Below are 72,089 nucleotides of genomic sequence, written 5' to 3'. Positions count from 1 at the left end.
ACAATGTTCTTTCAATCTCTAGATCAAATGGGGCTAAGCTCAGTTCCGGTAATGACCGCATCATTCAACGTACGAAACATAGAGTTCATTCAATCTTTATGATAAAAAGAAATAACCAAAGGAAAGTAACAACTAATTACTACTAAATAAAAATCCTAACTATTGACAAAAAAAATAGGAAAACAACCAAAAAGTAAACTATTCACATATGCACATATTAACAATAACTAATAATATGACACATGTATACAAAGTCCCTGACAACGGCGCCAAAAATTTGATAGCGGGATAATCACCGGTTCAAAATTTCACCAGTTTAAAACTCAATTATGTCGCAAGTATAGTCTAAACCAGAAACCAACTCACAATCAAAGTTTAGAAAGTTGTCACAAAATCAAATCAATAACCAGGAGTTGAATCTCGGTTCATTCTCTATTGGACTTGCAATTGAATGCACATCATTTGTTATGGAATTTGGGGGGTTTTGATTAAGAATACAGAAAGGTAAGGTAACTAGAAATTAAAGAAAAACCAGCAATTAAATTGCAATAAGAAAAGGGCAATAAGCAAGTAAACAACTATCTAATAAACATGCAATTAAGAGGGTAACAATTAAGAAGTAACTACACTAGAAAGCAATGGAATTAAACTAAAAGAACTAAGAGAATAGAATCAATAAAAGATATGGTAATTGATGAGTGATTTTATGCCGGTGTAGAATTTATCAATAAATCCAATCGTGAGTATAGTCTAGACCGACAAGCAATTCCACATCAAACAAGAAATTGTGTCACCACAATCTAAATTCAATAACTGAGAGTATTAGTTCCGAATCATTCTCCCTAGGACTGCTCCAAGATGCACATTATTGATTAGAAGTCGTATTGGTGTTTTGGAGTTTAATGCAAGAAAAGAACAAGCTAATAGTATGAATGACAATCAAGCAATATAAAAGCCTTGGCTAGGAGTGAGAATTGAACTTTCTATCATCATCGTCTCCATCAATTGTGACCACAATTAGTTATTGCTTCACATAGTTAACCTCTAGTAGGAAGGAAAGTCAAGTGAAAGTAATCAATTTGAGTTCACAAGTCCTAGTCTAACACTAGGAAAGTCTAGTTTTAGTGACATTCAAACCAATTAGCAATTTCCAATTGATAATCAACAAAAGATATTGATAATTCAAGTGTCTCCAATATCTCAACCCCCTAGCCAAGAATGAAAAGTCTACTCCATAGCTAAAGTTGGCATTTTCCCAAATACTTGGAGAGCAAAGATGAAAGACATTAAAATTCTAAGGAAAATTCAAGTGAGGGAACAAGAAAATTAAACCAAACTATAACTAAACAAGGTTGAAATTCATAATTGAATGCAAAATTGACAAGAAGCCTGGAAAAAACCTAGAGAGAATCTAGTGTTTCATCTCCCTTGGATTTAGGCCTCCAATGCTTTAGAATGGGGCTGAATTGAGCCCAGAATTGGCTCAAAAATCGCTATCATGTGCCTCTTTAAGTGAGGCACGTACTGCTTGTCATGTATATGCACGCACCATGAGTACGCACAAATTGAGGGAGATGCATATGCATGACCCATGCGTACTCATGATAGCCAAAATTTCACATCTTTACTTCTTCATGATTTCTTCACTTTTGCATGATTTTGCTCCATCTTCTAAGCCATTCTTGCCCTATTAACCCGATATCACTCAATCAACACATCACGGCATCTAATGGAATAAGAGCAAATTAAAACTTGAAAATTTTAAAGGCCTAAAAAGCATATTTTTTAACTCTTATGCACAATTTAGGAAGAAATCATAATATCATGTATTCTTGATGAATAAATACAAGATAAGTTGACAAACTCCACATTTTCTATCCAAAAAATATCATGAAATAGGGGTTTATCAGAAAGCTGATTTTAATGTGTATACTAAAATGTTGGTTTGGTTGGAACCCTTGAAGGGTGGTAAAGTCCTGGTTTTAGGGGAGGTGCTGTCGAAATTTTTATAAGTGGAGTTTTGAGAAGGATGAAATAAAGATTTAACTGTTTTCTAAAGAATGAATTTAGAAAGAAATCTATTTTTGAAAGTGTTAAGTTTTTGTGCTAATTTCATAAAAGCTAGAGGCCTTATTTTGAAACTTTACTTGGTTGATTTTAATCGAAGAACCATGCCTCAAGAACTTTTTAGTGAATCTAAAGTATTTGAACTTGATTATCTAAACAAAAATGAATTTTTCTTGACTAATTCAAGATAAAGAAATATGTTTTTTAAAGCGTCGGTGAAGTCTTAATTAATTGAAGATTTATTTATTTGATTTTGATTTACTAAAGAAAAGAGTATATTTTGGGGCGTTTTAGTGAATTTAAAAGTAATTAAATTTGATTGAAGAATTCTATTTTACAATGTTTTAAAAAAGTTAAAGTATTCAAATTTTAATTTAGCAAAATAGAACAATTTCCAAGTTTCTTGGAAAAGTTTTAAATTTAAGAACGAAACTGAAATTGGTCTTGGGAACTTGATTGACTCAAAAATGAGATTGGTCGTCGCCCCCCTAAAGTCTTGAGACTATACCGTGGAGTTTAATTAACAGCTCCTGATTCAAAGAAGTTAAGTGACTGTTTTAAGAATAAATAATTTTTTAAGTTTTTTTAAAGAGGTTTAGACTTAAAATAGTTTTAATGTTAGTTAGAGAATTTTGGTTTAGTGAGAAATGAGTTTTATGAAAGAAGAACTGGTTTTAAGTGAAGTTGCTTTGGAGGTTTCAAAAAATATTACAAATAAGTGGTGTTAGTTTTAAAGAAAAAAGGATTTGAGAAAAAGGCATTGAATGGTGTGTTTTGTAAGGAAAGTGGGGATTTTGAAAAGGGTGACATAAAGACTTATGTTTTGATTATGATTATGAGTTGAGTTTGATGATGATAATGATCATGATTGAAAAGTGTGTCAGGAACTATATCCCGAGAGTGTGTCGAGCACTATATCCCTGAGAATACATTCTCTTCATGTGTAGAAGTGTGGCGGGCACTATATCCCAGCAGTGTGGCAGGCACTTGATAAATTCACATTTGAAGATAAATTTTGGTTTAATTTTAGTGGATTTCATCATATAAACCCACATTTATTCACCTAAATAGCATGCTTTTGTGTTCTCTCCCTAAATTATGCTTAATTGTGAAAATATGCTATTTTGTGCTTAATTTAATCAATTTTATTCCACTTTCATTCCATTCGATGCCTTGATATTTTTGATGAGTGATTTCAGGTGTAATAGGTTAGAATGACTTGATAATAGTGAAAGAGAAGAATGCAATTGGGAGAAAACATGAAGAAAACAAAGGAGGAGCACATAGCCAAGTGTGCGTACGTACAACATCCTGTGCGTACACACGAGTGACGAAACCAGCAAGTGTGCATATGCATACATCTGTGCGTATGCACAAGAGGAAAATTTAGCATGTGTGCGTACGCACACACATGTGCGTCCCTGCGCGTGCCTTCATTAAAAAGACATGTGGCTCGCATTTTGGGAGGTTTCTAGGCCCATTTCTGAAGGTTGTGAGGCATATATAGAAGGGCTATCAACACACATTCATACCATACTTCATACCATACATTATACAACACACTTAGGAGTAGTTTTCGGTAGTTTAGTTTAGGTTTTCTCTCAAATTTCTTAGGATTAATTAAGGTTTATATTTCAAGTTTACAATTCCCAATTTTGATCTTGGAATCTAGCTATTTCCATTGTAAGTATTTCTTTAATTTTCTCTTTTATTACACTACTTGTTCTACACTTTCCTCTATTTTAATTTCCTTTATCAATACATATATGCTTCTTGCAATTTTGAGTTTTGGTTAATGAATTTTATGTTTAGTGGTTGTTTTATGTTTGTTGAGTTGTCATTGTTGATTTTGTTCTTTGGTTGTTTATAGTTTCAAGAAGTTTTCCAATTTTGCCATGTTTTGTGAATATGCCTACCATGTGTTTGATGAAATGCCAATTTTGATTGTGAGGTAGATTTTCATTCCTTGACTTGGGGAAATGAGTATATGGAATACTAGAGTCATAATGTCCGACATGTAGTGATAATTCTTGGGTTGTTAGCTGTTATTGTTTCCACTAACGCTAGCTTTTTACTAAGGTAATTAGTAAGTTAGCTAGGATTTGTGGATTAATAATAATTATGCTCACTTGATTTACTCTTTGATGTTAAGGATTTACTAGGTGAGATTAATCCATCATAATTATCATAGTTGTGGTTATGGCAAGGAAGGGATTCCATAACTCATCCCAAGCCAAGGCTTCATTTATGTTTTAAACCACAATTCCATCAATTTTGAGTCTTACTTGTTTATATTACATACATAGTTCTTTAGTTCTTTTGTTAGTTAATTAATTACAATTTTGGATCGTTCTTTTATCTCTTTATTGCTTGCTTCATTTTTGAAAACCCCTTGATTTTCACAACCAATTTTATGCGCTTTTGGTCACTAGTTCCTAGGGAAGACGACCCGAGGTTTAATTACTCTCGGTTATTTTGAATTTGAAATTAAACTTTGATGGTGGGAGTTGGTTGCCGATTTGGTCTATACTTGCAACAGAAGTTATTTTAAGTGGAAAAATCCAAACAGGTGCAAATCCTATTTATCAAGTTTTTGGCGCCATTGTCGGGGAGCTAGTGCAATTAAGTGCTATAATTTTGGTTGTTGTGAATATGTGAATAGTGTGAATAGATACTTTTTAGGTTGTTTGTTTGCTTTTGTTAGTAATTAGGATTTTGTTTCTTTTGTTAATTGGAGCCTTTAGTTTTTATTTTCCTATTTTCTCTCTGAGTTATCACCCTTTTGGTTTGGAGTTTGGTTGTGATTATTTTGTACGGCTTGATAACTTCAAATTTGGATTGCACCATGATAAACCCCAATTTTGTGGTTTATCTTGTGCTTAATTTGGAGGATTTTATCAACTTATCTCATATTTATTCATTGAAATAGTATGGTTCTGTAATTCTCCCGAATTTTGTACTTAAGTGTGAAAACATGATTTTTAGGCCTTAAAATAGCTAAATTTAATTCACTTTAATTTCATTCGATGCCTTGATATGTTTATTGAGTGATTGATAATTGGTATCCATTAACACTAGCTTTCACTAAGTCAATTAGTGAGTGGCTAGGACTTATGGATTAGGATTAATGTAGCTCATTTAACTTTCCTTTACTTGTTAGAGGATGACTTAATAGGATTGATCCTTGCAATTATCATGTTGTGGTTAGTGACAAGGATAAAGATCCTTAATCATCAACCCTTGCTAAGACCTTTTTATCATTTGAGTTTCATTTACCTTCTTGTCATTTACATCTCTTGTCCCTTATCACAAAACCCCAAAATATACATCCCATAACTAATAACATGAACACTTTCCTACAATTCCTTGAGAGATGACTCGAGGTTTAAATACTTCGGCTATTTTTATTGGGGTTTGTACTTGTGATAAACAAATTAAATTTCGATTGAGGATTGTTTGTTGGTTTAGAACTATACTTACAACGAGATTTCAGAAATTCTTTACCGACAAAAATCTCACATCACACCATGGGATGGAGAAATCAATTGAGGGAGGAGCAATATCCTCCATGTCACAATGAGCAAAACCCTCCCCAATATGCATACCCAAACCAAGGATATGGTGGATTTCACTTTGATTATGCACTTTCACCACCATATGCCTATAATCCATACCCCCAACATAATCCTCAATCACCACATTTTCAAACACCACACCAATACTACCATCCACCTTTTTACATACCACCTCAAAATACTTACCAACATGAGTCACCTCCCACATATACAACCTTTCTCCCAAACTATAAACCTCATTTTTCATCCCAATGTGAAGTTTTTCCACCCTTAGCCCAAGACCATCAAGACCTTCAAGCCTTTCTCCAAGAGCAAGAAGAACTTCGAAGGACATAAGGGCAACTCATGGCTACCATAGCCGAAGCAATGAACCGCTTAGTCCTCCTACGCCCATCTGATCAAAGCACTCCTCTTGAAGAATGTGAAGGATTGACTAAAGGGTGTAGTGAAGAGGAACATGGAGCCACAAAGGAGAGAAGAAGAGTTAGAGCATGAATTGAAACAAGAGGAAGAAAAGGAAGTATTTGAACTGAAGGAGAGAAAGGGAGCATTGAGGGAGATTGATCAAGATGTGGATTCCATCATTGATGATTTTTTGTCCACTTTAGTCAATCCCCTTAATGATCTTAATGAACCTCTTCCCATTGAGCTTGAAAGAGAGATGGAGGTATATTTCTCACAACCTCCTAGTTATTACTTGAGTGATGGGGAAGAGGAAGTTGGTGAGGAAGCAATTCCGTTCCAAGAGCACATTGAGTGGGTGGTAATTTCACCGATGAATTTCATTTGTCCATATCAATGTGCTCTCTTGGAGACGAATTACCAACTCAAAATGTTTCTTGGGTTGTTACATAGTGGAGAAAGAGGTGCTGGTTTCCAAGGGAATCCAAAGCCCTTCAAGAAAGCCAATTCAAGAATTGGAGTCCAAGTGGGATGCAAGGCACAATTGAGTGGTTTCTAGAAAGTGTTGGGTTCCTTCAAGGGTAACTTAAGAGTTTGTCCATCTGGCTTGAAACATATAGATCAACAAGAAGGAGAACAGAAAACTAGAATATGGGATCCCGGAGGACCTATGAAGTGCAAGCTTGGATGGAGGTTCAAGGAGGAGTGGAAACATAAGCCACCATAACAAGAGTCTCCTCAAAAAGTCCAACTTAAGGGCTATAAACCAAAGTGCTAGGTGAGAGACACCCCACCATGGTAACATTGTTCTAACCCCCTCCCCCCTCCTTTCCTTATTTATAATTTTGGTTTATTGCATGTTTGCTTTTCTTAGTTAGCTTAGGATTAGTTTAATTTTGAGCATAGTTATGTTAATTTTTGTTTGGATCATGAATTTATGAATTTTTGGATGTTTGGGGTTGAACTTGTGTTGAGATAAGGCTTAAGTGCCTTAGAAATTCAGAAAATTTTTTGGAAAAATAGGGCATCATGCGTGCGCACACCCTTGTGCGTACGCACACAATCACAAAATTTTGGGCCATATGCGTACGCACACTAGCCTGCACAGCCCCTGTTGAGAGCGCTTTCACGCCTTGTGTGTGGGCACCCCATTATGCTTTGCGCTCTGTGCGTGCACACATGCTTGTGCATACGCACAACAACCCCAAATTCCCTATTTTGTGCGCACGCACCCATCTGTGCGTACGCACACTCATTTGCATCCCTTCTGTTAGGAGTTCTCGCACCCCTCTATGCGTGCACATCTCAACCATTGTTTCTCTTTGTGGGTACACACAGGCATGTATGTGCATGCACACATGATCCTTTTGCAAAAAAACAAAAAAAAAGAGTCTTCAGTGCGTACGCACACTTCTTAATTCCCTCTCTGTTCGGAGCATTCGCACATGTTCATATGGACACACACCTTCTATTTTTCACCTAGTGTGCGTATGCACACATGTCTGTGTGTACGCACAAGTGCTGTTTTGGGCATACTTTTCATTGCACTTTGAATTAAGCCCCAATGCATTTCTGCCCCTTCATCCCTCTCTTCTCTTACTTTTGCCCTATTTTCTACTTATTCTAGTTATATTTTAATTGCATTTCATTTTCATTTTAGTAATTATATATGGTTTGGTTTATTTATTTGTTAATTAAATAAATTGCAAGTGTTTGATTGATGTTGATTGGGTTGCTTCTTGCTTGAATCTTGGCTTAATTTTTGATGAATTTGTGCACTAAGCATTAAGTCTTTGTTTGATTGCCTAAATGAATTTTGAGTTTGATTCATATGTTGTAGCTATATGCATTAGACTATATCCTTGTTTGGCAACTTAATCATGAATTGTGTACCTTGGATGATCATTGATGTTATTTAAGATTGAATTTCATCAATACATTTATACTTTACTTTAAATACTAGTACCTAGTGGGTTTGATAATTCTTGTTTTCATTGCATCCTATGACAATTTATTTATAAGTGCATATTGAATTAAGTGAATTGAGTTGAAATTACTTGTTCATCATGATTTTCATATCAAATTAATCACATGATCGGTACTTGTTTCTTGTTAATGCCTTGCATTTGTTTGAGTGACTTGACTTGATTCTTATCAAACTTGTCATTTTTTTGCAACAAGTACCTTTACCATGTGACTATTTCATTATGTCTCAAGATGAATAAGTAGCCTTCTTCTCATTATTGGATTGGTTATTATTTATTGTGCTTCTATATCAATTTTGCGCTTTCACTCGCACAAATTCAATATCCAATATATCAAATATTCAATTCACTTGAGTTATGGTTACCTAGGTTTGTTTGTGCCTTATCTCTTGCTCATTCTTTACTTGCAACCTTGGCTAATTACTTGAGGAATACATGCTATTTTTTTATTATGTGAAAACCATTTTACCCAACCAATGTGTGTGTTCTAAACCGTGCACACTTAGAATACGCACATTGTCTGTTATCATACCACACTCACATGAACTCTTCCTCAATTCCTGTTTATTTGTTTTATTCAGTAGCTCAAAGCCCTAGTACCCACCAGCTAACGGTGGAGCCTTACAATTCTTCACCCCGAATTATGTGAATACACGGAAGACTGTGCAATATTTAAGTGTGGGGGAGAATCTGCAATTTTGGGGCGTAAATTTCTCTTTCTCAAATTTTTGCACTATTTTCTAGTTTTTTAATAGTTATATTTTTGTGAATATTTGTTAATTATTTCATTACATTAAATTTGCACTTTGTTTAGTTGCTTATATATATCTTAGCTTGCTTATAGTTTTATGGTAGTAAATATTTGCATTTGCATGGTATAGGTAATAAGTTGGTAAAAACAACAAAGGTTTTTCAAAAAATCTCTTTTAGGGCATTCCATTGATTAAATTTGAAAACTTGTTTTCAACTTGCTTGAAGTATTTTCTTATGGAACATAGAAAAGAGATAGAACAAAACACCAAGTGAGATTTGAGCTTTAATGGATGGTTGCATATTATCAACCACAAATTTTGTTCTTGTGTGCTATGCTCCTTTATGATTGTGATCTTAGATTTGCTTGAGTCTGTATGTCCTCTATTTGATGTTTTGAATGCATTTAGTATGATTGAGGCCATTTTTGAAATTGAACTCACTTAACCCATATAGCCAACCCTTATATTTACCTTTGTAACCCACTTTTGAGCCTTTTAATCCCCCTTTATTCTAATATTAAGCACATCATTTTTCCTAAGAAAAAAACCATTAATGTCCATGAATTGTATCTTTGATTATCTTGGGTTGAAGAGTATGTGTTATTCAAGTGTGGGGGAGATTTGTGAAGAAACATTGTAGCAAGTTTACATCGGGATTCATTGAGAAAATTTGGAAAAATGGGTAAACACTCATGCTTTCATTACTTAAAACATATGTATCTCTTTCTGATGATAAAAGGAAAAAAAAATAGTGTACATACTTTGTTTATGAAAAAAAAGAGAGAAAAAGGAATGAATGATAATAATAATGCCAAATAAAGAGTGCATATGTGTGTAAATTAGAAAGAGGATGCATGAGTGAAAGAGAAAAAGGAGATGTGATAAACCTCAATTTTGTGGTTTATCTTGTGTATAATTTGGTGGGTTTATCAATATTTTTCACACTTATTCATCTAAATTGCATGTTTTTGTGTTTCTTTCCTAATTTTGCTTCATGGTTTAAAACATGCTTCTTTAACCCTAAAAATACCAAATTTTAATCCTCTTCTATTACCATTCGATGCCGTAATGTGTTTGTTAAGTAGATTCAGGATCTATAAGGCAAGAATGACCTAGAAGATGGAAAGGAAGCATGCACAAGTGGAAGGAACATGAAGAATAAAGCTTTGGAAAAGTTGGTGGCGACATGTACGCGAGACTGACGTGCACGCGTGGCCGTGTGTAGCTGAGACTGGCGCGCGCATAAACTGACGCACTCGCATGGTGATCGTGAAACCCCACTGACACGCACGTGTGTCGCCCAGCACGTGACCTCATGAATGGAAAACGTGGCTGGCAATTTCTGAGAGGCTCCAGGCCCAATCTAAGCTCAATTCTTCATGAAAAAGACCCAAGGAACTAAGGGGGAAAGGAGGACTCACTCATTTCACACCATACACATAATTTTAGCTAGTTTTTTGTTCTTATTTTCTAGAGAGAGAAACTCTTACTTCTCTCTAGATTTAGTTTGTTTGATCTTCCTTTGTTGAATTTCTAAATTGGGTCTTGTTAATTCTAGTTTTGATTACTTAATTTTAGTTTTCTAGTTATAATTTTGTTTAGATCTTGTGTTGGAATTGTGTTTTCTTGTCATTTCCCCTTTTCTTCTCGTTTTATGAACTTTGTTGATTTTGAATTTCTCTTAGTGCATTAATTTTTTTATGATTGATAGTGTTGTTTAAGTTGTTTTCTATTGATAATTGTTAGTGAGTACTTGTAATTTCCAATTAATTTTGCAATTTAAATATGTCTTTAGTTAGTGTATACCATGTGTTTGATGAAATATTTCCTTTGATTATGGAGTAGTTTTCTATACTCTTGGCCTAGGTTAAGAGAATTGGGTGACCTTGAGTCATTGGATCTAATTGAATTGGTAATTTAAGAACCCTTAGTGGTCAAATTGATACCCATTGACACTAATCTACTACTAAGCCAATTAGTAGATAGATTAGGATTTATGAGTTGAAATTGACCAAGCCATTTGACATACTTCACTTGTAGAAGTAGACTTAATGGGCTTGGTTCCTTATAATTGTCAATATATGGTTATTAGACAAGTATGGTGATCCTAATTCCTATGCCTAACCAAGAGTTCCTTCTTATAATTCATATTTGAAACCCGAAAATCCCAATTTCTCGATTCTTGTTACAGTTACTTTAGTTTTTTGCTTAGTCTTAGAATAGAAATAGCTTTATATGTTACCTTGTTAAATTGCACTTACTTATACCTTGCTTTGATTGCTTTGATTTAGTTTCTTGCACTTTAAATTTCTTGCATGCTAAGCTTTAGTAGTTTAAATTCTTGTTCATGACTCCCAACCCTGGAATTCTAACCAATATGGTGCACATGTTTGCCCATTCTCTTGAGGATGACCCGAAACCAATACTCTCGGTTACTTTTTATTGGGGTTGACTTTGTGACAACCATGTCAAAATTTGTTCAAAAGGATTATATGTTGGTCTAAGACAATACTATGACATGATTTTCTATTGATGAAATTCTAGACCAACGATTCTTACCATCAAGATGAATGGGAAGTTAGGTTGTTTTCTTTTGTGTAAATAGGTTAATATAGGATTAGGTAGGATACTTGAGCTAATCAAAGATCTAATCTACTAGTCCACTTAACCATATTAATCCTACCCTTATCCTAACCCCATTACAACCCTCCAAAGACCTCATGATATTTGCATTCATGCATCAAGTATTTATTGATTGTTAGATGACTAGCAAATCCTATAAAATATGACTAAAGGAGAATTGAGTGATTAAGCCCTAAACACTAAGCGACTAGAGTGTATACACATCCGGTGAGGGGTTTAATTGCTCAATTCTATGACTCCCTCTCTTATTTTGTGTTTTCTTCCAAGTTTGAAATCAATTTTTGAAAACCTCAAATAAAATCTTTGGACATTGATCACATTGCATCGATTCTTTGCCTTGACCCTAAGGCTTGCTTTGGATTAATTAGAATTCCATTGTTTGTTTTACCAATTTTGATAGGGAACCATAGTATAGATATAGATAGATAGCATTTTTGTATAGTCGCATACATGTAGGCAGTTGCGTTGAATAAGTTGCTTGCCCTTTTACCCTTCTCCTTTGATTGTGATTAGCATGAGGACATGCTATTGTTTAAGTGTGGAAGAATTGATGAATCCATATTTGATGATAAATTTTGGTTTAATTTGAGTGAATTTCATCACATAAACCCACATTTATTCATCACATAAACCCACATTTATTCATCTAAATAGCATGTTTTTGTGTTCTCTCCCTAAATTTTCCTTAATTGTGAAAACATGCTATTTTGTGTTTAATTTAATCAATTTTATTCCACTTTCATTCCATTCGATGCCTTGATATTTTTTATGAGTGGTTTCAGGTGTAATAGGTTGGAATGGCTTGTTAATAGTGAAAGAGAAGCATGCAATTGAGAGAAAACATGAAGAAAACAAAGGAGGAGCATATAGCCAAGTATGTGTATGCACAACATCCTGTGCGTACGCACGAGTGACGAAACCAGCAAGTGTGCATACGCATACATTTGTGCATACACACAAGTCCCTGCGCGTGCCTTTATTAAAAAGTCACGTGGCTTGTGTTTTGGGAGGTTTCCAAGCCCATTGCTGAAGGCTTTGAGACATATATAGAAGGGCTATCAACATACATTCATACCATACTTCATACCTGGTACACGAAATTGTGATCATCAATGGCGCCAACAACTTGGTACGCACAATTGTAATCTCAACTCTTTGTCACAACTCCGCACAACTAACCAGCAAGTGCACTGGGTCGTCCAAGTAATAAACCTTACGTGAGTAAGGGTCGATCCCATGGAGATTGTTGGCTTGAAGCAAGCTATGGTCATCTTGTAAATCTCAGTCAGGCGGATTCAAATGGTTATGGAGAATTGATAATTAAAATACGAATAAAACATAAAATAAGATAGAGATACTTATGTAATTCATTGGTGAGAATTTCAAATAAGCGTATGAAGATTCTTTGTTCCTTCTGAATCTCTGCTTTCCTATTGCCTTCTTCCAATCATTCATACTCCTTTCCATGGCAAGCTGTATGTTGGGTTTCACCGTTGTCAATGGCTACCTCCTGTCCTCTCAGTAAAAATGTTCCAAATGCACTGTCACCGCACGGCTAATCAGCTATTGGTTCTCGATCATGTTGGAATAGGATCCATTGATCCTTTTGCGTCTGTCACTACACCCAACACTCACGAATTTGAAGCTCGTCACAGTCATCCCTTCCCTGATCCTACTCGGAGTACCACAGACAAGGTTTAGACTTTCCGGATCTTAGGAATGGCCGCCAATTGATTCTAACCTATACCACGAAGGTTCTAATCTTAGATTAGAAACCCAAGAGATACACATTCAAGCTTGATTGCATGTAGAACAGAAGTGGTTGTCAGGCACGCGTTCATAGGTGAGAATGGTGATGAGTGTCACGGATCATCACATTCATCATGTTGAAGAACGAATGGATATCTTAGAACAGAAATAGGCTTAAGTTGAATAGAAAAACAATAGTACTTTGCATTAATTCATGAGGAACAGCAGAGCTCCACACCTTAATCTATGGTGTGTAGAAACTCCACCGTTGAAAATACAAAAGTGATAATGGTGATCATTGGCTTCGGCCCCAGAGAGGGAACCAGAAGAACCAAGATCAAAAGTATGATCAAGTGTGTAAAATACAATAGCAAAAGGTCCTATTTGTAGAAAACTAGTAACCTAGGGTTTACAGAAATGAGTAAATGATGCAGAATCCACTTCAGGGCCCACTTGGTGTGTGCTTGGGCTGAGGGTTGAAGCTTTCATGTGTAGAGGCTTTTCTTGGTGTTAAACGCCAGCTTTTGTGCCAGTTTGGGTGTTTAACTCCAGCTTTTATGCTAGTTCTGGCGTTTTGACGCCAAAATTTCTATGCTGACTTGGAACGCCGGTTTGGGCCATCAAATCTTGCGAAAAGTATGGACTATTATATATTGCTGGAAAGCCCAGGATGTCTACATTCCAACGCAATTAAGAGCGCGCCAATTTGGCTTCTGTAGCTCCAGAAAATCCACTTCGAGTGCAGGGAGGTCAGAATCCAACAGCATCTGCAGTCCTTTTTCAGCCTCTGAATCAGATTTTTGCTCAGGTCCCTCAATTTCAGCCAGAAAATACCTGAAATCACAAACAAATACACAAACTCATAGTGAAGTCCAGAAATGTGATTTTTATTTAGAAACTAATAAAAACATAATAAAAACTAACTAAAATATACTAAAAATATACTAAAAACAATGCCAAAAAGCGTATAAATTATCTGCTCATCACAACACCAAACTTAAATTGCTACTTGTCCCCAAGCAACTAAAAATCAAATAGGATAAAAAGAAGAGAATATACTATAAATTCCAAAATATCAATGAAACTTAGCTCCAATTAGATGAGCAGGACTAGTAGCTTTTTGCCTCTGAACAGTTTTGGCATCTCACTTTATCCATTGAAGTTCAGAATGATTGGCATCTATAGGAACTCAGAATTCAGATAGTCTTATTGATTCTCCTAGTTCAGTATGTTGATTCTTGAACACAGCTACTTTATGAGTCTTGGCCGTGACTCTAAGCATTTTGTTTTCCAGTATTACCATCGGATACATAAATGCCACAGACACATAACTGGGTGAACCTTTTCAGATTGTGACTCAGCTTTGCTAGAGTCCCCAATTAGAGGTGTTCAGAGCTTTTAAGCACACTCTTTTTGCTTTGGACCACGACTTTAACCGCTCAATCTCAAGTTTTTACTTGACACCTTCACGCCACAAGCACATGGTTAGGGACAGCTTGGTTTAGCTGCTTAGGCCAGGATTTTATTCCTGTGGGCCCTCCTATCCACTGATGCTCAAAGCCTTGGATCCTTTTTAATTTACCCTTGCCTTTTGGTTTAAAGGGCTATTGGCTTTTTCTGCTTGCTTTTTTTTTCTTTTTCTTTTTTTTTTTCTGCAAGCTTTTCACTGCTTTTTATTGCTTCAAGAATCAATTTTACGATTTTTCAGATTATCAATAACATTTCTCCTTTTTCATTATTCTTTCAAGAGCTAACAATTTTAACATTCATAAACAACAAATTCAAAAATATGCACTGTTCAAGCATTCATTCAACAAATAAAAAGTATTGTCACCACATCTAAATAATTAAACTAGTGATGAGCGGATAATTTATACGCTTTTTGGCATTATTTTTACATAGTTTTCAGTATAATTTAGTTAGTTTTTAATATATTTTTATTATATTTTAAATAAAATTCACATTTCTGGACTTTACTATGAGTTTGTGTGTTTTTCTGTGATTTCAGGTATTTTCTGGCTGAAATTGAGGGACTTGAGCAAAAATCAGATTCAGAGGTTGAAGAAGGACTGCAGATGCTGCTGGATTCTGACCTCCCTGCACTCAAAGTGGATTTTCTGGAGCTACAGAACTCCAAATGGCACGCTCTCAATTGCGTTAGAAAGTAGACATCTAGGGCTTTCCAACAATATATAATAGTCCATACTTTGCCCGAGTTTAGATGATACAAAATGGCGTTCAACGCCAGTTTCATGCTGCATTCTGGAGTTAAACGCCAGAAACAGGTTGCAAAGTGGAGTTAAACGCCAGAAACAGGTTACAAACTGGCGTTCAACTCCAAGAGAAGCCTCTACACGTGGAAAGCTCAATGCTCAGCCCAACCACACACCAAGTGGGCCCCAGAAGTGGATTTCTGCATCATTTACTCATTTTTGTAAACCCTAGTAACTAGTTTAGCATAAATAGGACTTTTTACTATTGTATTTACATCTTTAGTTTCATCTTTAGATCATGTTTGGAGGCTGGCCTCTCGGCCATGCCTGAACCTTCATCACTTATGTATTTTCAACGGTAGAGTTTCTACACACCATAGATTAAGGTGTGGAGCTCTGCTGTTCCACATGGATTAATGCAAAGTACTACTGTTTTTCTATTCAATACAAACTTATTCTGCTTCTAAGATATTCATTCGCACTTCAATGTGAATGTGATGATCGTGACAATCATCATCATTCCCAACTTATGAACGCGTGCCTGACAACCACTTCCGTTCTACCTTAGATTGAATGGGTATCTCTTGGATATCTAATATAGGGGACCGAGTCCGAGATATTAGAATCTTCGTGGTATAAGTTAGAACCCATGGATGGCCATTCCTGAGATCCGGAAAGTATAAACCTTGTCTATGGTATTCCGAGTAGGATCTGGGAAGGGATGGCTGTGACGAGCTTCAAACTCACGAGTGCTGGGCGTAGTGACAGACGCAAAAGGATCAATGGATCCTATTCCAATATGATCGAGAACCGACATATGAATAGCCGTGCTGTGACAGAGCATCTTGGACCATTTTTACTGAGAGGACGGGAAGTAGCCATTGACAACGGTGATGCCCAACATACAGCTTGCCATGGAAAGGAGTAGGAATGATTGGATGAAGACAGCAGGAAAGCAGAGGGTCAGGAGGAACGAAAGCATCTCCATATGCTTATCTGAAATTCTCACCAATGAATTACATAACTATCTCTATCCTAGTTATATTTTATTTATCTTTTACTTATCAATTCATCAAACCATTTGAATCCGCCTGACTGAGATTTACAAGGTGACCATAGCTTGCTTCAAGCCAACAATCTCCGTGGGATCGACCCTTACTCACGTAAGGTTTATTACTTGGACGACCCAGTGCACTTGCTGGTTAGTTGTACGAAGTTGCGAAACAAAATTAAGAACATGAACGTGCGTATTTAGTTTTTAGCGCCGTTACCAAGGAAGGAACGATCACGATTTCGTGCACCAAGGTTTTGGCGCCGTTGCCGGGGATTGTTCGAGTTTGGACAACTGACGGTTCATCTTGTTGCTCAGATTAGGTAATTTTATTTTAATTTTAATCTTTTTGTTTTTATTATTCTTATTTTCAAAAAAAATAAAAATAAATATTTTCAAAAACATATTTTTATTCAGAATTTTTAAGAATGAATTCTAATGTTTCATGAAGCACGTTGAAGCCTGGCTGGCTGTAAAGCCATGCCTAATTTATTTGGACCGAGGCTTCCATTTATCAGCATATGAAGTTGGATGAAGTATCAGCTGTTGTATGTCTGATTTGTATCTGCTGAAGCTTGGCTGGCCATTGGCCATGTCTAGTGTTTTGGACCGGAGCTTTCACTGAAAGCTTGGCTGGCTAGTGAGCGATGTCTAATTCCTGGACCAAAGCTTTAGACTAACATTGCAGATTCCTGGAATTCTTATTAAAAAATTTTGAAATCCTTATTTTCCTTTGCAAAATAATTTTTGAAAAATATACAAAAAATTTTTATAAAATTATAAAAACCAAAAATTTGATGTTTCTTGTTTGAGTCTAGTGTCAACTTTTAAGTTTGGTGTCAATTGCATGTTTATCTCTTTCTTGCATTTTTCGAAAATTCATGCATTTCATTCTTCATGATCTTCAAGTCGTTCTTGATGAATCCTCTTGTTTGATCTTCATATTTTCTTGTTGTGTGTTGCATCTTGTTTTTCATATGCATTCTTGCATTCATAGTATCTAAAAACTAAAAATATCTAAGTTTGGTGTCTTGCATGTTTTTCTTTTCTTAAAAATTTTCAAAAATAAGTTCTTGGTGTTCATCTTGACATTCAAAGTGTTCTTGGTGTTCATCTTGACATTCATAGTGTTCTTGCATGCATCATTTGTTTTGATCCAAAACTTTCATGCATTGAGTCTTTTTATTGTTTTTCTCTCTCATCATTAAAAATTTAAAAATCAAAAAAATATCTTTCTCTTATTTCACTCATAAATTTCAAAAATTTGAGTTGACTTTTTCAAAACTTTTTAAAATTTAGTTGTTTCTTATGAGTCAAGTCAAATTTTCAATTCAAAAATCCTATCTTTTTCAATTCTTTTTCAAAAATCAAACTTTTTTCATTTGTCTTTCATATTTTAAAAAATTTCAAATTAATTTTCAAAATATTTTTCTTATTTTTATTCCATATTTTCGAATTCAATGCTAACAATTAATGTGATTGATTCAAAAATATTAAGTTTGTTACTTGCCTAATAAGAAAGGTTCAATCTTTAAATTTTAAAATCAAATCTTTTGTTTCTTGTTAGTCAAGTAATCAACTTTAATTTTCAAAATCAAATCTTTTTAAAATTCTTTTTCAAATCTTTTTCAAATTAAATTTCAATCACATATTTTTCAAAATTTAATTTCAAAATCTTTTCTAACTTTTTATCTTTTCAAATATGATTTTCAAATCTTTTTCAATTAACCACTTTACTTTTTATTTGATCCTTATCTTTTTCAAAACTACCTAACTAACTCCCTCACTAATTTTCGAAAATCACCTTCCTCTTTTTCAAAATTCCTTTTTAATTAACTAATTATTTTAATTTTTAATTTTAATTTTATTTCTTTTCTAATTTTCAAATTTTATTTTAATTTCAAATTAAAAACAAAAATATTTTTATTTTAATTTATTTAATTTTCAAAAATTCTTCTCTCTCACCTCCTTCTAATTATTTATTTATTTACTAACACTCCTCTTCATCTAAGAATTCGAACCTACTTCTCACCCTTGTGTTTGGATTCTCCATCTTCTATTCATATCTTCTTCTACTCCCATAAAAGAATCTCTATACTGTGATATAGAGGATTCCATATTTTCTTTTGTGTTTTCTTCTTTTTCATATGAGCAGGAAAAAGGATAAGAACATTCTTGTTGAGGCTGATCCTGAACCTGAAAAGACTCTGAAGAGAAAGCTAAGGGAAGCTAAAGCACAACTCTCTGGAGAAAATCTGACTGGAAATTTCGAAAAAGAAGGAGACATGGCCGAAAATAATAACAATGCAAGGAAGATGCTTGGTGACTTTACTGCACCTAATTCCAATTTACATGGAAGAAGCATCTCAATCCCTGCCATTGGAGCAAACAATTTTGAGCTGAAACCTCAACTAGTTTATCTGATGCAACAGAATTGCAAGTTTTATGGACTTCCATCCGAAGATCCCTTTCAATTTTTAACTGAATTCTTGCAAATCTGTGATACTGTTAAGACCAATGGGGTTGATCCCGAGGTCTATAGGCTTATGCTCTTCCCGTTTACTGTAAGAGACAGAGCTAGAATATGGTTGGACTCTCAACCTAAAGATAGCCTGAACTCTTGGGATAAGCTGGTCACGGCTTTCTTAGCCAAGTTCTTTCCACCTCAAAAGCTTAGTAAGCTTAGAGTGGATGTTCAAACCTTCAAACAAAAGGAAGGTGAATCCCTCTATGAAGCTTGGGAGAGATACAAGGAACTGACCAAAAAGTGTCCTTCTGACATGCTTTCAGAATGGACCATCCTGGATATATTCTATGATGGTCTATCTGAGCTATCAAAGATGTCACTGGACCATTCTGCAGGTGGATCTATTCATCTAAAGAAAACGCCTGCAGAAGCTCAAGAACTCATTGACATAGTTGCAAATAACCAGTTCATGTATACTTCTGAAAGGAATCCTGTGAGTAATGGGACGCCTATGAAGAAGGGAGTTCTTGAAATTGATACTCTGAATGCCATATTGGCTCAGAATAAAATATTGACTCAGCAAATCAATATGATCTCTCAGAGTTTGAATGGATTGAAGGATTCATCCAACAGTACTAAAGAGGCCTCTTCTGAAGAAGAAGCTTATAATCCTGAGAACCCTGCAATAGGAAAGATGAATTACATAGGTGAACCCTATGGAAACACCTATAATTCTTCATGGAGAAATCATCCAAATCTCTCATGGAAGGATCAACAAAAGCCTCAACAAGGCTTTAATAATGGTGGAAGAAACAGGTTTAGCAATAGCAAGCCTTTTCCATCATCCACTCAGCAACAGACAGAGAATTCTGAGCAGAATCCATCTAGCTTGGCAAATATAGTCTCTGATCTATCTAAGGCCACTTTGAGTTTCATGAATGAAACAAGGTCCTCCATTAGAAATTTGGAGGCACAAGTGGGCCAGCTGAGTAAAAGAGTCACTGAAATCTCTCCTAGTACTCTCCCAAGCAATACAGAAGAGAATCCAAATAGAGAGTGCAAGGCCATAGATTTAACCATCATGGCCGAACCTACAAGGGAGGGAGAGGACGTGAATCCCAGTGAGGAAGACCTCCTAGGACGCTCAGTGATCAACAAGGAGTTCCTCAATAAGGACCTAAAGGAATTTGAGGCTCACCTAGAGACCATAGAGATTCCATTAAACCTTTTTCTGCCCTTTATGAGCTCTGATGAGTACTCTTCTTCTGAAGAGAATGAAGACATTACTGAAGAGCAAGTTGCCAAGTACCTTGGTGCAATCATGAAGTTGAATACCAAATTATTTGGTAATGAAACTTGGGAAGATGAACCTCCCTTGCTCACCAATGAACTGAGTGATCTGGATCAACTGACATTGGCTCAGAAGAAACAGGATCTTGGAAAGTTCTTAATACCTTGTACCATAGGAACCATGAACTTTGAGAAAGCTCTGTGTGACCTGGGGTCAGGAATAAACATAATGCCACTCTCTGTAATGGAGAAACTTGGGATCTTTGAGGTGCAAGCAGCTAGAATCTCATTAGAGATGGCAGACAACTCAAGAAAATAGGCTTATAGACTAGTAGAGGACGTGTTAGTAAAGGTTGAAGGCCTTTACATCCCTGCTAATTTCATAATCCTAGAAACTGGGAAGGATGAGGATGAATCCATATCATCCTTGGAAGACCCTTCCTAGCCACAGCAAGAGTTGTGATTGATACAGACAGAGGAGAATTGATCCTTCAACTGAATAAGGACAACCTTGTGTTTAAAACTCAAGGATCTCTTTCTGTAACCATGGAGAGGAAGCATGAAAAGCTTCTCTCACTGCAGAGTCAATCAAAGCCCCCACATTCAAACTCTAAGTTTGGTGTTGGGAGGTCAAAACAATACTCTGAACATCTGTGAGGCTCCATGAGAGCTCACTGTCAAGCTATTGACATTAAAGAAGCGCTTATTGGGAGGCAACCCAATGTTATTTAATCATATCTATTTTATTTTCTTTTTGTTATTTTGTGTTTTATTAGGTTGATGATCATGTGAAGTCACAAAAACTACTGAAAAATCAAAAACAGAATGAAAAACAACATTGAAAATAGCACACCCTGGAGGAGAACATTCTGGCGTTTAAACGCCAGAAACAAGCATCTGTCTGGCATTTAACGCCAGAAACAGGCACCAAGCTGGCGTTTAACGCCAGAAATAAGCATATGTCTGGCGCTAAACGCCAGAAACAGGCTACATTTGGGCGTTTAACACTAAAAACAGGCAGCAGTCTGGCGTTAAATGCCAGGATTGCATAGCAAGGGCATTTTACATGCCTAATTGGAGCAGGGATGTTAAGTCCTTGGCCCCACTGGATCTGTGGACCCCACAGGATCCCTACCACTTCTTCTCTCATCTTCACACCTTTTCATAACATTCTTCCTCAATTAACCTACACCAATCACCTTCATTACTCCTCCAAAACCATCATACACCCACCTACACCCACCCACTCAAATTCAAACCATCACTCCTTCCTTTTCACACATCATAACCACCTTAAACCCCTAGTGGCCGAACCATTCACACACCTCCATCTCCTCCATCTCTTCTTCTTCTCATCCTTTCTTTCTTCTTTTGTTCGAGAACGAGCAAACCTTCTAAGTTTGGTGTCGTAAAAGCATTGCTTTTTTTTCCAAAACCATTTATAGCACCTAAGGCCAGAGACATCCTCATTGAAGAGGACAAGCCCATCACTAAGAAAAGGATGGAGCAAACAAGAGATCATGGACCTCAACAAGAGCATGAGGAAATCCCCCACCATGAAATCCCTGAGATGCCTCAAGGGATGCACTTTTCTCCACAAAACTATTGGGAGCAAATCAACACCTCCCTAGGAGAATTAAGTTCCAATATGGGACAACTAAGGGTGGAGCACCAAGAGCATTCCATCATCCTCTATGAAATTAGAGAAGATCAAAGAGCTATGAGGGAGGAGCAACAAAGACAAGAAAGAGACATAGAGGAGCTCAAAAGCACCATTGGTCCTTCAAGAAGAGGAAGACGCCACCCTCCCTAAGGTGGACTCATTCTTTAATCTCCTTGTCTATTTGTTTTCTGTTTTCGATTTTTGAGCCTTATGTTTTATTGATGTTTTTGTCTTTATTACATGATCATTAGTATTTAAGTGTCTATGCCTTAAAGTTATGAATGTCCTATGAATCCATCACCTCTCTTAAATAAAAAATGTTTTAATTACAAAAGAACAAGAAGTACAGGGTTTCGAATTCATCCTTGAAACTAGTTTAATTATTTTGATGTGGTGACAATATTTTTTGTTTTTTGAATGAATGCTTGAACAATGCATATGTCTTTTGATATTGTGGTTTCTGAATGTTAAATATGTTGGCTCTTGAAGAATAAGGAAAAAGGAAAAATGTTATTTGATAATCTGAAAAATCATAAAAATGATTCTTGAAGCAAGAAAAGCAGTGAATACAAAAGCTTGCGAAAAAAAAAAGAGAGAGAGAAAAATAGCGAAAAAAAAGAAAAAGAAAAAGCAAGCAGAAAAAGCCAAAAGCTCTTTAAACCAAAAGGCAAGAGCAAAAAGCCAATAGCCCTTAAAACCAAAAGGCAAGGGTAAATAAAAAGGATCCAAGGCTTTGAGCATCAGTGGATAGGAGGGCCTAAAGGAATAAAATCCTGGTCTAAGCGGCTAAACCAAGCTGTCCCTAACCATGTGCTTGTGGCGTGAAGGTGTCATGTGAAAACTTGAGACTGAGCGGTTAAAGTCGAGATCCAAAGCAAAAGAAGAGTGTGCTTAAGAACCCTAGACACCTCTAATTGGGGACTTTAGCAAAGCTGAGTCACAATCTGAAAAGGTTCACCCAGTTATGTGTCTGTGGCATTTATGTATCCGGTGGTAATATTGGAAAACAAAGTGCTTAAGGCCACGGCCAAGACTCATAAAGTAGCTGTGTTCAAGAATCAACATACTGAACTAGGAGAATCAATAATACTATCTGAACTCTGAGTTTCTATAGATGCCAATCATTCTGAACTTCAATGGATAAAGTGAGATGCCAAAACTATTCAAGAGGCAAAAAGCTACAAGTCCCGCTCATCTGATTGGAGCTAAGTTTCATTGATATTTTGGAATTTATAGTATATTCTCTTCTTTTTATCCTATTTGATTTTCAGTTGCTTGGGGACAAGCAACAATTTAAGTTTGGTGTTGTGATGAGCGGATATTTTATACGCTTTTTGGCATTGTTTTTACATCGTTTTCAGTATAATTTAGTTAGTTTTAATATATTTTTATTAGTTTTTAAATAAAATTTACATTTCTAGACTCTACTATGAGTCTGTGTGTTTTTTTGTAATTTCAGGCATTTTCTGGCTGAAATTGAGGGACTTGAGCAAAAATCAGATTCAGAGGTTGAAGAAGGACTACAGATGCTGCTGGATTCTGACCTTCCTGCACTCAAAGTGATTTTCTGGAGCTATTTCTGGAGCTACAGAACTCCAAATGGCGTGCTCTCAATTGCGTTGGAAAGTAGACATCCAGGGCTTTCCAGCAATATATAATAGTCCATACTTTGCCCAAGTTTAGATGACGCAAAATGGCGTTCAACGCCAGTTCCATGCTGTATTCTGGAGTTAAACGCCAGAAACAGGTTACAAAGTGGAGTTAAATGCCAGAAACAGGTTACAAACTGGCGTTCAACTCCAAGAGAAGCCTCTACACGTGGAAAGCTCAATGCTCAGCCTAAGCACACACCAAGTGGGCCCCAGAAGTGGATTTCTGCATCATTTACTCATTTTTGTAAACCCTAGTAACTAGTTTAGCATAAATAGGACTTTTTACTATTATATTTAGATCTTTAGTTTCATCTTTAGACCATTTTCACTGAGAGGACGGGAAGTAGCCATTGACAACGGTGATGCCCAACATATAGCTTGCCATGGAAAGGAGTAGGAATGATTGGATGAAGACAGCAGGAAAGCAGAGGGTCAGGAGGAACGAAAGCATCTCCATATGCTTATCTGAAATTCTCACCAATGAATTACATAAGTATCTCTATCCTAGTTATATTTTATTTATCTTTTACTTATCAATTCATCAAACCATTTGAATCCGCCTGACTGAGATTTACAAGGTGACCATAGCTTGCTTCAAGCCAACAATCTCCATGGGATCGACCCTTACTCACGTAAGGTTTATTACTTGGATGACCCAGTGCACTTGCTGGTTAGTTGTACGAAGTTGTGAAACAGAATTAAGAACATGAACGTGCGTATTTAGTTTTTAGTGCCGTTACCAAGGAAGGAACGATCACGATTTCGTGCACCAACTAGTTTCAAGGATGAATTCGAAATCATGTACTTCTTGTTCTTTTGTGATTAAAACATTTTTCTTTTAAGAAAGGTGATGGATTCATAGGACATTCATAGCTTATAGACATAGACACTAAGACACTAGTGATCATGTAATAAAGACACAAACATAGATAAATGATGACAAGTCATCTTAGCCTAGTTTCACTAGCCTTTTTCTTTTGTTTTCATTAGAATTATGCACTTTCTTGAGCCATAAGCAAGCTAATTGGGTAGATTTTCATGTTTCCTTTGATTTAATCAACCATGTATGAATTCATGCTATTTCATGAGGTTTTATACTATAATTGTCACATATTATGAAAGAATGAATATCTCATGATTTTAATCATAGCTTTGATGTGTTTGGTTGATTAATGATAGGTGAAGAAAGCTTGGAGAAAGGTTGAAGCAAGAAGGAATAGCTAGGAGTAAAGAGAGGACAATGGAATAAGTGAAATTGAACCAGGAAGCAAAAAGCTGGACCTAAAGTTAGCCTCAAACTTTTGCACAAACTTTTGGGTGAAAAGTTAGCCCCAACGTTAGCCCCTAACTTTTGGGCTAACGTTGGAACTTGAAAATCACTCCCTGGGTACCAAAAGTTTGCGCCAACATTAGCCCCTAACTTTTAGGCTAACGTTGGCACATGAAAATCACCCCTGGGCACCCAAAAGTTTGCGCCAACGTTAGCCCCTAACTTGGTGGCTAACGTTGGCATAAGAAAAACCTCCTTGGCCACCAAACGTTTGCGCCAACGTTAGCCCCTAACTTTTGGGCTAATGTTGGCACATGAAAAATACAAGGGAAGGAGCAAAAGTTTGCGCCAACGTTAGCCCCTAACTTTTGGGCTAACGTTGGCGCCATAAGTGCACCAAGGAAGGCCAACGTTGGAGCAAAAGTTAGATCCCTAACTTTTGCACCAACGTGGGTATCAGCAAAATATGGGGGCTGATATGAAAAGTTGGACCAAAAGTTAGACCCTAACTTTTGCTCCAACTTTTACTCCAACTTTTGCAAAACTCCAACCCGGTTCATTTGGTTTACTTTGGTTCTTCTCCAAACTCCAAGAGCAATCAACCAAGGCCTCTTTCAACCCAATTCCACCAAGAGCAAAGGCCCAACTCAAGGCTTGAAGATCATTTGAAGAAAGTGTATAAATAGGATAGAATTCAAGTTCTTCAGGGAGCTTTCCCTTTGAATTTTCATAATAGTTTTCGGAGAGTTTTGGATATTGAGTGATCTTTAATTTCTTAGTCTTGGGGAAGGAGAATTCACTTCTCTTCCTCTTAGTTTTATTGCTTTCAATTTCATTTACAATTGTCTTGGATCTTGGGTTGGAGAATTGAAGAAATTCTGTTTCAATCTCATCCTTGGATCTCTCTGCTTTATTTACTGCTTGATTGAATTTAATTTCTGTTAATTGCTCTTCATCTACTTTCCTTGCAATTTACAATTCCCTTGCAATTGTTCTTGTTGGATATAGGAAGGCATTGAGATCTAGACTCGGTTTTCTAGTCTCTGGGTCCTGAGATCTGAACTTTCAATTTCTAATTCTCTGTTTACTGTTTTCATGTTCATTTACTTTTCTGCTTCAAGATCCGATTTAACCCAAACCCTCTTCTACTTCTCTGCTTGATGCAAATTTACTTTTCCTTGTTTTATTTCTGCAAATCCAAGTCCCAATCCCCTTTACAATTCAAGTCATTTACATTTCTTGCACTTTAAGATTCCGCAATTTATATTTCTTGCATTCTAAGTTTCTGCCATTTAATTTCTTGTTCTTTAAGATTCAGCAATTTATTTCCTGTTCTCTTTAATTCCATGCAATTTAATTTCTGAAAATCACAAAACACTCAACCAAATCTTGATTCGCTTGACTAAATTAACCACTAAGCTAAAATTGCTCAATCCTTCAATCCCTGTGGGATCGACCTCACTCCCGTGAGTTTTTATTACTTGATGCGACCCGGTACACTTGCCGGTTAGATTTGTGTGTTTTGGGAGAAATTCATTTTTCCACCGAAATACTCATCAAGTTTTTGGCGCCGTTGCCGGGGATTGATTAGATTGACAATGATTAAGTGAGGTGGTAATCTAGATCAAGCACTTTTTCTTTAATTTTGATTAACCCACTAACTGTTTGATTTTTTGCTTAAACTAACTAACACTTCAATCTTGCAGTAGATTGAAGTGTCACTGGTTTTGTGCATTTCTCATGCTCTGCTTGTATGTCAGGCACAAGAAGAACCACACCCAATTTTCATGAACAAGACGAAAGAACTCTCAGGAGGTTAAGAAGAGCTGAAAGAGGGAAGAATATTGTTGGAGAAGAGGAATCAGACGAGGAATTTCAAGAGATGGAGGAACATTCAACCAATCCACCAGGTGGAGCAGACAACAATAATGACAACCCACCCCAGAGGAGAGTTTTGGCCTCCTACACCTTTGCAAATCCTAGACATTGTGGAAGCAGCATCTTAGCTCCAAATGTCAATGCTAACAATTTTGAACTCAAGCCACAACTCATCACTTTGGTTCAGAACAATTGCTCTTTTGGTGGAGGACCACTTGAAGACCCGCACCAACACTTATCCACTTTCTTGAGGATATGCAACACTGTCAAAACTAATAGTGTGCCTCCTGACAGTTACAAGCTGATGCTATTCCCATTTTCTCTCAGGGACAAGGCCACTCAATGGTTGGAATCTTTTCCAAGGGACAGCATCAACAACGGGGATGATTTGGTAACCAAGTTTCTTGCCAAGTTTTACCCACCTCAGAGAATTATAAGGTTGAAGGCTGAGGTACAAACATTTACACAAATGGAGGCTGAACCCATCTATGAGGCATGGGAGAGGTACAAGGCTCTAATCAGGAAATGTCCCCCTGCCATGTTTAATGAGTGGGAGAAGCTGCAGAACTTCTATGAAGGCTTAACACTGAAATCCCAGGAAGCTTTGGATCATTCAGCTGGAGGTTCCTTGCAACTCATGAAAACTGTAGAGGAGGCTCAAGAACTCATTGATATGGTGGCCAACAACCAATATTTCTTTGCTCATCAAAGAGGCCGCCAACCATCACAAAGGAGAGGAGTAATGGAGCTAGAAGGAGTGGATTCAATCCTGGCTCAAAACAAATTAATGCAGCAGCAAATTCAACAACAATTTGAGCAAATGACCAAGAGGATTGATGGCCTCCAAGTTGCAGCAGTTAACACCAGCCAACCATCAGCCACATGGGGGCAAAATGAAGAAATCCAAGAGGAGCAACAGCAGGAACAAGTCCAATACATGCATTCAAGTCCAAATGAATTCTATGGTGATACCTACAATCCCTCATGGAAAAATCACCCCAACCTCAGATGGGGAGACACTCACAACCAAAACCAACAACCATGGCAGAGGAACTCAAACCAGAACAACCCAAGAAACAACCAAAACTACAACCAGCAGCAGACTAACCAAAACACATACAGAAAACCTCAAAACAACTACCCTAATCTCAACCAGTACCAACCCAACAACCATTCCACCAACCAAAATGTCTACCACCCACCACCCACATCTCACAACCCACCACAAGCACCACCTGAACCTCAAAGACTCACCAACTTAGAGACCTTGATAGAGAAAATGATGAAACACTGATGAGCGGATAATTTATACGCTTTTTGGCATTGTTTTTAGTAGGATCTAGATACTTTTAGGGATGTTTTCATTAGTTTTTATGTTAAATTCACATTTCTGGACTTTACTATGAGTTTGTGTGTTTTTCTGTGATTTCAGGTATTTTCTGGCTGAAATTGAGGGACTTGAGCAGAAATCAGATTCAGAGGTTGAAGAAGGACTGCTGATGCTGTTGGATTCTGACCTCCCTGCACTCAAAGTTAATTTTCTGGAGCTGCAGAACTCGAAATGGCGCGCTTTCAATTGCGTTGGAAAGTAGACATCCAGGGCTTTCCAGAAATATATAATAGTCTATACTTTGGCCAAGAATAGACGACTTAAACTGGCGTTCAACGCCAGCTTTCTACCCAATTCTAGCGTCCAGCGCTAGAAAAGGAGCCAAAACCAGAGTTGAACGCCCAAACTGGCACTAAAACTGGCGTTCAACTCCAAGGAGGACCTCTACACGTGCCACACTCAAGCTCAGCCCAAACACACACCAAGTGGGCCCCGGAAGTGGATTTATGCATCAATTACTTACTCATGTAAACCCTAGTAGCTAGTTTATTATAAATAGGACCTCTTACTATTGTATTAGACATCTTTTGATCATCTTAGGATCTTAGGATCATCTTTGAACGCATTGTTCTTAGACTTTGGGGGCTGGCCATCTCGGCCATGCCTGGACCTATCACTTATGTATTTTCAACGGTAGAGTTTCTACACTCCATAGATTAAGGTGTGGAGCTCTGCTGTTCCTCAAAGATTAATGCAAAGTACTACTGTTTTCTATTCAATTCTTCTTATTTCGCTTCTAAGATATCCATTCGCACCCAAGAACGTGATGAAGGTGATGATTATGTGTGACGCTCATCATCCTTCTCCCTTATGAACGCGTGCCTGACAAACACTTCTGTTCTACATGAATTAAGCTAGAATGAGTATCTCTTAGATCTCCTAACCAGAATCTTCGTGGCGTAAGCTAGAATGATGGCGGCATTCAAGAGAATCCGGAAAGTCTAAACCTTGTCTGTGGTATTCCGAGTAGGATTCAATGATTGAATGACTGTGACGAGCTCCTAACTCGTGATTGCAGGGCGTTAGTGACAGACGCAAAAGGATAGTAAATCCTATTCCAGCATGATCGAGAACCGACAGATGAATAGCCGTGCCGTGACAGGGTGCGTGAGCATATTATTCACTGAGAGGATAAGATGAAGCCATTGGCAAGGGTGATGCCTCCAGACGATTAGCCGTGCCGTGACAGGGCATTGGATCATTTTCCCGAGAGATGACCGAAAGTAGCCATTGACAGTGGTGATGTATCACATAAAGCCAGCCATGGAAAGGAGTAAGACTGATTGGATGAAGATAGCAGGAAAGCAGAGGTTCAGAGGAACGAAAAGCATCTCCATTCGCTTATCTGAAATTCCTACCAATGATTTACATAAGTACCTCTATCCCTATTCTATTATTTATTATTCGAAAACACCATTATCACTTTATATCTGCCTGACTGAGATTTACAAGGTGACCATAGCTTGCTTCATACCAACAATCTCCGTGGGATTCGACCCTTACTCACGTAAGGTATTACTTGGACGACCCAGTGCACTTGCTGGTTAGTTGTATCGAAGTTGTGACAAATTATGAATGTGTAATCACGATTACGCATACTAAGTAGCTCACGTGCCAGGTATTATTTGAGCCTGGACATCACAATTTTGTGCACCAAGTTTTTGGCGCCGTTGCCGGGGATTGTTCGAGTTTGGACAACTGACGGTTCATCTTTTTGCTCAGATTGGGTAACATTCTTTTCGTTTTCTTTTCAAAAAATTTTTCAAAAATATTTCAAAAAAAAAATTTTTTTTTTCATCTGTTTTCAAAAAAAAAAATAAAAAAGAGAGGGTTTTAAAATAAAAATTTTTTCAAAAATATATTTTCCTTTCAGAATTTTTAAGAATGAATTCTAGTGTTTCATGGAGCATGTTGAAGCCTGGCTGGCTGTAAAGCCATGTCTAATTCCTTTGGGAATGAGTATGTCAGGCGTGTCATGTCTGAGTTACATACTAAAGCTTGGCTGGCTATTAAGCCATGCCTGACCCTTTGATTGGAGCTTTAGAGCATAAGATTCCTGGAATTCATATTAAAAATTTTGGAATCCTTATTTTCTTTTTCAAAATAATTTTTCGAAAAATATAAAATAAAAATCCAAAAAAATTAGAAAATCATAAAAATCAAAAATATTTTTGTGTTTCTTGTTTGAGTCTTGAGTCATATCATAAGTTTGGTGTCACTTGCATATGCATCTTGCATTTTTTTTCGAAAATTTCATGCATTCATAGTGTTCTTCATGATCTTCAAGTTGTTCTTGGTAAGTCTTCTTGTTTGATCTTGATGATTTTTTGTTTTGTGTTGTATGGTGTTTATCATATGCATTCTTGAATTCTTAGTGCGTAAGCATTAAAGAATTCTAAGTTTGGTGTCTTGCATGTTTTCTTTGCATTAAAAATTTTTCAAAATTGTGTCTATGATGTTCATCTTGACATTCATAGTGTTCTTGGTGTTCATCTTGACATTCATAGCATTCTTGCATGCATTCATTGTTTTGATCTAAAAATTTCATGCATTGCATAATTTTCATGTTTTTCAAAAAAATTTCAAAAATCAAAAAAAATATCTTTCCCTTTTTCTCTCATCAAATTCAAAAATTTGGATTGACTTTATCAAAAATTTTTAAAATTAAATTGTTTCTCATAAGTCAAATCAAATTTTCAATTTGAAAATCTTATCTTTTTCAAAAGATCAAATCTTTTTCAAAATTCTTAGTTATTTTCGAAAATTCAAAAAAATATTTTTCAAAAATATTTTTCTTATTTTCATACCAAATTTTCGAAAATAACATAAACAATTAATGTTTTGATTCAAAAATTTGAAGTTTGTTACTTGCTTGTTAAGAAAGATTCAAACTTTAAGTTCTGGAATCATATCTTGTGATTTCTTATGAATCAAGTCATTAATTATGATTTTAAAAAAAAAATCAAATCTTTTTCAAAACTAACTTCAATCATATCTTTTCAAAAATATCTTCTTATCTTATCTTTTTCAAAAATATCTTTTCAAATATCTTTTCTAACTTCCTAACTTCTTATCTTTTCAAAATTTGTTTCAACTAACTAATTAACTTTTTGTTTGTTTCTTAACTTTTTCAAAACCACCTAACTAACTCTCTCTCTCTCTCATTTTCGAAAATATCTTCCCTCTTTTTCAAAAATTCCTTTTTAATTAACTAATTATTTTTATTTTTTATTTTTTATTTCAAAAATTTTTGAAAATTACTAACATTTTTCAAAAACCATTTTCGAAAATTACTAACTCTTTTTCAAAATAATTTTCGAAAATTATCCCTCCCCCATCTCATTATATTTATTCATTCATATCCTAACATCTCATCTCACCTCTCTTCCATCCTCACAGTTGTGTTTCTTCCATTATATTACATTCTTTGTCTCCCCCTCTTCTTCCACTCACACAGGAATCCCTATACTGTGGTATAAAGGATCTCCATTATTATTATTATTTTTCTGTGCCTTCTTCTTTGTCATATGAGCAGGAGCAAGGATAAGAACATTCTTGTGGAAGCAGATCCAGAACCTGAAAGGACTCTGAAGAGAAAATTAAGAGAAGCTAAAATACAACAATCCAGAGATAACCTTTCAGAAATTTTTGAACAGGAAGAGGAGATGACAGCCAAAAATAATAATAATAATGTAAGGAAGATGCTTGGTGACTTTACTGCACCTAATTCCAATTTACATGGAAGAAGCATCTCCATTCCTGCCATTGGAGCAAACAACTTTGAGCTGAAACCTCAATTAGTTTCTCTGATGCAGCAGAACTGCAAGTTTCATGGACTTCCATCTGAAGATCCTTTTCAGTTCTTAACTGAATTCTTGCAGATATGTGATACTGTTAAGACTAATGGAGTAGATCCTGAAGTCTACAGGCTCATGCTTTTCCCTTTTGCTGTAAGAGACAGAGCTAGATTATGGTTGGATTCTCAACCTAAAGACAACCTGAACTCTTGGGATAAGCTGGTCACGGCTTTCTTAGCCAAGTACTTTCCTCCTCAAAAGCTGAGCAAGCTTAGAGCTGATGTTCAAACCTTCAGACAGAAAGAAGGTGAATCCCTCTATGAAGCTTGGGAAAGATACAAACAGTTGACCAAAAAGTGTCCTTCTGACATGCTTTCAGAATGGACCATCCTGGATATATTCTATGATGGTCTATCTGAGCTATCAAAGATGTCACTGGATACTTCTGCAGGTGGATCCATTCACCTAAAGAAAACGCCTGCAGAAGCTCAAGAACTCATTGACATGGTTGCTAATAACCAGTTCATGTACACTTCTGAAAGGAATCCTGTGAGTAATGGGACGCCTATGAAGAAGGGAGTTCTTGAAGTTGATACTCTGAATGCCATATTGGCTCAGAACAAAATATTGACTCAGCAAGTCAATATGATTTCTCAGAGTCTGCATGGAATGCAAGCTGCATCCAACAGTACTCAAGAGGCATCTTCTGAAGAAGAAGCCTATGATCCTGAGAACCCTGCAATAGCAGAGGTAAATTACTTAGGTGAACCTTATGGAAACACCTATAACTCAACATGGAGAAATCATCCGAATTTCTCATGGAAGGATCAAAAGCCCCAACAAGGCTTTAATAATGGTGGAAGAAACAGGTTTAGCAATAGCAAGCCTTTTCCACCATCAACTCAGCAACAGACAGAGAACTCTGAACAAAATGCTTCTAATTTAGCAAATCTAGTCTCTGATCTATCTAAGGCCACTGTAAGTTTCATGAATGAAACAAGGTCTTCCATTAGAAATCTGGAAGCACAAGTGGGCCAGCTGAGTAAAAGGATCACTGAAATCCCTCCTAGTATTCTCCCAAGCAATACAGAAGAGAACCCAAAAGGAGAATGCAAGGCCATTGACATAAGCGCCATGGCCGAACCTGTGAGGAGAGGAGAGGACGCGAATCCCAAGGAGGAAGGCCTCCTGGGACGTCCAGTGATCAATAAGGAGCTTCCCTCTGAGGAACCAAAGGACTCTGAGGCTCATCTAGAGACCATAGAGATTCCATTGAACCTCCTTATGACCTTCATGAGCTCTGATGAATATTCCTCTTCTGAAGAGAACGAGGATGTTACTGAAGAGCAAACTGCCAAGTTTCTTGGTGCAATCATGAAGCTGAATGCCAAATTATTTGGCATTGATACTTGGGAAGTTGAACCTCCATTGTTCATCAATGAACTAAGTGATCTGGATCAACTGACATTGCCTCAGAAGAGACAGGATCCTGGAAAGTTCATAATACCTTGTACCATAGGCACCATGATCTTTAAGGCTCTGTGTGACCTTGGTTCAGGAATAAACCTCATGCCCCTCTCTGTAATAGAGAAACTGGGAATCTATGGGGTGCAAGCTGCTAAAATCTCACTAGAGATGGCAGACAATTCAAGAAAACAGGCATATGGACAAGTAGAGGACGTAGTAGTAAAGGTTGAAGGTCTTTACATCCCTGCTGATTTCATAGTCCTGGATACTGGAAAGGAAGAGGATGAATCCATCATCCTAGGAAGACCTTTCCTGGCCACAGCAAGAGCTGTGATTGATGTTGACAGAGGTGAAATAGTCCTTCAATGGAATGAGGACTCCCTTGTGTTTAAAACTCAAGGATCTCCCTCTGCAACCATGGAGAGGAAGCATGAAAAGCTTCTCTCAAAGCAGAGTCAACCAGAGCCCCCACAGTCAAACTCTAAGTTTGGTGTTGGGAGGCCACAACCAAACTCTAAGTTTGGTGTTGAACTCCCATATCCAAACTCTAAGTTTGATGTTGGAGAGTTTCAACAATGCTCTGAACATCTGTGAGGCTCCATGAGAGCCCACTGTCAAGCTATTGACATTAAAGAAGCGCTTGTTGGGAGGCAACCCAGTTTTTATTTATCTAACTATATTTTTCTTAGTTATATGTCTTTATAGGTTCATGATCATGTGGAGTCACAAAACAAACAAAAAAATCAAAAACGGAATCAAAAACAGCAGAAGAAAAATCACACCCTGGAGGAGCATCTGTCTGGCGTTCAAACGCCAGAACAGAGCATGGTTCTGGCGCTGAACGCCCAAAATGGGCAACAACCTGGCGCTGAACGCCCAGAACAAGCATGGTTCTGGCGTTCAACGCCAGAAATGGCAACAAATGGGCGTTGAACGCCCAAAATGGGCACCAACCTGGCGCTGAATGCCCAGAGTTGTGTGCAAGGGCATTTTGCATGCCTAAATTGGTGCAGGGATGTAAATGCCTTGACACCTCAAGATCTGTGAACCCCACAGGATCATCTCAGGATCTGTGAATCTCACAGGATCCCCACCCACCTCACCCTCTATCTCTCCATTCATGACCATCCCTTCTGTTTTCCATCCACCACTCACATCCATACACACATCCCTCCATCTCCTCCATATCTTCTTCTTCTTCTATTCCTTCTTCTTTTGCTCGAGGGCGAGCAACATTCTAAGTTTGGTGTGGTAAAAAGCATAGCTTTTTTGTTTTTTCCATAACCATTGATGGCACCTAAGGCCAGAGAAGCCTCTAGAAAGAGGAAAGGGAAGACAAAAGCTTCCATCAAGGGTCTATAGCTCAGTGGTAGAACATTTGACTACAAATCAAGAGATCCCTGAGATACCTCAGGGGATACATTTTCTTCCACACAATTATTGGAAGCAACTAAGGGTGGAACATCAAGAGCACTCCATCATCCTTCATGAAATCAGAGAAGATCTAAAAGCAATGAAGGAGGAGCAGCAAAGACAAGGAAGAGACATAGAAGAGCTCAAGGACATCACTAAGTTTGGTGTCGTAAAAGCATTGCTTTTTTTTCCAAAACCATTTATAGCACCTAAGGCCAGAGACATCCTCATTGAAGAGGACAAGCCCATCACTAAGAAAAGGATGGAGCAAACAAGAGATCATGGACCTCAACAAGAGCATGAGGAAATCCCCCACCATGAAATCCCTGAGATGCCTCAAGGGATGCACTTTTCTCCACAAAACTATTGGGAGCAAATCAACACCTCCCTAGGAGAATTAAGTTCCAATATGGGACAACTAAGGGTGGAGCACCAAGAGCATTCCATCATCCTCTATGAAATTAGAGAAGATCAAAGAGCTATGAGGGAGGAGCAACAAAGACAAGAAAGAGACATAGAGGAGCTCAAAAGCACCATTGGTCCTTCAAGAAGAGGAAGACGCCACCCTCCCTAAGGTGGACTCATTCTTTAATCTCCTTGTCTATTTGTTTTCTGTTTTCGATTTTTGAGCCTTATGTTTTATTGATGTTTTTGTCTTTATTACATGATCATTAGTATTTAAGTGTCTATGCCTTAAAGTTATGAATGTCCTATGAATCCATCACCTCTCTTAAATAAAAAATGTTTTAATTACAAAAGAACAAGAAGTACAGGGTTTCGAATTCATCCTTGAAACTAGTTTAATTATTTTGATGTGGTGACAATATTTTTTGTTTTTTGAATGAATGCTTGAACAATGCATATGTCTTTTGATATTGTGGTTTCTGAATGTTAAATATGTTGGCTCTTGAAGAATAAGGAAAAAGGAAAAATGTTATTTGATAATCTGAAAAATCATAAAAATGATTCTTGAAGCAAGAAAAGCAGTGAATACAAAAGCTTGCGAAAAAAAAAAGAGAGAGAGAAAAATAGCGAAAAAAAAGAAAAAGAAAAAGCAAGCAGAAAAAGCCAAAAGCTCTTTAAACCAAAAGGCAAGAGCAAAAAGCCAATAGCCCTTAAAACCAAAAGGCAAGGGTAAATAAAAAGGATCCAAGGCTTTGAGCATCAGTGGATAGGAGGGCCTAAAGGAATAAAATCCTGGTCTAAGCGGCTAAACCAAGCTGTCCCTAACCATGTGCTTGTGGCGTGAAGGTGTCATGTGAAAACTTGAGACTGAGCGGTTAAAGTCGAGATCCAAAGCAAAAGAAGAGTGTGCTTAAGAACCCTAGACACCTCTAATTGGGGACTTTAGCAAAGCTGAGTCACAATCTGAAAAGGTTCACCCAGTTATGTGTCTGTGGCATTTATGTATCCGGTGGTAATATTGGAAAACAAAGTGCTTAAGGCCACGGCCAAGACTCATAAAGTAGCTGTGTTCAAGAATCAACATACTGAACTAGGAGAATCAATAATACTATCTGAACTCTGAGTTTCTATAGATGCCAATCATTCTGAACTTCAATGGATAAAGTGAGATGCCAAAACTATTCAAGAGGCAAAAAGCTACAAGTCCCGCTCATCTGATTGGAGCTAAGTTTCATTGATATTTTGGAATTTATAGTATATTCTCTTCTTTTTATCCTATTTGATTTTCAGTTGCTTGGGGACAAGCAACAATTTAAGTTTGGTGTTGTGATGAGCGGATATTTTATACGCTTTTTGGCATTGTTTTTACATCGTTTTCAGTATAATTTAGTTAGTTTTAATATATTTTTATTAGTTTTTAAATAAAATTTACATTTCTAGACTCTACTATGAGTCTGTGTGTTTTTTTGTAATTTCAGGCATTTTCTGGCTGAAATTGAGGGACTTGAGCAAAAATCAGATTCAGAGGTTGAAGAAGGACTACAGATGCTGCTGGATTCTGACCTTCCTGCACTCAAAGTGATTTTCTGGAGCTATTTCTGGAGCTACAGAACTCCAAATGGCGTGCTCTCAATTGCGTTGGAAAGTAGACATCCAGGGCTTTCCAGCAATATATAATAGTCCATACTTTGCCCAAGTTTAGATGACGCAAAATGGCGTTCAACGCCAGTTCCATGCTGTATTCTGGAGTTAAACGCCAGAAACAGGTTACAAAGTGGAGTTAAATGCCAGAAACAGGTTACAAACTGGCGTTCAACTCCAAGAGAAGCCTCTACACGTGGAAAGCTCAATGCTCAGCCTAAGCACACACCAAGTGGGCCCCAGAAGTGGATTTCTGCATCATTTACTCATTTTTGTAAACCCTAGTAACTAGTTTAGCATAAATAGGACTTTTTACTATTATATTTAGATCTTTAGTTTCATCTTTAGACCATTTTCACTGAGAGGACGGGAAGTAGCCATTGACAACGGTGATGCCCAACATATAGCTTGCCATGGAAAGGAGTAGGAATGATTGGATGAAGACAGCAGGAAAGCAGAGGGTCAGGAGGAACGAAAGCATCTCCATATGCTTATCTGAAATTCTCACCAATGAATTACATAAGTATCTCTATCCTAGTTATATTTTATTTATCTTTTACTTATCAATTCATCAAACCATTTGAATCCGCCTGACTGAGATTTACAAGGTGACCATAGCTTGCTTCAAGCCAACAATCTCCATGGGATCGACCCTTACTCACGTAAGGTTTATTACTTGGATGACCCAGTGCACTTGCTGGTTAGTTGTACGAAGTTGTGAAACAGAATTAAGAACATGAACGTGCGTATTTAGTTTTTAGTGCCGTTACCAAGGAAGGAACGATCACGATTTCGTGCACCAACTAGTTTCAAGGATGAATTCGAAATCATGTACTTCTTGTTCTTTTGTGATTAAAACATTTTTCTTTTAAGAAAGGTGATGGATTCATAGGACATTCATAGCTTATAGACATAGACACTAAGACACTAGTGATCATGTAATAAAGACACAAACATAGATAAATGATGACAAGTCATCTTAGCCTAGTTTCACTAGCCTTTTTCTTTTGTTTTCATTAGAATTATGCACTTTCTTGAGCCATAAGCAAGCTAATTGGGTAGATTTTCATGTTTCCTTTGATTTAATCAACCATGTATGAATTCATGCTATTTCATGAGGTTTTATACTATAATTGTCACATATTATGAAAGAATGAATATCTCATGATTTTAATCATAGCTTTGATGTGTTTGGTTGATTAATGATAGGTGAAGAAAGCTTGGAGAAAGGTTGAAGCAAGAAGGAATAGCTAGGAGTAAAGAGAGGACAATGGAATAAGTGAAATTGAACCAGGAAGCAAAAAGCTGGACCTAAAGTTAGCCTCAAACTTTTGCACAAACTTTTGGGTGAAAAGTTAGCCCCAACGTTAGCCCCTAACTTTTGGGCTAACGTTGGAACTTGAAAATCACTCCCTGGGTACCAAAAGTTTGCGCCAACATTAGCCCCTAACTTTTAGGCTAACGTTGGCACATGAAAATCACCCCTGGGCACCCAAAAGTTTGCGCCAACGTTAGCCCCTAACTTGGTGGCTAACGTTGGCATAAGAAAAACCTCCTTGGCCACCAAACGTTTGCGCCAACGTTAGCCCCTAACTTTTGGGCTAATGTTGGCACATGAAAAATACAAGGGAAGGAGCAAAAGTTTGCGCCAACGTTAGCCCCTAACTTTTGGGCTAACGTTGGCGCCATAAGTGCACCAAGGAAGGCCAACGTTGGAGCAAAAGTTAGATCCCTAACTTTTGCACCAACGTGGGTATCAGCAAAATATGGGGGCTGATATGAAAAGTTGGACCAAAAGTTAGACCCTAACTTTTGCTCCAACTTTTACTCCAACTTTTGCAAAACTCCAACCCGGTTCATTTGGTTTACTTTGGTTCTTCTCCAAACTCCAAGAGCAATCAACCAAGGCCTCTTTCAACCCAATTCCACCAAGAGCAAAGGCCCAACTCAAGGCTTGAAGATCATTTGAAGAAAGTGTATAAATAGGATAGAATTCAAGTTCTTCAGGGAGCTTTCCCTTTGAATTTTCATAATAGTTTTCGGAGAGTTTTGGATATTGAGTGATCTTTAATTTCTTAGTCTTGGGGAAGGAGAATTCACTTCTCTTCCTCTTAGTTTTATTGCTTTCAATTTCATTTACAATTGTCTTGGATCTTGGGTTGGAGAATTGAAGAAATTCTGTTTCAATCTCATCCTTGGATCTCTCTGCTTTATTTACTGCTTGATTGAATTTAATTTCTGTTAATTGCTCTTCATCTACTTTCCTTGCAATTTACAATTCCCTTGCAATTGTTCTTGTTGGATATAGGAAGGCATTGAGATCTAGACTCGGTTTTCTAGTCTCTGGGTCCTGAGATCTGAACTTTCAATTTCTAATTCTCTGTTTACTGTTTTCATGTTCATTTACTTTTCTGCTTCAAGATCCGATTTAACCCAAACCCTCTTCTACTTCTCTGCTTGATGCAAATTTACTTTTCCTTGTTTTATTTCTGCAAATCCAAGTCCCAATCCCCTTTACAATTCAAGTCATTTACATTTCTTGCACTTTAAGATTCCGCAATTTATATTTCTTGCATTCTAAGTTTCTGCCATTTAATTTCTTGTTCTTTAAGATTCAGCAATTTATTTCCTGTTCTCTTTAATTCCATGCAATTTAATTTCTGAAAATCACAAAACACTCAACCAAATCTTGATTCGCTTGACTAAATTAACCACTAAGCTAAAATTGCTCAATCCTTCAATCCCTGTGGGATCGACCTCACTCCCGTGAGTTTTTATTACTTGATGCGACCCGGTACACTTGCCGGTTAGATTTGTGTGTTTTGGGAGAAATTCATTTTTCCACCGAAATACTCATCAAGTTTTTGGCGCCGTTGCCGGGGATTGATTAGATTGACAATGATTAAGTGAGGTGGTAATCTAGATCAAGCACTTTTTCTTTAATTTTGATTAACCCACTAACTGTTTGATTTTTTGCTTAAACTAACTAACACTTCAATCTTGCAGTAGATTGAAGTGTCACTGGTTTTGTGCATTTCTCATGCTCTGCTTGTATGTCAGGCACAAGAAGAACCACACCCAATTTTCATGAACAAGACGAAAGAACTCTCACGAGGTTAAGAAGAGCTGAAAGAGGGAAGAATATTGTTGGAGAAGAGGAATCAGACGAGGAATTTCAAGAGATGGAGGAACATTCAACCAATCCACCAGGTGGAGCAGACAACAATAATGACAACCCACCCCAGAGGAGAGTTTTGGCCTCCTACACCTTTGCAAATCCTAGACATTGTGGAAGCAGCATCTTAGCTCCAAATGTCAATGCTAACAATTTTGAACTCAAGCCACAACTCATCACTTTGGTTCAGAACAATTGCTCTTTTGGTGGAGGACCACTTGAAGACCCGCACCAACACTTATCCACTTTCTTGAGGATATGCAACACTGTCAAAACTAATAGTGTGCCTCCTGACAGTTACAAGCTGATGCTATTCCCATTTTCTCTCAGGGACAAGGCCACTCAATGGTTGGAATCTTTTCCAAGGGACAGCATCAACAACGGGGATGATTTGGTAACCAAGTTTCTTGCCAAGTTTTACCCACCTCAGAGAATTATAAGGTTGAAGGCTGAGGTACAAACATTTACACAAATGGAGGCTGAACCCATCTATGAGGCATGGGAGAGGTACAAGGCTCTAATCAGGAAATGTCCCCCTGCCATGTTTAATGAGTGGGAGAAGCTGCAGAACTTCTATGAAGGCTTAACACTGAAATCCCAGGAAGCTTTGGATCATTCAGCTGGAGGTTCCTTGCAACTCATGAAAACTGTAGAGGAGGCTCAAGAACTCATTGATATGGTGGCCAACAACCAATATTTCTTTGCTCATCAAAGAGGCCGCCAACCATCACAAAGGAGAGGAGTAATGGAGCTAGAAGGAGTGGATTCAATCCTGGCTCAAAACAAATTAATGCAGCAGCAAATTCAACAACAATTTGAGCAAATGACCAAGAGGATTGATGGCCTCCAAGTTGCAGCAGTTAACACCAGCCAACCATCAGCCACATGGGGGCAAAATGAAGAAATCCAAGAGGAGCAACAGCAGGAACAAGTCCAATACATGCATTCAAGTCCAAATGAATTCTATGGTGATACCTACAATCCCTCATGGAAAAATCACCCCAACCTCAGATGGGGAGACACTCACAACCAAAACCAACAACCATGGCAGAGGAACTCAAACCAGAACAACCCAAGAAACAACCAAAACTACAACCAGCAGCAGACTAACCAAAACACATACAGAAAACCTCAAAACAACTACCCTAATCTCAACCAGTACCAACCCAACAACCATTCCACCAACCAAAATGTCTACCACCCACCACCCACATCTCACAACCCACCACAAGCACCACCTGAACCTCAAAGACTCACCAACTTAGAGACCTTGATAGAGAAAATGATGAAACACTGATGAGCGGATAATTTATACGCTTTTTGGCATTGTTTTTAGTAGGATCTAGATACTTTTAGGGATGTTTTCATTAGTTTTTATGTTAAATTCACATTTCTGGACTTTACTATGAGTTTGTGTGTTTTTCTGTGATTTCAGGTATTTTCTGGCTGAAATTGAGGGACTTGAGCAGAAATCAGATTCAGAGGTTGAAGAAGGACTGCTGATGCTGTTGGATTCTGACCTCCCTGCACTCAAAGTTAATTTTCTGGAGCTGCAGAACTCGAAATGGCGCGCTTTCAATTGCGTTGGAAAGTAGACATCCAGGGCTTTCCAGAAATATATAATAGTCTATACTTTGGCCAAGAATAGACGACTTAAACTGGCGTTCAACGCCAGCTTTCTACCCAATTCTAGCGTCCAGCGCTAGAAAAGGAGCCAAAACCAGAGTTGAACGCCCAAACTGGCACTAAAACTGGCGTTCAACTCCAAGGAGGACCTCTACACGTGCCACACTCAAGCTCAGCCCAAACACACACCAAGTGGGCCCCGGAAGTGGATTTATGCATCAATTACTTACTCATGTAAACCCTAGTAGCTAGTTTATTATAAATAGGACCTCTTACTATTGTATTAGACATCTTTTGATCATCTTAGGATCTTAGGATCATCTTTGAACGCATTGTTCTTAGACTTTGGGGGCTGGCCATCTCGGCCATGCCTGGACCTATCACTTATGTATTTTCAACGGTAGAGTTTCTACACTCCATAGATTAAGGTGTGGAGCTCTGCTGTTCCTCAAAGATTAATGCAAAGTACTACTGTTTTCTATTCAATTCTTCTTATTTCGCTTCTAAGATATCCATTCGCACCCAAGAACGTGATGAAGGTGATGATTATGTGTGACGCTCATCATCCTTCTCCCTTATGAACGCGTGCCTGACAAACACTTCTGTTCTACATGAATTAAGCTAGAATGAGTATCTCTTAGATCTCCTAACCAGAATCTTCGTGGCGTAAGCTAGAATGATGGCGGCATTCAAGAGAATCCGGAAAGTCTAAACCTTGTCTGTGGTATTCCGAGTAGGATTCAATGATTGAATGACTGTGACGAGCTCCTAACTCGTGATTGCAGGGCGTTAGTGACAGACGCAAAAGGATAGTAAATCCTATTCCAGCATGATCGAGAACCGACAGATGAATAGCCGTGCCGTGACAGGGTGCGTGAGCATATTATTCACTGAGAGGATAAGATGAAGCCATTGGCAAGGGTGATGCCTCCAGACGATTAGCCGTGCCGTGACAGGGCATTGGATCATTTTCCCGAGAGATGACCGAAAGTAGCCATTGACAGTGGTGATGTATCACATAAAGCCAGCCATGGAAAGGAGTAAGACTGATTGGATGAAGATAGCAGGAAAGCAGAGGTTCAGAGGAACGAAAAGCATCTCCATTCGCTTATCTGAAATTCCTACCAATGATTTACATAAGTACCTCTATCCCTATTCTATTATTTATTATTCGAAAACACCATTATCACTTTATATCTGCCTGACTGAGATTTACAAGGTGACCATAGCTTGCTTCATACCAACAATCTCCGTGGGATTCGACCCTTACTCACGTAAGGTATTACTTGGACGACCCAGTGCACTTGCTGGTTAGTTGTATCGAAGTTGTGACAAATTATGAATGTGTAATCACGATTACGCATACCAAGTAGCTCACGTGCCAGGTATTATTTGAGCCTGGACATCACAATTTTGTGCACCAAGTTTTTGGCGCCGTTGCCGGGGATTGTTCGAGTTTGGACAACTGACGGTTCATCTTTTTGCTCAGATTGGGTAACATTCTTTTCGTTTTCTTTTCAAAAAATTTTTCAAAAATATTTCAAAAAAAAAATTTTTTTTTTCATCTGTTTTCAAAAAAAAAAATAAAAAAGAGAGGGTTTTAAAATAAAAATTTTTTCAAAAATATATTTTCCTTTCAGAATTTTTAAGAATGAATTCTAGTGTTTCATGGAGCATGTTGAAGCCTGGCTGGCTGTAAAGCCATGTCTAATTCCTTTGGGAATGAGTATGTCAGGCGTGTCATGTCTGAGTTACATACTAAAGCTTGGCTGGCTATTAAGCCATGCCTGACCCTTTGATTGGAGCTTTAGAGCATAAGATTCCTGGAATTCATATTAAAAATTTTGGAATCCTTATTTTCTTTTTCAAAATAATTTTTCGAAAAATATAAAATAAAAATCCAAAAAAATTAGAAAATCATAAAAATCAAAAATATTTTTGTGTTTCTTGTTTGAGTCTTGAGTCATATCATAAGTTTGGTGTCACTTGCATATGCATCTTGCATTTTTTTTCGAAAATTTCATGCATTCATAGTGTTCTTCATGATCTTCAAGTTGTTCTTGGTAAGTCTTCTTGTTTGATCTTGATGATTTTTTGTTTTGTGTTGTATGGTGTTTATCATATGCATTCTTGAATTCTTAGTGCGTAAGCATTAAAGAATTCTAAGTTTGGTGTCTTGCATGTTTTCTTTGCATTAAAAATTTTTCAAAATTGTGTCTATGATGTTCATCTTGACATTCATAGTGTTCTTGGTGTTCATCTTGACATTCATAGCATTCTTGCATGCATTCATTGTTTTGATCTAAAAATTTCATGCATTGCATAATTTTCATGTTTTTCAAAAAAATTTCAAAAATCAAAAAAAATATCTTTCCCTTTTTCTCTCATCAAATTCAAAAATTTGGATTGACTTTATCAAAAATTTTTAAAATTAAATTGTTTCTCATAAGTCAAATCAAATTTTCAATTTGAAAATCTTATCTTTTTCAAAAGATCAAATCTTTTTCAAAATTCTTAGTTATTTTCGAAAATTCAAAAAAATATTTTTCAAAAATATTTTTCTTATTTTCATACCAAATTTTCGAAAATAACATAAACAATTAATGTTTTGATTCAAAAATTTGAAGTTTGTTACTTGCTTGTTAAGAAAGATTCAAACTTTAAGTTCTGGAATCATATCTTGTGATTTCTTATGAATCAAGTCATTAATTATGATTTTAAAAAAAAAATCAAATCTTTTTCAAAACTAACTTCAATCATATCTTTTCAAAAATATCTTCTTATCTTATCTTTTTCAAAAATATCTTTTCAAATATCTTTTCTAACTTCCTAACTTCTTATCTTTTCAAAATTTGTTTCAACTAACTAATTAACTTTTTGTTTGTTTCTTAACTTTTTCAAAACCACCTAACTAACTCTCTCTCTCTCTCATTTTCGAAAATATCTTCCCTCTTTTTCAAAAATTCCTTTTTAATTAACTAATTATTTTTATTTTTTATTTTTTATTTCAAAAATTTTTGAAAATTACTAACATTTTTCAAAAACCATTTTCGAAAATTACTAACTCTTTTTCAAAATAATTTTCGAAAATTATCCCTCCCCCATCTCATTATATTTATTCATTCATATCCTAACATCTCATCTCACCTCTCTTCCATCCTCACAGTTGTGTTTCTTCCATTATATTACATTCTTTGTCTCCCCCTCTTCTTCCACTCACACAGGAATCCCTATACTGTGGTATAAAGGATCTCCATTATTATTATTATTTTTCTGTGCCTTCTTCTTTGTCATATGAGCAGGAGCAAGGATAAGAACATTCTTGTGGAAGCAGATCCAGAACCTGAAAGGACTCTGAAGAGAAAATTAAGAGAAGCTAAAATACAACAATCCAGAGATAACCTTTCAGAAATTTTTGAACAGGAAGAGGAGATGACAGCCAAAAATAATAATAATAATGTAAGGAAGATGCTTGGTGACTTTACTGCACCTAATTCCAATTTACATGGAAGAAGCATCTCCATTCCTGCCATTGGAGCAAACAACTTTGAGCTGAAACCTCAATTAGTTTCTCTGATGCAGCAGAACTGCAAGTTTCATGGACTTCCATCTGAAGATCCTTTTCAGTTCTTAACTGAATTCTTGCAGATATGTGATACTGTTAAGACTAATGGAGTAGATCCTGAAGTCTACAGGCTCATGCTTTTCCCTTTTGCTGTAAGAGACAGAGCTAGATTATGGTTGGATTCTCAACCTAAAGACAACCTGAACTCTTGGGATAAGCTGGTCACGGCTTTCTTAGCCAAGTACTTTCCTCCTCAAAAGCTGAGCAAGCTTAGAGCTGATGTTCAAACCTTCAGACAGAAAGAAGGTGAATCCCTCTATGAAGCTTGGGAAAGATACAAACAGTTGACCAAAAAGTGTCCTTCTGACATGCTTTCAGAATGGACCATCCTGGATATATTCTATGATGGTCTATCTGAGCTATCAAAGATGTCACTGGATACTTCTGCAGGTGGATCCATTCACCTAAAGAAAACGCCTGCAGAAGCTCAAGAACTCATTGACATGGTTGCTAATAACCAGTTCATGTACACTTCTGAAAGGAATCCTGTGAGTAATGGGACGCCTATGAAGAAGGGAGTTCTTGAAGTTGATACTCTGAATGCCATATTGGCTCAGAACAAAATATTGACTCAGCAAGTCAATATGATTTCTCAGAGTCTGCATGGAATGCAAGCTGCATCCAACAGTACTCAAGAGGCATCTTCTGAAGAAGAAGCCTATGATCCTGAGAACCCTGCAATAGCAGAGGTAAATTACTTAGGTGAACCTTATGGAAACACCTATAACTCAACATGGAGAAATCATCCGAATTTCTCATGGAAGGATCAAAAGCCCCAACAAGGCTTTAATAATGGTGGAAGAAACAGGTTTAGCAATAGCAAGCCTTTTCCACCATCAACTCAGCAACAGACAGAGAACTCTGAACAAAATGCTTCTAATTTAGCAAATCTAGTCTCTGATCTATCTAAGGCCACTGTAAGTTTCATGAATGAAACAAGGTCTTCCATTAGAAATCTGGAAGCACAAGTGGGCCAGCTGAGTAAAAGGATCACTGAAATCCCTCCTAGTATTCTCCCAAGCAATACAGAAGAGAACCCAAAAGGAGAATGCAAGGCCATTGACATAAGCGCCATGGCCGAACCTGTGAGGAGAGGAGAGGACGCGAATCCCAAGGAGGAAGGCCTCCTGGGACGTCCAGTGATCAATAAGGAGCTTCCCTCTGAGGAACCAAAGGACTCTGAGGCTCATCTAGAGACCATAGAGATTCCATTGAACCTCCTTATGACCTTCATGAGCTCTGATGAATATTCCTCTTCTGAAGAGAACGAGGATGTTACTGAAGAGCAAACTGCCAAGTTTCTTGGTGCAATCATGAAGCTGAATGCCAAATTATTTGGCATTGATACTTGGGAAGTTGAACCTCCATTGTTCATCAATGAACTAAGTGATCTGGATCAACTGACATTGCCTCAGAAGAGACAGGATCCTGGAAAGTTCATAATACCTTGTACCATAGGCACCATGATCTTTAAGGCTCTGTGTGACCTTGGTTCAGGAATAAACCTCATGCCCCTCTCTGTAATAGAGAAACTGGGAATCTATGGGGTGCAAGCTGCTAAAATCTCACTAGAGATGGCAGACAATTCAAGAAAACAGGCATATGGACAAGTAGAGGACGTAGTAGTAAAGGTTGAAGGTCTTTACATCCCTGCTGATTTCATAGTCCTGGATACTGGAAAGGAAGAGGATGAATCCATCATCCTAGGAAGACCTTTCCTGGCCACAGCAAGAGCTGTGATTGATGTTGACAGAGGTGAAATAGTCCTTCAATGGAATGAGGACTCCCTTGTGTTTAAAACTCAAGGATCTCCCTCTGCAACCATGGAGAGGAAGCATGAAAAGCTTCTCTCAAAGCAGAGTCAACCAGAGCCCCCACAGTCAAACTCTAAGTTTGGTGTTGGGAGGCCACAACCAAACTCTAAGTTTGGTGTTGAACTCCCATATCCAAACTCTAAGTTTGATGTTGGAGAGTTTCAACAATGCTCTGAACATCTGTGAGGCTCCATGAGAGCCCACTGTCAAGCTATTGACATTAAAGAAGCGCTTGTTGGGAGGCAACCCAGTTTTTATTTATCTAACTATATTTTTCTTAGTTATATGTCTTTATAGGTTCATGATCATGTGGAGTCACAAAACAAACAAAAAAATCAAAAACGGAATCAAAAACAGCAGAAGAAAAATCACACCCTGGAGGAGCATCTGTCTGGCGTTCAAACGCCAGAACAGAGCATGGTTCTGGCGCTGAACGCCCAAAATGGGCAACAACCTGGCGCTGAACGCCCAGAACAAGCATGGTTCTGGCGTTCAACGCCAGAAATGGCAACAAATGGGCGTTGAACGCCCAAAATGGGCACCAACCTGGCGCTGAATGCCCAGAGTTGTGTGCAAGGGCATTTTGCATGCCTAAATTGGTGCAGGGATGTAAATGCCTTGACACCTCAAGATCTGTGAACCCCACAGGATCATCTCAGGATCTGTGAATCTCACAGGATCCCCACCCACCTCACCCTCTATCTCTCCATTCATGACCATCCCTTCTGTTTTCCATCCACCACTCACATCCATACACACATCCCTCCATCTCCTCCATATCTTCTTCTTCTTCTATTCCTTCTTCTTTTGCTCGAGGGCGAGCAACATTCTAAGTTTGGTGTGGTAAAAAGCATAGCTTTTTTGTTTTTTCCATAACCATTGATGGCACCTAAGGCCAGAGAAGCCTCTAGAAAGAGGAAAGGGAAGACAAAAGCTTCCATCAAGGGTCTATAGCTCAGTGGTAGAACATTTGACTACAAATCAAGAGATCCCTGAGATACCTCAGGGGATACATTTTCTTCCACACAATTATTGGAAGCAACTAAGGGTGGAACATCAAGAGCACTCCATCATCCTTCATGAAATCAGAGAAGATCTAAAAGCAATGAAGGAGGAGCAGCAAAGACAAGGAAGAGACATAGAAGAGCTCAAGGACATCACTAAGGTGGACTCATTCCTTGTTCTTACTTTCTCTGTTTTTCGTTTTCTATGTTATGTGCTTATTTGTGTTTGTGTCTTAATTACATGATCATTAGTAGTTAGTAACTTTGTCTTAAAGTTATGAATGTCCTATGAATCCATCACCTCTCTTAAATAAAAAAATATTTTAATTCAAAAGAACAAGAAGTACATGAGTTTTGAATTTATCCTTGAACTTAGTTTAATTATATTGATGTGGTGACAATGCTTCTTGTTTTCTGAATGTATGCTTGAACAGTGCATATGTCTTTTGAAGTTGTTGTTTAAGAATGTTAAATATGTTGGTTCTTGAAAGAATAATGACTAGGAGACATGTTATTTGATAATCTGAAAAATCATAAAAATGGTTCTTGAAGCAAGAAAAAGCAGCAAAGAACAAAGCTTGCAGAAAAAAAAAAAGAAAAAAAAATAGGCGAAAAAAAAAAAGAAAAAAAAATAGAAAGAAAAAGAAAAAGCAAGCAGAAAAAGCCAAAAGCTCTTAAAACCAAGAGGCAAGAGCAAAAAGCCAATAACCCTTAAAACCAAAAGGCAAGGGCAAATAAAAAGGATCCCAAGGCTTTGAGCATCAGTGGATAGGAGGGCCTAAAGGAATAAAATCCTGGTCTAAGCGGCTAAACCAAGTTGTCCCTAACCATGTGCTTGTGGCGTGTAGGTGTCAAGTGAAAACTTGAGACTGAGCGGTTAAAGTCAAGGTCCAAAGCAAAAAAAGAGTGTTCTTAAGAACCCTGGACACCTCTAATTGGGGACTTTAGCAAGCTGAGTCACAATCTGAAAAGGTTCACCCAATTATGTGTCTGTGGCATTTATGTATCTAGTGGTAATACTGGAAAACAAAGTGCTTAGGGCCACGGCCAAGACTCATAAAGAAGCTGTGTTCAAGAATCATCATACTGAACTAGGAGAGTCAATAACACTATCTGAAATCTGAAGTTCCTATAGATGCCAATCATTCTGAACCTCAATGGATAAAGTGAGATGCCAAAACTATTCAAGAGGCAAAAAGCTATAAGTCCCGCTCATATGATTGCAGCTATGTTTCATTGATAGTTTGGAATTTATAGTATATTCTCTTATTTTTATCCTAATTGATTTTCAGTTGCTTGGGGACAAGCAACAATTTAAGTTTGGTGTTGTGATGAGCGGATAATTTATACGCTTTTTGGCATTGTTTTTAGTATGTTTTTAGTAGGATCTAGTTACTTTTAGGGATGTTTTCATTAGTTTTTATGTTAAATTCACATTTCTGGACTTTATTATGAGTTTGTGTGTTTTTCTGTGATTTCAGGTATTTTCTGGCTGAAATTGAGGGACTTGAGCAGAAATCAGATTCAGAGGTTGAAGAAGGACTGCTGATGCTGTTGGATTCTGACCTCCCTGCACTCAAAGTGGATTTTCTGGAGCTACAGAACTCGAAATGGCGTGCTTTTAATTGCGTTGGAAAGTAGACATCCAGGGCTTTCCAGCAATATATAATAGTCCATACTTTGGCCAAGAATAGACGACTTAAACTGGCGTTCAACGCCAGCTTTCTACCCAATTCTGGCGTCCAGCGCCAGAAAAGGAGCCAAAACCAGAGTTGAACGCCCAAACTGGCACTAAAACTGGCGTTCAACTCCAAGGAGGACCTCTACACGTGCCACACTCAAGCTCAGCCCAAACACACACCAAGTGGGCCCCGGAAGTTGATTTATGCATCAATTACTTACTCATGTAAACCCTAGTAGCTAGTTTATTATAAATAGGACCTCTTACTATTGTATTAGACATCTTTTGATCATCTTAGGATCTTAGGATCATTTTTGAACGCATTGTTTTTAGACTTTGGGGGCTGGCCATCTCGGCCATGCCTGGACCTATCACTTATGTATTTTCAACGGTAGAGTTTCTACACTCCATAGATTAAGGTGTGGAGCTCTGCTGTTCCTCAAAGATTAATGCAAAGTACTACTGTTTTCTATTCAATTCTTCTTATTTCGCTTCTAAGATATCCATTCGCACCCAAGAACGTGATGAAGGTGATGATTATGTGTGACGTTCATCATCCTTCTCCCTTATGAACGCGTGCCTGACAAACACTTCTGTTCTACATGAATTAAGCTAGAATGAGTATCTCTTAGATCTCCTAACCAGAATCTTCGTGGCGTAAGCTAGAATGATGGCGGCATTCAAGAGAATCCGGAAAGTCTAAACCTTGTCTGTGGTATTCCGAGTAGGATTCAATGATTGAATGACTGTGACGAGCTCCTAACTCGTGATTGCAGGGCGTTAGTGACAGACGCAAAAGGATAGTAAATCCTATTCCAGCATGATCGAGAACTGACAGATGAATAGCCGTGCCGTGACAGGGTGCGTGAGCATATTATTCACTGAGAGGATAAGATGAAGCCATTGGCAAGGGTGATGCCTCCAGACGATTAGCCGTGCCGTGACAGAGCATTGGATCATTTTCCCGAGAGATGACCGAAAGTAGCCATTGACAGTGGTGATGTATCACATAAAGCCAGCCATGGAAAGGAGTAAGACTGATTGGATGAAGATAGCAGAAAAGCAGAGGTTCAGAGGAACGAAAAGCATCTCCATTCACTTATCTGAAATTCCTACCAATGATTTACATAAATACCTCTATCCCTATTCTATTATTTATTATTCGAAAACACCATTATCACTTTATATCTGCCTGACTGAGATTTACAAGGTGACCATAGCTTGCTTCATACCAACAATCTCCGTGGGATTCGACCCTTACTCACGTAAGGTATTACTTGGACGACCCAGTGCACTTGCTGGTTAGTTGTATCGAAGTTGTGACAAATTATGAATGTGTAATCACGATTACGCGTACCAAGTAGCTCACGTGCCAGGTATTATTTGAGCCTGGACATCACAATTTCGTGCACCAAACACCAGGAAATAACAAACAAAAACCATGAAGCATCATTAAAGAGCCTAGAGAGGCAGATTGGGCAGCTCTCCAAGCAAGTATCTGTTGAGAGACCTTCAAACTCACTGCCCAGTGACACAATCCCAAATCCCAAGGAGGAATGCAAGGCAATACAATTAAGGAGTGGGAGAACATTGATAAGCAACAATGACACTACACAGAAGCAAGCAGAGAGCATCAAAGAACCAACAGAGGATGAGAAGCAAGCAAAGGACGATGAAGCTAAGGAGCAAGTTGTGATGCCAAACAAAAGCACTGAGAAACTTAAAGAGAAGGACAACCAGCCACATAGCTCAAAGAAAGTAACCCAGGGACAGCAGCAAATAGGAAAGAGCATCACACCTCCACTACCTTATCCCCAGAGGTTCAACAAAGAGGTTAAAGACCAGCATTTTCACAAGTTCCTTGAGATTTTTAAGAAGCTGGAAATCAATATTCCCTTGGCTGAAGCACTTGAGCAAATGCCTCTATATTCCAAGTTTCTGAAGGATCTTATCAACAAGAAAAGAAGTTGGCTTGAGAAGGAAACCGTATTACTCACCGAGGAATGCAGTGCTGTGATTCAACGGGGTATTCTACCAAAACTTAAGGATCCGGGAAGCTTTGTAGTCTCATGCACTATTGGCAAGATAATTCTCAACAAGGCTCTCTGTGACCTGGGTGCCAGCATCAATTTAATGCCTCTCTCAATGATGAGAAAACTTGCCATAGAAGAGCTTAAACCCACCAGGATGTCACTAGTCATGGCTGACAGATCAATCAAGACACCCAGTGGAATTGTGGAGAATCTGTTGGTGAAGGTTGGGGAGTTTATTTTCCCAGCAGATTTTGTAATTTTGGATACTGAAGAAGAAGAAAACGACTCAATCATTCTGGAAAGGCCATTTCTACACACAGCAAGGGCCATCATTGATGTAGAAAAAGGAGAAATGATCTTCAGGGTCCATAATGAACAAATGGTCATAAATGTGTTCAAATCAATGCAACACGTTCCTGAGCAAGAGGATTACGTAAGAGTGGATATGATAGACAGTTTGGTGGAAGAAATATTGGAAGAAAACTTTCAAGAGCAAGAAGGAAATCAAGGGGCAACAGAGGAACAAGTGGCTGAGACCTCTACTGAGCAAGATGAAAGACAAGACAAGAAGGAAGATGTACGAAAACAAGAACTGAAACCTTTACCAACCCATCTCAAATATGCATTCCTTGGCACATCGGAAAGCTTCCCAGTGATCATAAATTCATCCCTGACAAAGAAGGAAGAGGGAGAACTTCTTGATGTACTTAGAGCCCACAAAGATGCTTTGGGATGGACCATTGATGACCTGAAAGGTATCAGCCCTGCAGTGTGTATGCATAAAATCCTTTTGGAAGACAATTCCAAACCAGTGGTTCAACCTCAAAGAAGACTAAACCCCACAATGAAGGAAGTTGTCCAAAAGGAAGTAATGAAGTTGTGGAATGCAGGGATAATCTTCCCAATATCTGACAGCCCATGGGTGAGCCCGGTTCAAGTTGTACCAAAAAAGGAGGAATGACGGTCATCACTAATGAGAAGAATGAGTTGATTCCTACTAGAACAGTGACTGGATGGAGGATGTGCATAGACTATAGAAGGTTGAATGATGCGACCAGAAAGGACCACTTCCCTCTCCCATTCATTGATCAGATGCTGGAAAGGTTGGCCGACCATGCATATTATTGCTTTTTGGATGGATATTCTGGGTATAATCAAATCGTGGTGGACCCCAAGGATCAAGAGAAGACTGCCTTTACATGTCCATTTGGAGTCTTTGCATACCGAAGGATGCCCTTTGGGCTTTGCAACGCCCCTGCCACATTTCAAAGGTGTATGCTCTCCATCTTCTCTGATATGATCGAAAAGTTTCTAGAGGTCTTCATGGATGACTTCTCTGTTTTTGGTGATAATTTCAATGCTTGCCTAAACCATTTAACCATTGTCTTGAAACGGTGCCAAGAAACTAATTTGGTTTTAAACTGGGAGAAATGCCATTTCATGGTACCCAAAGGGATTGTTCTTGGCCATAAAGTTTCAAGAAAAGGGATAGAGGTTGATAAGGCAAAGGTTGAGATCATAGAAAAACTCCCTCCACCAATTAATGTGAAATCTGTTAGAAGTTTCTTGGGGCATGCCGGATTTTACAGAAGGTTTATCAAGGACTTTTCGAAAATAGCCAAACCTTTGAGTAATCTGTTAATACTTGATAGCCCTTTTGTTTTTGATGAAAACTGCCAGCATGCCTTTGAAACTTTAAAAAATAGACTCACAACAGCACCAATCATCACACCTCCAAATTGGGAATTACCTTTTGAACTCATGTGTGATGCAAGTGACCTTGCAATTGGTGTTGTACTTGGGCAAAAGGAGGGAAATTTGTATCACGTCATATATTATGCAAGTAAAGTGTTGAATGAGGCCCAAAGAAATTACACCACAACAGAGAAAGAGTTGCTAGCTGTAGTCTATGCATTTGATAAGTTTAGGTCATATCTGATAGGATCCAAAGTTGTGGTTTACACTGATCATGCTGCACTTAAGTATTTGATGTCAAAACAGGATGCTAAACCAAGACTCATCAGGTGGATACTGCTCCTACAAGAATTTGACATTGAGATAAAAGATAGGAAGGGCACTGAAAATCAGGTCGCTGATCATCTGTCGAGGCTACCACATGAAACAAGTCAAAAAGCATCCCAGCCCATAAATGAAAGCTTCCCAGATGAGCACCTTCTGCAGATCCAGCAAGCACCTTGGTTTGCTGACATAGCAAATTACAAAGTGGGAAGGAAGATACCGCAAGAGTTCTCTAAGCAACAAGTGAAGAAGTTGATCAATGAAGCAAGGAAATTTTCATGGGATGAACCCTTCTTGTTCAAGAGATGCTCTGATGGAGTAATCAGAAGGTGTGTTCCTGAAAGTGAAGTGAGGGACATCTTGTGGCATTGTCATTGCTCAGCCTATGGTGGACACTTTGGTCCAGAAAAAACAGCCGCAAAAATACTGCAGAGTGGCTTCTATTGGCCAACTATCTTCAAGGATGCCAGAGAATATGTACACCAATGTAATGAATGCCAGAAAGCAGGAGGATTAACAAAAAGGAATGAGATGCCTCAAAACTTTATCTTAGAATTAGAATTGTTCGATCTATGGGGAATTGATTTCATGGGGTCTTTTCCTCCTTCTTATTCTTTTAGATACATCTTGGTAGCAGTGGAGTATGTCTCAAAGTGGGTGGAAGCCATAGCCACAACCACCTGTGATGCACAGATTGTCCTCCAATTCCTTAAAAAGCACATTTTCACTAGGTATGGAGTACCCAAGGGTCTTATTAGTGATGGTGGTAGTCACTTTTGCAACAAACAGATGCAGAAACTCCTCCACAAATATGGAGTAATTCACAAAGTAGCTACACCTTACCATCCTCAGACTAACGGCCAAGCTGAACTTGCAAATAGGGAATTAAAGAAGATCCTAGAGAAAACAGTGGGAATCACAAGAAAAGATTGGGCTAGAAAGCTAGAGGATGCATTGTGGGTGTATAGGACAGCTTTTAAAACTCCTATTGGCAAGTCACCTTTTCAGTTATTGTATGGCAAATCCTGCCACCTCCCTGTAGAGCTTGAACACAGAGCTTTTTGGGCCACTAAACTCCTCAACCTTGATCCCCGAGCTGCAGGAGAAAAAAGGTTGTTACAACTAAATGAGTTGGATGAATTTAGACTAGAAGCTTATGAAAGTGCTAAGATATACAAAGAGAGAGCTAAGAAGTGGCATGACAAGAAGATCACAAAGAAGGAATTCAAGCCAGGACAGCAAGTGCTCCTGTATAATTCGAGGCTTAAAATTTTCCCTGGCAAACTGAAGTCTAAGTGGACTGGCCCATACTTGGTGACAAAGATTTTTCCCAATGGGAATATTGAACTGCTAGATGAGGCAACAAAGAATCAATTCACAGCAAATGGTCACAGAGCAAAGCTGTACTTGGGAGGACAATGGGATAAGGAAAAAGAGGTTCAACACCTACAGCCCGCTTAAAAAGAATTGAAAGATGTCAAGCTAGTGACAATAAAAGAGCGCTTGTTGGGAGGCAACCCAACCTGAGGTAGTTTTCTTTTCATAACTTTTTCAATAAGAGTGTTGGATAACTGCTATGTATTGCAAGGAGCTAAGTTTGGTGTTGCACACCAAAAACAATCTAAGGGAGAATACAGGATGCTAAGTTTGGTGTTCCACCAAAACTTCATTTAAAATTTCATTCTAACTTCCTGCACATTGCTAGTTCCAAGCAATCAAACAGATCATTCAACAACTTAACTATTTTTGTTTAGTCTCAATTTCATAACCTTTAGCAAGGACACAAAAGTTTGCCCAGAGTTAACCTGTTGAATCAGAAAAAGTAGCAAGGAATTAAATCTGGGAGTTAACCACCAATTGAAGATACTATGCATCAAAACTCAAAAAGGGGCACAACAGAAAGAAGAACAAAAGAAATGCAAACCAATAGGTTGTATCTATACTTAACCTTTGCTGTTGAGAAATACTTTTGATTGATGTCTTGTTAAAGTGTTCATTTAGTTCAAACAAATTCAAATTTCTTTTAAAATAAGTAAGCTAGTCTATGTGTGTGCTTGTGTGTTTACTTTCACTTAGCAAAAAGTATGTTTTGTTCCCCTGCATCTTTAAGTTCAATAAAAGAAATGTTTGAATGTGAAGTAAGATAGTCTCTGTTAGATAGAAGTAGAATAAAAGTAAGTGGTGGTATGTGTGTGATTGTATAATAGCTCACTTTTAGTGAATAAAGAGCCAGGATATCTCCTTCTAAGTATAGAGTGGCCTACTGTCTATGAATCTCAATCGAATAAAAATCCTTGGTTAGAAAGAAAAACAAAAAGAAAGAAAAAAAATAAAAAAAGAAGTGACAGAACAAAAGAAAAACAAAAAGAAACAAAGTCGGACACCAATAGCTTGAACCTTAGAATATATGCCTGTGGTGTCTTTGTATTAGGATCTGCTTGGATTACTAAGTTCTTTGGAGTGCATCAACACTCGGTGACTTGGGTTAACTAACCCGGGATCATCAGCTGAAAGTCCACTATCAAGAGCAACCTAACTACAAGGCACTTAGTAGCCCAAAGAGGTGCTGGGCATCAATGTTCTAAGAGGGAATGTGAGCCAAGTGTCTATAGTGAATAATGTGTCAAGTATAAAGAAAAGGAAATGAACTTGCTACACATGACACTCAAATAAAGCTTATAAACAAAGTAATAGCCAAGGATAAAGGAATAATGAGAGGTCATAGCAGTATGTTACTTGAAGCTTGAAGGAGAATTTCTAGGCCTAGGAGTCAATAAGAAGTGAGTATTTACATATCCACACAAAATCCCATGAACTATCAATAATACTCTGCTAGCATGAACATCCTCTTCCATTTCATTCTTTCTTCTCAATAAAATCTTTTCTTGCTTGGGGACAAGCAAGCTTTAAGTTTGGTGTTGTGATGACAAGTCATCTTAGCCTAGTTTCACTAGCCTTTTTCTTTTGTTTTCATTAGAATTATGCACTTTCTTGAGCCATAAGCAAGCTAATTGGGTAGATTTCATGTTTCCTTTGATTTAATCAACATGTATGAATTCATGCTATTTCATGAGGTTTTATACTATAATTGTCACATATTATGAAAGAATGAATATCTCATGATTTTAAGCATAGCTTTGATGTGTTTGGTTGATTAATGATAGGTGAAGAAAGCTTGGAGAAAGGTTGAAGCAAGAAGGAATAGCTAGGAGTAAAGAGAGGACAATGGAATAAGTGAAATTGAACCAGGAAGCAAAAAGCTGGACCTAAAGTTAGCCTCAAACTTTTGCACAAACTTTTGGGTAAAAAGTTAGCCCCAACGTTAGCCCCTAACTTTTGGGCTAACGTTGGAACTTGAAAATCACTCCCTGGGTACCAAAAGTTTGCGCCAACATTAGCCCCTAACTTTTGGGCTAACGTTGGCACATGAAAATCACCCCTGGGCACCCAAAAGTTTGCGCCAACGTTAGCCCCTAACTTGGTGGCTAACGTTGGCATAAGAAAAACCTCCTTGGCCACCAAAAGTTTGCGCCAACGTTAGCCCCTAACTTTTGGGCTAACGTTGGCACATGAAAAATACAAGGGAAGGAGCAAAAGTTTGCGCCAACGTTAGCCCCTAACTTTTGGGCTAACGTTGGCGCCATAAGTGCACCAAGGAAGGCCAACGTTGGAGCAAAAGTTAGACCCCTAACTTTTGCACCAACGTGGGTATCAGCAAAATATGGGGGCTGATATGAAAAGTTGGACCAAAAGTTAGACCCTAACTTTTGCTCCAACTTTTACTCCAACTTTTGCAAAACTCCAACCCGGTTCATTTGGTTCACTTTGGTTCTTCTCCAAACTCCAAGAGCAATCAACCAAGGCCTCTTTCAACCCAATTTCACCAAGAGCAAAGGCCCAACTCAAGGCTTGAAGATCATTTGAAGAAAGTGTATAAATAGGATAGAATTCAAGTTCTTCAGGGAGCTTTCCCTTTGAATTTTCATAATAGTTTTCGGAGAGTTTTGGATATTAATTGATCTTTAATTTCTTAGTCTTGGGGAAGGAGAATTCACTTCTCTTCCTCTTAGTTTTATTGCTTTCAATTTCATTTACAATTGTCTTGGATCTTGGGTTGGAGAATTGAAGAAATTCTGTTTCAATCTCATCCTTGGATCTCTCTGCTTTATTTACTGCTTGATTGAATTTAATTTCTGTTAATTGCTCTTCATCTACTTTCCTTGCAATTTACAATTCCCTTGCAATTGTTCTTGTTGGATCTAGGAAGGCATTGAGATCTAGACTCGGTTTTCTAGTCTCTGGGTCCTGAGATCTGAACTTTCAATTTCTAATTCTCTGTTTACTGTTTTCATGTTCATTTACTTTTCTGCTTCAAGATCCGATTTAACCCAAACCCTCTTCTACTTCTCTGCTTGATGCAAATTTACTTTTCCTTGTTTCATTTCTGCAAATCCAAGTCCCAATCCCCTTTACAATTCAAGTCATTTACATTTCTTGCACTTTAAGATTCTGCAATTTACATTTCTTGCATTCTAAGTTTCTGCCATTTAATTTCTTGTTCTTTAAGATTCAGCAATTTATTTCCTGTTCTCTTTAATTCCATGCAATTTAATTTCTGAAAATCACAAAACACTCAACCAAATCTTGATTCGCTTGACTAAATTAACCACTAAGCTAAAATTGCTCAATCCTTCAATCCCTGTGGGATCGACCTCACTCCCGTGAGTTTTTATTACTTGATGCAACCCGGTACACTTGCCGGTTAGATTTGTGTGTTTTGGGAGAAATTCATTTTTCCACCAAAATACTCATCAATAAACATAGAGCATAAAAATTCAAAAAACAGAAGATAAAGAACAAGGAAATTAAAGAACGGGTACACCTTAGTGATGGCGGCTAGTTCTTCCTCTTGAAGATCTTATGGAGTGCTTGAGCTCCTCAATGTCTCTTCCTTGCCTTTTTTGCTCCTCTCTCATGATTCTTTGATCTTCTCTAATTTCATAAAGGAGGATAGAATGCTCTTGGTGTTCCACCCTTAGTTGTCCCATATTGGAACTTAATTCTCCTAGGGAGGTGTTAATTTGCTCCCAATAATTTTGTAGAGGAAAATGCATCCCTTGAGGTATCTCAGGGATTTCATGATGAGGAATTTCCTCATGCTCTTGTCCATGAGTGGGATCTCTTGCTTGCTCCATCCTTTCCTTAGTGATGGGCTTGTCCTCATCAATGAGGATGTCTTCCTCTATGTCAATTCCAGCTGAATTGCAAATGTGACAAATGAGATGAGGGAAGGCTAATCTTGACAAAGTAGAGGACTTGTCCGCCATCTTGTAGAGTTCTAGGGATATAACCTCATGATTTTCTACTTCCTCTCCAATCATGATGCTATGGATCATGATAGCCCGGTCTATAGTAACTTCAGACTGGTTACTAGTGGGAATGATTGAGCGTTGGATGAACTCCAACCATCCCCTAGTCACGGGCTTGAGGTCATGCCTTCTTAGTTGAACCGACTTCCCTCTTGAATCTTTCTTCCATTGAGCGCCCTCTTCACAAATGTCTATGAGGGCGTGTTGAATGTCAACCTTACATTTTCCGGACTAAAATCTAAGTATTTTCCCCGAACCATTGTGAGCCAATTCCTTGGGTCTGGGTTCACACTTTGATCATGGTTCTTGGTGATCCATTCATTGGCATAGAACTCTTGAACCATTAAGATTCTAACTTGTTGAATGAGGTTGGTGAAAATTCCCAACCTCTTCTTCGAATCTCATGTCGGATCTCCGGGTATTCACCTTTTTTGAGCTTGAAAGGGACCTCAGGGATCACCTTCTTCTTGGCCACAACTTCATAGAAGTGGTCTTGATGCACCCTTGAGATGAATCTCTCCATCTTCCATGACTCGGAGGTGGAAGCTTTTGCCTTCCATTTCCTCTTTCTAGAGGTTTCTCCGACCGTAGGTGCCATAAATGGTTATAGAAAAACAAAAAGCAACGCTTTTACCACACCAAACTTAGAAGGTTTGCTCGTCCTCGAGCAAAGGAAGAAAGAAAAGAGTAGAAGAAGAAGAAATAGAGGAGATGGAGGGGGGGTTTAGTGGTTCGACCAAGGGGGAGAAGGAGTGTTTATGTTGTGTGAAAATGAAGGAGTGAAGATGGGTTTATATAGGAGTGGAGAGAGGGGTAGGGTTCGGCCATGTATGGGTGAGTTTGGGAGGGAAAGTGGTTTGAATTTGAATGGTGAGGTAGGTGGGGTTTTATGATGGATGGATGTGGATTGGTGAAGAGATTATAGAGGAGAGGGTAGGATTTGATAGGTGAGGGGTTTTTTGGGGAAGAGGTATTGAGGTGATTGGTGAAGGGTATTTGGAGAAGGTGTAAAGAAGAGAGAGAGAGATGAGGTAGGTGGGGATCTTGTGGGGTCTACAGATCCTGAGGTGTCAAGGATTTCTCATCCCTGCACCAATTAGGCTTGCAAAACGCCCTTTGCTGCCAATCCTGGCGTTAAATGCCAGGTTGCTGCCCATTTCTGGCATTTAACACCAGCTTCTTGCCCTTTTCTAGCATTAAACGCCAGTCTGGTGCCCATTTCTGGCGTTAAACGCCCAGAATGGTGCCAGACTGGGCGTTTAACGCCCATTCTGCTGCCCTTACTGGCATTTAAATGCCAGTAGACTTCTCCTCCAGGGTGTGCTATTTTTTATTCTATTTTTAAGTTTGTTTTTGCTTTTTCAATTATTTTTGTGACTTCACATGATCATCAACCTACAGAAAACATAAAATAACAATGGAAAATAGAAATTTAACATAGATAAGTAAAATTGGGTTGCCTCCCAACAAGCACTTCTTTAATGTCAGTAGCTTGACAGTGGGCTCTCATGGAGCCTCACAGATACTCAGAGCATGATGATGGCCTCTTAACACCAAACTTAGAGTTTGGTTGTGGCCTCCCAACATCAAACTTAGAGTTTGAATGTGGGGGTTTTGTTTGACTCTGTATTGAGAGAAGCTTTTCATGCTTCTTCTCTATGGTTACAGAGGGAGATCCTTGAGCTTTAAACACAAGGGAGTCCTCATTCACTTGAAGGACCAATTCTCCTCTGTCAACATCAATCACAGCTTTTGCTGTGGCTAGGAATGGTCTGCCAAGGATGATGGATTCATCCATACACTTCCCAGTATCTAGGATTATGAAATCAGCAGGGATGTAGTGGTCTTCAACCTTTACCAAGACATCCTCTACAAGTCCATAAGCCTGTTTTCTTGAATTATTTGCCATCTTTAGTGAGATTCTTGCAGTTTATACCTCAAGAATCCCTAGCTTCTCCATTACAGAGAGAGACATGAGGTTTATGCTTGACCCTAGGTCACACAGAGCCTTCTCAAAGGTCATGGTGCCTATGGTACAAGGTATTGAGAACTTTCCAGGATCTTGTCTCTTCAGAGGTAATTTTTGCCTAGTCAAGTCATCCAGTTCTTTGATGAGCAAGGGGGTTCATCCTCCCAAGTCTCATTACCAAATAGCTTGGCATTTAGCTTCATGATTGCTCCAAGGTACTTAGCAACTTGTTCTTCAGTAACATCTTCATCCTCTTCAGAGGAAGAATACTCATCAGAGCTCATGAATGGCAAAAGTAAATTCAATGGAATCTCTATGGTCTCAGTGTAAGCCTCAGATTCCCATGGTTCCTCATTAGGGAACTCCTTGGAGGCCAGTGGATGTCCATTGAGGTCTTCCTCAGTGGAGATCACTACCTCTTCCTCCTCTCCAGGTTCGACCGTGTGGGTTATGTTGATGGCCTTGCACTCTCCTTTTGGATTCTCTTCTGTATTACTTGGAAGAGTACTAGGAGGGAGTTCAGTAACTTTCTTACTCAGCTGACCCACTTGTGCCTCCAAATTTCTAATGGAGGACCTTATTTCAGTCATGAAACTTTGAGTGGTTTTAATTAAATCAGAGACTACAGTTGCTAATTTAGAGTGGTTCTGCTTGGAATTCTCTGTTTGTTGCTGAGAAGATGATAGAAAAAGTTTCCCATTGCTAAACCTATTTCTTCTACCATTATTGTTGTTGAAGCCTTGTTGAGGCCTCTGTTGATCCTTCCATGAGAAGTTTGGATAATTTCTCCATGAAGGATTATAGGTGTTTCCATAGGATTCTCTCATGTAATTCACCTCTTCCATTGCTGGGTTCTCAGGATCATAAGCTTCTTCTTCAGATGAAGCTTCTTTGGTACTGACTTTGCTACTTGCATTCCAGACAGACTCTGAGAAATCATATTGACTTGCTGAGTCAATATTTTGTTCTGAGCCAATATGGCATTCAGAGTATTAATCTCAAGAACTCCTTTCTTATGACTTGTCCCATTATTCACAGGATTCCTTTCAGAGGTGTACATGAATTGGTTATTTGCAACCATTTCAATGAGTTCCTGAGCTTCTGTAGGCGTCTTCTTCAGATGAAGAGATCCTCCAGCAGAGCTGTCCAATGACATCTTGGACAGTTCAGACAGACCATCATAGAAGATACCTATGATGCTCCATTCTGAAAGCATGTCAGAAGGACACCTTCTGATCAATTGCTTGTATCTTTCCCAAGCTTCATAGAGGGATTCACCTTCCTTCTGTCTGAAGGTTTGGACCTCCACTCTAAGCTTGCTCAATTTTTGAGGTGGAAAGAACTTTGCCAAGAAAGCATTGACTAGCTTTTCCCAAGAGTTCATGCTTTCTTTAGGTTGTGAATCCAACCATGTTCTAGCTCTATCTCTTATAGCAAAGGGAAAGAGCATAAGCTAGTAGACCTCGGGATCAACCCCATTGGTGTCACAGATTTGCAAGAATTCAGCTAAGAACTGATGAGGATCTTCCAATGGAAGTCCATGAAACTTGCAATTCTGTTGCATCAGAGAAACTAATTGAGGCTTAAGCTCAAAGTTGTTTGCTCCAATGGCAGGGATTGAGATGCTTCTCCCATAGAAGTCGGGAGTAGGTGCAGTAAAGTCACCAAGCACCTTCCTTGCATTGTTGGCATTGTTGTTGTATTCGGCTGCCATGTCTTCTTCTTGTTTGAAAAGTTCTATTAGGTCCTCTATAGAGAGTTGTACTTTAGCTTCTTTGAGCTTTCTCTTCAAGGTCCTTTCAGGTTCAGGATCAGCTTCAACAAGAATTCCCTTGTCCTTGCTCCTACTCATATGAAAAGAGAGGAGAAGAAAATATGGAATCCTCTATGTCACAGTATAGAGATTCCTTGAGGTGTCAGAGGAAAATAAAAATAGAAGGATGAGGTAGAGAGGAGAGAATTCGAACTTATCAAGAGGGACAGAGTTCGAATTGCTGATAATGGAGAAGTGTTAGTCCTTTAAATAGAAGGATTTTGGAAGAGGGGAAGAATTTTCGAAATTAAAGTAAAAGATTTTGAAATAATTAAAAGAAATTTTGAAAATTTGGTAAATGATTTTCGAAAACTAAGATTGGGAAAGAAATTAAGTGATTTTTGGAAAAGATTTTGAAATTAGAAATCAAAAAGATATGATTGAAAATTAATTTTGAAAAAGATGTGATTGAAAAGATATGATTGAGAATCAAATTAAAAAGAGAAAATTTTTAAAATTAAAGTTAATTACTTGACTAACAGGAAATTAAAAGATATGATTCTAGAATTAAAATTTGATCCTTTCTTAATAGGCAAGAAACAACTTGAAATTTTTGAGTTAAATCATTAATTGTAACAAGGATTTTCGAAAATAATAATAATTTAAAAAAATGGAAAGAAATTGATTTTGAAAAGATATGATTGAAGAGATATGATTTGAAAAAGATTTGAATTAAAAATAAAATCTTCCCTCTAGTGTCCTCCTGGCGTTAAACGCCCAGAATGGCATCCATTCTGGCGTTTAACGCCCAAAATGCTACCTTTTTGGGCGTTTAACGCCCAGCCAGGTACCCTGGCTAGAGTTTAAACGCCAGTTTTCCTTCCTCACTGGGCATTTTGAACGCCCAGCTTTTTCTCTGTAATTCCTCTGCTGCATGTTCTGAATCTTCAATTCTCTGTATTATTGACTTGAAAAGACATGGTTGGAAAACTAAGATTAAACAAATAATGCATGCAGGACACCAAACTTAGAAGTTTGTATACTAAGGACTATAACAATTTGAAAATGCATATGAGAAACAACAAAAGACATAAAACAAGAGAATTTAAAGATAAGAGCAAGGAAATCATCAAGAATAACTTGAAGATCAATGAAGAACATAATGCATGTAATTTTCGAAAATTAGAAGAATGAAATTGACACCAAACTTAAGACTAGACACTAGACTCAAACAAGAAACATAAAATATTTTTTATTTTAAGATTTTATAAATTTTTTTTGTAATTTTTTCAAAAATTAAGTGGAAAAAGAGAAAAAAAGGACTTCAAAATTCTTAATGAGAATTCCAAGAATCATGCAATATTACTCCGGTCCAGGAATTAGACATGGCTTACTAGCCAGCCAAGCTTTCAGTGAAAGCTTCGGTCCAAAACACTAGACATGGCCAATGGCCAGCCAAGCTTTAGCAGATCATTACGTTCAACAGCAAGATTGATAGAAATCAACAAGCCCTTGTAATGATAAGTTGAAACTTCGATCCAAAAGATTAGACATGGCTTCTCAGCCAGCCAGACTTCAACAAATCATCATAAAACTCTAGAATTCATTCTTCAAAGTTCTGAAGAACAAAATAGAAATACAAATTTTTTTCTTGAAATTTTTCGAAAATTAAAAGGTAAAAAGCTTAAACATAAAATAAAATTACCTAATCTGAGCAACAAGATGAACCGTCAGTTGTCCAAACTCGAACAATCCCCGGCAACGGCGCCAAAAACTTGGTGCACGAAATTGTGATATCAATGGCGCCAACAACTTGGTACGCACAATTGTAATCTCAACTCTTTGTCACAACTCCGCATAACTAACCAGCAAGTGCACTGGGTCGTCCAAGTAATAAACCTTACGTGAGTAAAGGTCGATCCCACGGAGATTGTTGGCTTGAAGCAAGCTATGGTCATCTTGTAAATCTCAGTCAGGCAGATTCAAATGGTTATGGAGAATTGATAATTAAAATATGAATAAAATATAAAATAGGATAGAGATACTTATGTAATTCATTGGTGAGAATTTTAGATAAGCGTATGAAGATGCTTTGTTCCTTCTGAACTTCTGCTTTCCTATTGCCTTCTTCCAATCATTCATACTCCTTTCCATGGCAAGCTGTATGTTGGGTTTCACCGTTGTCAATGGCTACCTCCCGTCCTCTCAGTGAAAATATTCCAAATGCGCTGTCACCGCACAGCTAATCAGCTGTTGGTTCTCGATCATGTTGGAATAGGATCCATTGATCCTTTTACGTCTATCACTACGCCCAACACTCGTGAGTTTGAAGCTCGTCACAGTCATCCCTTCTCTGATCCTACTCGGAATATCACAGACAAGGTTTAGACTTTCTGGATCTCAGGAATGGCTGCCAATTGATTCTAGCCTATACCACGAAGGTTCTAATCTTAGATTAGAAACCCAAGAGATACACATTCAAGCTTGTTTGCATGTAGAACGGAAGTGGTTGTCAGGCACGCGTTCATAGGTGAGAATGGTGATGAGTGTCACGGATCATCACATTCATCATGTTGAAGAACGAATGGATATCTTAGAACAGAAATAGGCTTGAGTTGAATAGAAAAACAATAGTACTTTGCATTAATTCATGAGGAACAGCAGAGCTCCACACCTTAATCTATGGTGTGTAGAAACTCCACCGTTGAAAATACAAAAGTGATAATGGTGATCATTGGCTTCGGCTCCAGAGAGGGAACCAGAAGAAGCAAGATCAAAAGTATGATCAAGTGTGTAAAATACAATAGCAAAAGGTTCTATTTGTAGAAAACTAGTAACCTAGGGTTTACAGAAATGAGTAAATGATGCAGAATCCACTTCAGGGTCCACTTGGTGTGTGCTTGGGCTGAGGGTTGAAGCTTTCATGTGTAGAGGCTTTTCTTGGAGTTAAACGCCAACTTTTGTGCCAGTTTGGGCGTTTAACTCCAGCTTTTATGCCAGTTCTGGCGTTTTGACACCAGAATTTCTATACTGACTTGGAACGCCGGTTTGGGCCATCAAATCTCGGAAAAAGTATGAACTATTATATATTGCTGGAAAGCCCAGGATGTCTAATTTCCAACGCAATTGAGAGCGCACCAATTGGGCTTCTGTAGCTCTAGAAAATCTACTTTGAGTGCAGGGAGGTCAGAATCCAACAGCATCTGCAGTCCTTTTTCAGCCTCTGAATAAGATTTTTGCTCAGGTCCCTCAATTTCAGCCAGAAAATACCTAAAATCACAAAAAAACACACAAACTCATAGTAAAGTCCAGAAATGTGATTTTTATTTAAAAACTAATAAAAACACAATAAAAACAAACTAAAATATACTAAAAATAATGCCAAAAAGCGTATAAATTATCCGCTCATCAGTACCATACATTATACAACACACTTAGGAGTAGTTTTAGGTAGTTTAGTTTAGGTTTTCTCTCAAATTTCTTAGGATGTAATTAGGGTTTATATTTCAAGTTTACAATTCCCAATTTTGATCTTGGAATCTAGCTATTTCCATTGTAAGTATTTCTTTAATTTTCTCTTTTATTACACTACTTGTTCTACACTTTCCTCTATTTTAATTTCCTTTATCAGTACATATATGCTTCTTGAAATTTTGAGTTTTGGTTAATAAATTTGATGTTTAGTGGTTATTTTATGTTTGTTGAGTTGTCATTGCTGATTTTGTTCTTTGGTTGTTCATAGTTTCAAGTAGTTTTCCAATTTTGCCATGTTTTATGAATATACCTACCATGTGTTTGATGAAATGCCAATTTTGATTATGAGGTATATTTTCATTCCTTGACTTGGGGGAATGAGTATATGGAATACTAGAGTCATAATGTCTGACATTTAGTGATACTTCTTGGGTTGTTAGTTGTTATTGTTTCCATTAACGCTAGCTTTTTACTAAGGTAATTAGTAAGTTAGCTAGGATTTGTGGATTAATAACAATTATGCTCAATTGACTTACTCTTCGATGTTAAGGGTTGACTAGGTGAGATTAATCCATCATAATTATCATAATTGTGGTTATGGCAAGGAACGGATTCCATAGCTCATCCCAAGCCAAGGCTTCATTTATGTTTTAAACCACAATTCCATCAATTTTGAGTCTTACCACAATTCCATTAATTTTGAGTCTTACTTGTTTATATTACATACATAGTTCTTTAGTTCTTTTATTAGTTCATTAATTACAATTTTGGATCGTTCTTTTATATCTTTATTGCTTGCTTCATTATTGAAAACCCCTTGATTTTCACAACCAATTTTATGCGCTCTCAGTCATTAGTTCCTAGGAAAGACAACCCGAGGTTTAATTACTCTTGATTATTTTGTATTTGGAATTAAAATTTGATGGTGGGAGTTGGTCGCCAGTTTGGTCTATACTTGCAACGGAAGTTATTTTAAGTGAAAAAATCCAAACCGGTGCAAATCTTATTTATTAGCACTATATCCCTAAATACAAAAGAGATACCATGAGCGGGTTAGCTACTAGATGTGTTAGGTTCTGCAATATAACTGATAAACCCATATTTCGTGAGTTCTTTTGTGCTTAATTTGAGTGATTTATACAATCCTTCACCTGCTTATTCACATTAATTGCATGGTTTTACTCTCCCTTCCTTATTATATCATATTGTGAAAAACATGTTTCCTAAGCTTTAAAAATTAATTATTTTAATTACCTTTATTTCCATTCGATGCCGTGACCGGTGTGTTGAGTAGTTTCAGATTTTCTCAGGCAGAATGACTTAAAGGATGGAAAAGGAAACATACTAAAATGGAAGGAGAAAGCAAAACGGAGCTTTAAGGAAACTGGTATCCACGCGATCGCATGGATGACGCGATCGCGTGCCAAGCACAAATCAGCAGCGACGCGGCCGCATGACTGACGCAACCGCGCGCCTTAAGCAGAATGCATATGACGCGGTCGCATGACTGACGCGACCGCGTGGCAAGGAAAAGCTCCAAATGACGCGACCGCATGACCCACGCGGACGCGTGACAGAGGCCACGCATCAGAATTTACAGAATGCGCCCCCAGCGAATTCTGAAGCCCTTTTTGGCCCAGATCCAAGTACAGACAGCATAGACCAGAGGTTATAAAGTGTGGAAATGCACCCATTCAAAAGGAGCTCGCATATTTTACCTTTCAATGATTTAGATTTAGTTGAGAGGGAGATCTTCTCTCTCTCTCTTTTAGGATTTAGGATTTCTTCTTGTTTTAAGAGTAACTCTGGATCCCAGGTTTAATGTTCTTTTATTTTTACTTCTATTTATTTATTCCAACATTTGAATTGATTATTATAATTTGATTTATGAATTCTTCCATGTTACAGACTGTTATTTGAATTAATGATAATTGAGATATTTTCAGTTTATGATTGTTTTCTTTGATTTAAGTTACCATTGCTTCCCATCTAAGGACATTTTTATTATTCCAGCAATTTTACTTTTTCCCCTTTTGGTTCTGGTTAAGAATTTAGTAACTCAACAGTTATTAAACTTAACATAATTGATAATCGTTATCTTGCTAATTGAGCTGAACTTAAGTAATCCCAACCTTTTCTTAGGAAATAAATAGGATTCATAGGTCAATTAAATTAGTCCCTTGACTTTCCTTGCCTTGGTACAGGTTGATCAAGTGGAGTTTAGATTCAACTTTCATTATAGTTGAGAGAGATAACTACGTTGGACCTCCAACTTCTCTTACCTTGCCAAAAGTTTGCTTTATAGTATTTATTTAATTTTAATTGCCATTTACTTTACCTGTCATTCAAATTACTTGCTTCTCATCTTCTAAACCCCGATTACAACCTCTATAGCCAATAATAAGAACATACTTCCTCGCAGTTCCTTGAGAAGACGATCCGAGGTTTGAATACTCGGTTAACAATTTCTAAAGGGGTTTGTTACTTGTGACACCCAAAACGTTTGTATGAAGGAATTTTTGTCAGTTTAGAGACTATATCTACAACGCAACTGTTTCTATGAATCTCTTTACTGGTAAAAATCCCGACGTCAAAATGGCGCCGTTGCCGGAAAACTGCTAACGTGTGCCTTATTATTGGTTATTGTTAATATTTTTTTTTCTTTTGCTTGTTTATTTATTTTTGTTTTTCCCTTTTTATTTTTATTTGCTGCTATGAACTCTCACCTCTCTCGCTTTGAGTTTGGTTCTAATGTTGTTAAGGGAAATAAAAGTTACAGCAGGAATGTGCATCAAGGTCAGACCAATCAAGGATGGATAGAACCAAGAGGATCTAATCAACCCTTTTGGCAGCAACACCCTCCGAGATATCCTGGACAAAGACCATTCCACAATGCATACCCAGCTGAAAAACATGGTGGATAACTTTGTAACTACCAACAAGCCCCACCCCGTACATATAAACCACCCTTTCAACATAACCTTGAACCACCACACTCACAAGCTTCTCTTCACCATTCGCCATCATATGATCCATCCTTACCCCAATACCAATCCAATCGCTCCCAACCACCACCACTTTCCTTTGTAGTATGTCCAAGTCCAGCAACCTAAGAAGCAGAGGATCGCCTAAGAGAAACAGTAATTAAATTTCAAACAACCATTAAACAACTGGAGCAAGCAATGATTCAATGGGCTTCTAGGCGCTCAAATATACAAGGATCAACCACAGCTCCATGTGGACAGCCCAATGAAGAGCAGAGCATGAAGGAAGTGCCAGAAACTCCAGTGGATAAGACAGAGCATGAATTTGTACTGGAACAATTAGAAGAAGCTGTCTTTGTTCAAGAAGAAGAGTTGGTTGAAGATCTAGGAGATGCTGAACCTCCATGGGAATCCAGAATTGAGGAAAACTCCATCCAGGATGCTACAGTTGATGCTAAGGAGGATATTTCTCCAAGGCAAATCGTTTATGAAGAATCAAGCGGAATAATCCAAGAAACAAATTCCCTTGATGATGATAGTCACGAATCTAGCTCTCTTAGTGATGAACTTGCATCCGCAAGTGAACTCTCTGAGATCGAAGAATCTTTCCCAAGTGAATATGAAGATGATGCAGAGGTAGATTTCTCTCAACCTCCATTCTATGACTCAAGTGATGAGGAAGACACAGAAGACTTTGACCAGGACACAGATACAATTGAAGATCTTTGCAAAGAAGTGGAGGAATTCACAGAAGAGCACAAGGAAACGGAACTTGCAGAACCACCAAAAACACCTATCCCAAGGCCATTACCACCTAATACAAGCTTCAAGTGGGTACAATCCTTAACTTATAACTTTACTTATTCACTTGAATATGGTTTGCTTGAAACAGATGGCCAGCTTAGAGCTCTCTGCGGCTTTAAGAGTAAGAGGGAAATAGCTCGTACTCAGAGCTGGTGCACAAGGTTCAATAAGGTTCCATGCTTCACTTTGAAGTACACGGATTGGTATCATGCTCAATCACATGGATCACGGAAAACGTTTGGTCACCAAGGTGAGATTCTACTTTTTAACCCGCCCGAATGGAGACATGTAGATCAAGACGGAGGTGGATTTAAAAGCAAGGCTTGAAATCCTGGAGTTTATTCTAACATTTGTCATCCTGGGAGCCTAACAATATATTTAAAGTTGTTCGGAAGCTTTGCGTGCCTAGTTTGGGACCCCGGAAGCTATTGGCATTCCAAGCACTGGTGGAGATTTTTGGACGAATTTAAACATAAGCCACCATAACAGGATATCCCTCCAATGTCCAACTTAAGGACTTTAACTAAAAGTGCTAGGTGGGAGACAACCCACCATGGTATGGTCGCTTCTTTTTCAATTTATTTCTTGTTAATTACTTTCATTTTTCCTTTTTCATTTTAATTTATTAAACCTGGAATCATGCATAAACATTCATGTTAATCATTGCATTCTGCCTTTTTCATGCATAAAAAAAAAGGGATGCACGACGCGACCGCATGCCCCATGAGATCGCGACATATCGCGGAAAACACCACCCGTGCGACCGCGTGACCCACGCGGCCGCGTGATGTATATATCGGCGTAAGGATCCAACGAACAGAAAGTTAGGCTGGAATCGTGCGGCCCTTGTGTGTTTCGCACAAATTGGCCCACGCGATCGCATGCCCCATGCGATCGCGTCACTTGCACAATACCAATCCCACGCGACCGCGTGAGCGACACGATCGCGTCGCATGGATTGCACATCACCCCAAAAGGAGACAGAGAGTTGCGCTAAAATGGCGCTGGAGCCGTGCGTATAGCACGAATTCCAGCGACGCGATCGCGCGACCCACGCGATCGCGTCACCCTTCCTTCCTCCCTCTCATGCGATCGCGCGCCCCACGCGATCGCGTCAGTCCTATTTTCACCCCAACCACTCGACCGCGTGCCCTACGCGGCCGCGTGGATTCGAAAATATAACCCCCCAGCTCGCGAACCCTATCAGTCGCGAGCCCCCCACCCCTAACCCTCTTCTCCTTCTCTGCTCCCTCTCCCTCCAACCACCACCCAGCACCACCCAGCCGCCACCACCGGCCACCCAGACGCCGCCGCTACCCTGGACGCCGCCGCCGCAACCCCCTCCCCTCCCTTCTTCTCCCTTCTTCCTCTCTCCTCCCCTCTCCACCACTGCCTCCGCAACCACCGCCCCCCCCACCGCCGGCCACCCAGCCGCGTCCCCCTCTCTCCGCCACCCACCCGCACCCCCCTCTTCTATCACTAACCCAAAACCCTCGCCGCCACTGCCCCCATCAGCCGCCACCGCGACACCGTGCCCCACCACCGCACCGGACGCCGCCGCAGCCACCTTCTTCCCCGTTCCACCCCTTCCGCCTACTAGGTTCCACAAAACGCAACCCCCTTTATTATCCGTTCGTCGTTTTTCTGTACTTTTTTTCCGTTTCTGTTCATCATTAGGATAGATAGATATGCATTCTGTAGTGGATTTTTAGGTTGTTAGCTAGCTTAGGCTGTGGTTAGTGGATCTAGGTCTGTTTACTTGCACTGTTCCTGTTTATGTTTTATCATAACTGCAATTTTGCTGTTCCTGTGACCTCGTTCATATGTTGTGATTTCTTGTAATTGCTGCTTGTTACTCTAAAATTTTCCTGTTTCTATACATTACTGGTAACTGCAGCATGTTTTTAATTCATATGAACTGCTATGATTGCTGTTTATTTTCTGGGATAATCCAATTTTAGCCAGAATGCTGCCCAAATTTTTTAAACT

The 72,089-nt window shown here is 38.2% G+C and overlaps 4 non-coding genes across 4 annotated transcripts; 1 reads left to right on the top strand and 3 right to left on the bottom strand.

Annotated features, from left to right (window-relative positions):
* Positions 1-19,115: 19,115 nt before the first annotated feature.
* Positions 19,116-19,223, bottom strand: LOC148573540 (small nucleolar RNA R71). The gene has a single exon (XR_015906548.1). It is a non-coding gene; the product is annotated as a small nucleolar RNA R71 (small nucleolar RNA).
* A 12,888-nt stretch (positions 19,224-32,111) lies between these two features.
* On the bottom strand, positions 32,112-32,219 carry LOC148573539 (small nucleolar RNA R71). Its single transcript, XR_015905666.1, has one exon. It is a non-coding gene; the product is annotated as a small nucleolar RNA R71 (small nucleolar RNA).
* Positions 32,220-45,402: 13,183 nt separating this feature from the next.
* On the bottom strand, positions 45,403-45,510 carry LOC148573538 (small nucleolar RNA R71). Its single transcript, XR_015905665.1, has one exon. It is a non-coding gene; the product is annotated as a small nucleolar RNA R71 (small nucleolar RNA).
* A 16,785-nt stretch (positions 45,511-62,295) lies between these two features.
* Positions 62,296-62,403, top strand: LOC148573537 (small nucleolar RNA R71). Its single transcript, XR_015905844.1, has one exon. It is a non-coding gene; the product is annotated as a small nucleolar RNA R71 (small nucleolar RNA).
* Positions 62,404-72,089: the final 9,686 nt, after the last annotated feature.

The sequence above is a fragment of the Arachis ipaensis genome, chromosome B2 (assembly GCF_059453495.1).
Source record: "Arachis ipaensis isolate K30076 ecotype BB chromosome B2, ASM5945349v1, whole genome shotgun sequence".
In the NCBI taxonomy this organism is placed as follows: domain Eukaryota; kingdom Viridiplantae; phylum Streptophyta; class Magnoliopsida; order Fabales; family Fabaceae; genus Arachis; species Arachis ipaensis.
This window is presented reverse-complemented; position numbering and strand designations above follow the sequence as displayed.